This window comes from Amblyraja radiata, chromosome 8 (genome assembly GCF_010909765.2).
Source record: "Amblyraja radiata isolate CabotCenter1 chromosome 8, sAmbRad1.1.pri, whole genome shotgun sequence".
Classification (NCBI taxonomy): Eukaryota; Metazoa; Chordata; class Chondrichthyes; order Rajiformes; family Rajidae; genus Amblyraja; species Amblyraja radiata.
The window spans coordinates 75,852,627-75,924,715 of record NC_045963.1 but is presented as its reverse complement, the minus strand read 5'-3'; positions in this window follow the sequence as shown (position 1 = coordinate 75,924,715).

Below are 72,089 nucleotides of genomic sequence, written 5' to 3'. Positions count from 1 at the left end.
AGATGTGGCCCTTGTGGCTAAAGGGATCATGGGGTATGGAGAGAAGGCAGGTACAGGATACTGAGTTGGATGATCAGCCATGATCATATTGAATGGCGGTGCAGGCTCGAAGGGCCGAATGGCCTACTCCTGCACCTATTTTCTATGTTTCTATGTTTCTATGATTCCAGCGGATACAAATCCTGCTCCTGATTTACTTTAGTCATAAGGTCGTAAGGGTTAGCAGTAGAATTAGGCCATTCGGCCCATCAAGTCTATTCTGCCATTCAATCATGGCTGATCGATCTCTCCCTCCTAACCCCATTCTCCTGCCTTCTCCCCATAACCTCTGAAACCCGTACTAATCAAGAATCTATCTATCTCTGCCTAAAGAATATCAACTGACTTCTCTCATCTTTTTCTCTCTTTACCTTCACTCTTTTAAAAAAAAATCTTACTATTATTTGTATACTAATAAAAATATTTTAAAAAAATTAAAATTAAAAAAAATATCCACTGACTTGGCCTCCACAGCCGTCTGTGGCAAAGAATTCCACAGATTCACCATAATTCACAGTTTCGAGATACAGCGTGGAAACAACGGTAGACAAAAAATGCAGGAGAAACTCAGCGGGTGAGGCAGCATCTATGGAGAGAAGGAATAGGCGACGTTTCAGGTCGAGTCCCTTCGACGGGGCCACACCAACCAGTGGTCCCCGCACACCAACACTATCCTGGGGACAATTTACATTTATAGCTCGGCAATTCACCTACAAACCCGTATGTCTATGGAGTTTAGTTTTTTAGTTTACTTTAGAGATACAGCATGGAAACAGGCCCTTCGGCCCACCGAGCCTGACCTGATCAGCGATCCCCGCACACTTACACTATCCTACACACACTAGGGACAATTACATTTTACATTTACACCAAGCAAATTAACCTACAAACCTGTATGTCTTTGGAGTGTGGGAGTAAATCGGAGATCTCGGAGAAAACGGGGAAAGCGTACAAACTCCGTACAGGCAGCGCCCGTCATCAGGATCGAACCGGGGTCTCTGGCGCTGTGAGGCAGCGACTCTACAGCTGCGCCACCGTGCTAAACTTCAGAAAGATCCACTTTTACCTTCCTGGATAGATCACAAAGTGCTGGAGTAACTCAGTGGGTCAGGCAGTATCTCTGGAGGACATGGACGGGTGACGTATCTGGTTGGGCCCTTCTTCAGCCTGATTGTAGGAGGAGGCTGGAAAAGAGGTGGGGAGGAATGAAGCCGGGCGAGTGATAGGTGGATACAGGTGAAGGTTTTATTTTATTGGTTTAGGTTTTCAGGTGTAAGTGTATTATTGTCACATGTACCGAGGTACAGAGAAAAGCTTTGTTTGGCAGGCATCAAGGGAAACAGGCCCTTGAGCCCACTGAGTCCACACCGACCATCGATCACCCGTTCACACTAGTTCTATGGGGTGGGAGATTGCAACTTTCATGTGGTCCACCCTGTTTCGACTAATGCAATCAACCCGACATGCAGAAACAAATAGATGTAGTGTTAATGCTGTCTACTTAATGCTGTGAACGCCATACGCTAGTAGAAGAATTATATAAGATTGTTAAGGGTTTGGACACGCTAGAGGCAGGAAGGATGTTCCCGATGTTGGGGGAGTCCAGAACAAGGGGACACAGTTTAAGAATAAGGAGTAAGCCATTTAGAACAGAGACGGGGAAATGGTGGAGGCCGGTTCTCTGGATGCTTTCAAGAGAGAGCTAGATAGGGCTCTTAATTATAGCGGAGTCAGGGAATATGGGGAGAAGGCAGGAACGGGGTACTGATTGGGGATGATCAGCCATGATCACATTGAATGGCGGTGCTGGCTCGAAGGGCCGAATGGCCTACTCCTGCTGCACCTATTGTCTATTGTCTATTAATAACACTAGTTCTATGTTATCCCACTATCTCTTCCACTCCCTACCCACTAGGGCAATTTACAGAGGCACAATTAACCTACAAACCTGCAGGTCTTTGGGATGTTTCTAAGTTAGACAAAAGACAATAGACAACAGACCACAGGTGCAGGAGTAGGCCATTCGGCCCTTCGACCCAGCATCGCCATTCAATCTAATCATAGCTGATCATCCCCAACCAGTACCGCTGACAGCGCCAGAGACCTGGTTTTGATCCTTCCTGTAGGTGCTGTCTGTACGGAGTTTGTACGTTCTCCCCGTAACCGCGTGGGTTTTTCTCCGGTGCTCCGGTTTCCTCCCACACTCTAAAGACGTGCAGGCTAGCAGGTTAATTGGCTTTGGTAAAGATGGTAACTTATTCCCAGTGTATGTAGGATAGTGCTAGTGTACGGGGATCGCTGGTCGGCGCAGAAAGCAATGGATCGACTGGTATTCACTGGAATTTTGAAGGATGAGAGGATATCTTATAGAAACATTTAAAATTCTAAAGGGATAAGGGGGAAATCCTTTAAAACCGAGATGAGAAGAACTTTTTTCACACAGAGAGTGGTGAATCTCTGGAACTCCCTGCCACAGAGGGTAGTCGAGGCCAGTTCATTGGCTATATTTAAGAGGGAGTTAGATGTGGCCCTTGTGGCTAAGGGGATCAGAGGGTATGGAGAGAAGGCAGGTACGGGATACTGAGTTGGATGATCAGCCATGATCATATTGAATGGCGGTGCAGGCTCGAAGGGCCGAATGGCCTACTCCTGCACCTAATTTCTATGTTTCTGTGTTTCTATGACACGCTAGATGCAGGAAAAATGTTCCCCATTTTGGGGGAGTCCAGAACCAGGGGTCACAGTGTAAGAATAAGGGGTAGGTCGTTTAGGACTGAGATGAGGAAACACTTTTTCATCCAGAGAGTTGTGAATCTGTGGATTTCTCTGCTGCAGAAGGCAGTGGAGGCCAAATTCAGTGATGTGTTAAAGAGAGAGTTAGATATAGCTCTTAGGGCTAAGGCAATTAAGGGATATGGGGAGAAAGCAGGAACGGGGTACTGATTGTGGATGATCAGCCATGATCACATTGAATGGCGGTGCTCGCTCGAAGGGCCAAATGGCCTACTCCTGCACCTATTTTCTATTGCCTATCTACGCTAGTCCCGCCTGCCAGGATCGGGGTACTAATTTTGGATGATCATGTTGAATGGCGGTGTTGGCTCGAAGGGCCGAATGGCCTACTCCTGCACCTATTTTCTATGTTTGTATGTTTCTATGGTGGCCGAAGGGCCTGTTGCCATGCTGTATCTCTGACCTAAACCAATCTAAACTAAACTTAATTGTTCCATTGTGGGGACATATGACAACTAAACACTCTTGTTTCTTGACTCATCGCAGTGGGTTGAATGAAAGATATTTGGCTGCTTTTCAATGCATCAGTCGGGATGGGCAGAATGGATTCACCTCGACTCTCATCTCCCTTTCCGATCTTTTCAAAAATGTAAACGCAGGCAATGTAAACAATCGAAACAATATCCTGCAAGGAATGAGAAGGCAAATAAGCAGTAAAATACAGTGAAAACATCATGGGGCACTGCCTTTTCCGAGTTATGTTTTGATAAATTAAGACAGGAAGGAAAAATTTGGGTTATCCCAACTTTTATTCCTACTGTGGGATTTGCAATGGAATCCCAAGGTCATTGCACCAGAGGCCAGGCTGCAGATAATTGGAGATAACGATCTCGCCTTCAATTTCCAAAAACCTTCCAAAAGGAAATCGGGAAGAATTCTTGAAGCACCTGCTCTTCCCCACGTGCCAACTGGGACTCATTCCATGTCATCAGCATGAAACGGAAAAGTGGGAAGCAGTCACAGTGCGTCTGCGGACAAAAAAATGCTGGAGAAACTCAGCGGGTGAGTCAGCGGAAGACGTCGCCTATTCCTTCTCTCCATAGATGCTTCCCAGTTTTCCGTTTGATGCTGATGACATGGAATGAGTACCAGTTGGCATGAAGAAGGGTCTCAACCCGAAACGTATCCTATTCCTTCGCTCCATAGATGCTGCCTCACCCGCTGAGTTTTTCCAGCATTTTTTGTCTACCGATTTTTCCAGCATCTGCAGTTCTTTCTTAAACAGTGCGTCTGTGCTTGGTGAATGCGCCGAGATGTAGGGAATCATAGGAACATAGTAAATAGGTGCAGGAGTAGGCCATTCAGCCCTTCGAGCCCGCACCGCCATTCAATATGATCATGGCTGATCGTCCAAAATCAGTACCCCGTTCTGGCTTTTCCTCCCAAATTCCTTGATTCCCTTAGCCCTAAGAGCTAAATCTGACTCTCTAAATCGAAATCGAAATCGAAAGCAAGAGGGTGGATGTAGAAACAAGGAACTGCAGATGCTGGTTTGCACGAAAAAGACGCCAAGTGCTGGAGTATCCCGTGAGTGCGGCATGGTGGTTTCCTCCCACACTCCAAAGACCCACAGGTTTGTAGGCTAATTGCCTCCCTGTGTAGGAAGGAACTGCAGATGCTGGTTTAAACCAGATAGACACAAAAAGCTGGAGTAACTCAGCGGGACAGGCAGCATCTCTGGAGAGAAGGAATGGGTGACGTTTCGGGTCGAGTCCCTTCTTCAGCAGGTTGATTCTGGCTAATTTTCAACTGACTTTTTATCACACTTTTTATAATACTACTAAAGCGAGTAGGACCCATTGGGTCCCTGTCGCACGGGAGCCCTGGTCCCCCAACACAACCCGTTACCCCAATGCAATATTCCACCACTCACCCATAGCCCCCAACTGTACAGGGCGGCTCATTTCCCCTTATTCACCCTCAACCTTAAAAAAAATCAATTGCACTTGCTAGATCTGCCCAGGACTCGGTGTCCTGGGATTGCAACGTTGAAGCGGGCACGGCTACAATCCCATTTTCACATCCTAGCTGGTAACTGCCAGTGCAGATTGGAAGAAATCATTCTCAAAGTGGGATTTCGTAAAGTTAAAAATGTGAATAACTTGTAAAATATAACATCAATCTAAACGAAACTTGATAAAAAACACACCACAAGACGAAGGTGTGAATAAGGTGGTGCAAAATTTATAGCGCTATCGTGAGCCATTTTGGTGTAATTTCAGGATCACATACACACACACACATACACATAGAAACAAACAAGATGATATGTTTAGTAATATATAGATAATGGTGGCTTTGAGAGAAAAATATAATCTAATACATTCTTCAAAACTTAATGGGCTTTCCATCCATTTTCTCCTTGACCAGTCTGGGGAAGGGTCTCGGCCCGAAATGTCACCCATTCCTTCTCTGCTGCAGATTGTCCCAGCTGTGGAGGGTAGTGCTAGTGTACGGGTTGACCGCTGGTCAGCACAGACTCAGGGGGCTGAACGGCCTGTTACTGCGCTGTATTTCTAAAAGATTTTTAAAAAGCCAGGGTCCAAAGTGCAGAAGTTGTTTGAACAGTTCATGCAATGAATCACGAGGTGTGAATTCAAAGATCTCGGGGAAGGACGTTGGGTTGAACATGGGCACCCGTCCACGGTCTGTGACCTGAAATTACTAACATCTGGTGCGTCAGCTCGTTAGCCGGGGTGTAAAACTCTCAGCGGGAGGAAGGGGAGGGGTGGCGTACAGCCTTGGAAAAAGAGGAGGGAATGAGAAGTGGTCACAGCTGACAGGAAGCCAGGAAGGTCACCGTGACAAGCGGGGCTTTGTTAATGAAGACTTGGAGCCTGGACAGAGAGAGCTCCGAGTCAGAGACAGGACACGGCCACCAGTGGAATAGAGTGATACAGCGTGGAAACAGGCCCTTCGGCCCAACTCGCCCACACCGGCCAACATGTCCCAGCTACACTAGTCCCACCTGCTTGCGCTTGGTCCATATCCCTCCAAACCTGTCCTATCCATGTACCTGTCTAACTGTTTTTTAAACGTTGGGATAGTCCCAGCCTCAACTACCTCCTCCGGCAGCTCGTTCCATACACCCACCACCCTACCCTCTGTGTGAAAACGTTACCCTTTAGATTCCAATAGTACATAACAGAGAAAAAAAGTTCAGTGTGTATATATACACATGCCCACATACTCAATGAATAAACAATTATAGTGCAATAATAATAATAGTCTGTTGTAGTTCGGAGCTTATTTGTTGTCATGTTTAATAGCCTGATGGCTGTAGGGAAGAAGCTGTTCCTGAACCTGGACGTTACAGTTTTCAGGCTCCTGTACCTTCTTCCCGATGGCAATGGCGAGATGAGTGTGTGGCCAGGATGGTGTGGGTCTCTAATGATACTGGCAACCATTTTGAGGCAGCGACTGCGATAAATCCCTTCGACGGTGGGGAGGTCAAAGCCGGTGATGGACTGGGCAGTGGTCACAACTTTTTTGTGTCTGTCTCAGGTTTGTAGGTAAAAGCCCTGTCCCACGGTACGAGTTCATTCCAAGAGCTCTCCCGAGTTTGCCCTGATTCGAACTCGGAGATTTACGGTAATGGCCGCTCGTCGGTACTCGGGGCTCTCGAGGACATTTTTCATCATGTTGAAAAATCTTCACGAGTCTTCCCGTGCTTACCTGCCGTTAGCGAGTCTTCCCGCGTACCTGCCGTTAGCGCTAAGAGACGTCCCCGAGCTCCGACGTACCCGCTACGTTCATTTTCCAGCTTACGAGTTTGATTTTTTTTAAACTCGCGAGAGCTCTTGGAATGAACTTGCACCGTGGGACAGGGCTATTAATTGGCCCTCTGTAAATTGCCCCCAGTGTGTAGGGAGTGGATGAGAAACTGGGATCACATTGAACTAGTGTTGATGGGTGATCAATGGTCGACACAGACTCGGCGGGTTGAACAGCTTGTTTCCATGCTGTGTCTTTCAACGTATTTTCCATCTTGTCAATTGCCTTACCTACTAATCAGTCTGAAGAAGGGTGCCACACAGTGTGTCTGTACAGTACAAATCCGAAGAGAGGTCTCAACCCGAAACGTCACCCATTCGTTCACTCCAGAGATGCTGCCTGTCCTGCTGAGTTACTCCAGCATTTTATGTCTATCTATAAACACTTGGACAGGTACATACAGTGGATAGGAAAGGTTTAGAGGCATATGGGTCGTGGTTAGATAGAGCATCTTGGTTAGCATGGACGAGTTGGGCCGAAAGGCCTGTGACTGTGCTGTGGGGCCCCACGACTCTGATATTATTCCATTCTTTCCTTCCTCATGGAAGTAGCCTGTGACACAGTGGCGCAGTGCTAGAGTTGCTGCCTCACAGCTCCAGAGTCCCCGGTTCGATCCTGACTAAGGGTGCTGTCTGTACGGAGTAAATTGTCATAAGGTCATAAGGAATGGGAGCAGAAATAGGCCATTCGGCCCATCAAGTCTACTCCACCATTCAATCACGGCTGATCTATCTCTCCCTCCTATCCCCAGTCTCCTGCCTTCTCCCCATAACCCCATGACCCCTGACTCGCTTAAATGTAATTTATAGTGGGGGTTTTTTTAACTGGGTATGTGTGTGGGGGGCGGGGGGTGGGTGGGGGAAACTTTTAAAATCTTTCCCTGTACGGAGAACCCGACCTTTTCTCTGTCGGGTCTCCGTTGGCGTTGGGGCCTAGCACCGTGGGCGGCCTCCGAACGGAATTACCTGGGGCTCCAGTCGCGGAGCCTGCGGGCTGACTTACCATCGCGGAGCTGGCCGAGTTCGGAGCGTGGAGAGCTGTGGTGGCGAGCTGCTGCGGCCCGACCCCGGAGATTCGGGGGCTCCAGCCGCCGGCCCGGTGGACGGTGACACCGGGAGCCGGCGGGTCCCTGCTGGGAGACCGCTTTTCGGGGCTTCCGCAACGGCGACTTCTCCCGCCCGAGTTGCGGGGTTGAGGATGACCTGGAGCGAGGCCTTACATCATCGCCCGGCGCAGCTTTAAATGGCCGCGGGACTTGCTAGCGCACGCCGGGGGCTCCAACACCAAGACCCCGGAACGCGGCCTTACATCGCCCGGCGCGGCTTTAATAGCCGCTGGACACTTACCATCGCCCGCCGGGGGCTTTGACTCTGACATCGGGAGGAGAATGGGGAGTGCAGGGGAGAGATAAGACTTTGCCTTCCATCACAGTGAGGAGGAGTTTCACTGTGATGGATGTTTGTGTAAATTGTGTTGTGTCTTGGTTCTTTTTCTTGTGTGTACGACTGCAGAAACCAAATTTCGTTTGAACCTCAATGAGGTTCAAATGACAACAAATAAATTGTATCATTGTATCACCCGTACTAATCAAAAGTGTGTCAGATAGAACCTAGTGTCCGGGGTGATCATTGGTTGGCATTGGTTGGCATGGACTCGGTGGGCCGAAGGGCCTGTTTCCACGCTATACCTCTGAAGTATGCAGTCTGGTAGGAATGACAGTGTACTCTGTACCTTGGTATCACCGTGGAATACAACGGGAATGCAGCAGACTCTTTACGAGCTGCACTAGGCTGAGATGACTGATACGCTAATGAATCCTGACAGCCTTTTAGATAGGAGGCACATCGAAGTGGCTTGGCGATAAGCACTGAGGCTATAGGGGTGGGTTGGTTGAAGGCCAGCAGGCAACTAGGGTTCATGGAAAGGGTTTAGACTGGGGGGTTGGGGATCGCGCTGTCCCAGGGAGGTGAATTGTGAGAGCTTTTATCAATATTAGTTGGATATCACAATATCTGCTGATGATTAACAAGAAGACGTTGTCCTTTATTGCGACGAGGTCTTTATTCTTAAACCAGGGGCCACAGTTTAAGAATAGGGATAGGCCATTTAGAATGGAGGTGAGGAAAAACCTTTTCACCCAGAGTTGTCAACCTGTGGAATTCTCTACCTCAGAAGGCAGCGGAGGCTAATTCTCTGGATGCTTTCAAGATAGAGCTCTGAATGATAGCGGAGTCAGGTGATATGGGGAGAAGGCAGGAACGGGGTACTGATTGGGGATGATCAGCCATGATCACAGTGAATGGCGGTGCTGGCTCGAAAGGCCAGCTATTCCTTCCTTCGCCCTATTCCTTCGCCCCAGAGATGCTGTCTCACCCATATAACCATATAACAATTACAGCACGGAAACAGGCCATCTCGACCCTTCTAGTCCGTGCCGAACACGTACTCTCCCCTAGTCCCATATACCTGCGCTCAGACCATAACCCTCCATTCCTTTCCCGTCCATATAACTATCCAATTTATTTTTAAATGATAAAAACAAACCTGCCTCCACCACCTTCAATGGAAGCTCATTCCACACAGCCACCACTCTCTGAGTAAAGAAGTTCCCCCTCATGTTACCCCTAAATTTCTGTCCCTTAATTCTCAAGTCATGTCCCCTTGTTTGAATCTTCCCTACTCTCAGTGGGAAAAGCTTATCCACGTCAACTCTGTCTATCCTTCTCATCATTTTAAATACCTCTATCAAGTCCCCCCTTAACCTTCTGCGCTCCAAAGAATAAAGCCCTAATTTGTTCAACCTTTCTCTGTAACTTAGTTGCTGAAACCCAGGCAACATTCTAGTAAATCTCCTCTGTACTCTCTCTATTTTGTGGACATCCTTCCTATAATTAGGCGACCAAAATTGTACACCATACTCCAGAATTGGCCTCACCAATGCCTTGTACAATTTTAACATTACATCCCAACTTCTATACTCAATGCTCTGATTTATAAAGGCCAGCACACCAAAAGCTTTCTTTACCACCCTATCTACATGAGATTCCACTTTCAGGGAACTGTGCACAGTTATTCCCAGATCCCTCTGTTCACCTGCATTCTTCAATTCCCTACCATTTACCATGTACGTCCTATTTTGATTTGTCCTGCCAAGAAGTAGCACCTCACATTTATCAGCATTCACTCCATCTGCCATCTTTCAGCCCACTCTTCCAACTGGCATAAATCTCTCTGTAGACTTTGAAAATCTACTTCATTATCCACAACCCCACCTATCTTAGTATCATCTGCATACTTACTAATCCAATTTACCACACCATCATCCAGATCATTGATGTACATGACAAACAACAGTGGACCCAACACAGATCCCTGTGGCACCCCACTAGTCACTGGCCTCCAACCTGACAAACAACCATCCACCATTACTCTCTGGCATCTCCCATTCAGCCACTGTTGAATCCATCTTGCTACTCCACCATTAATACCCAACAATTGAACCTTCTTAAACAACCTTCCATGAGGAACCTTGTCAAAGGCCTTACTGAAGTCCATATATACAACATCCACTGCTTTACCCTCATCAATTTCCCGAGTAACCTCTTCAAAAAAAAGATTAGTCAAACATGACCTTCCAGGCACAAATCCATGTTGACTGTTCCTAATCAGACCCTGTTTATCCAGATGCTTATATATATTATCTCTAAGTATCCTTTCCATTAATTTGCCCACCACTGACGTCAAACTAACAGGTCTATAATTGCTAGGTTTACTCTTAGACCCCTTTTTAAACAATGGAACAACATGCGCAGTACGCCAATCCTCCGGCACTATTCCCGTTTCTAATGACATTTGAAATATTTCTGTCATAGCCCCTGCTATTTCTACACTAACTTCCCTCAATGTCCTAGGGAATATCCTGTCCGGACCTGGAGACTTATCCACTTTTATATTTCTCAAAAGTGTCAGTACCTCCTCTTCTTTGAATCTCATAGTTTCCATAGCTACTCTACTTGTTTCCCTTACCTCACATAATTCAATATCCTTCTCCTTGGTGAATACCGAAGAAAATAAATTGTTCAATATCTCCCCCATCTCTTTTGGCTCTGCAGATAGCTGTCCACTCTGACTCTCTAATGGACCAATTTTATCCCTCGTTATCCTTTTGCTATTAATATAGCTGTAGAAACCCTTTGGATTAACTTTCACCTTACTTGCCAAAGCAACCTCATATCTTCTTTTAGCTTTTCTAATTTCTTTCTTAAGATTCTTTTTACATTCTTCATACTCCTCAAGCACCTCATTTACTCCATGCTGCCTATAAAACCCACTGAGTTTCTCCAAGGTATGGGAGTTGTTAGTTCTAAGGCAGGTCTGGAGGTCTTTTATACTGAAGGCAGCTCTGAGGAGATCTCAGTATCTAAATAACGAGCGCCTTTGTTCCATTTCGTTCCACTGATTAGTGAGTCAGCAAATGACATCAGGCTGGATCATTAGCAAGTGAGATAATGGAATTTCTTAGAAACAATCAGTTGTCAGGAAGGATGCTAGCACCATTATTGATAACACATCCATTAGAGAAACGGATAAACAGTTGAAAAAAACATAACGAGTGTGGATGAGGTTTACTTCATGGGACTGATCCAAATGGACACCACCACCTCAATAGGCTTAATGCATCTTGATTCATCTGCGAAACAGTATAAACACATGCACAAAAAGCTGGAGAAACTCAGCGGGTCAAGCAACATCTCTGGAGAGAAGGAATGGGTGACGTTTCGGGTCGAGACTTTTCTTCAGACCTCTTGTGTACCTGACTAAGAGTCGGGGGAGGGGGAGACTAGAGATATGGAAGGCCTCCCACTCCCCTGGCTCTCGGTCTGAAGAAGGGTCTCGACCCAAAACATCACCCACTCCTTTCCACTTAAGGATGGTGTTAATGTGCGGTGATCGCTGGTCAAATACAATAGACAATGGGTGCAGGAGTAGGCCATTCGGCCCTTCGAGCCAGCACCGCCATTCAATGTGATCATGGATGATCATCCCCAATCAGTACCTCGTTCCTGCCTTCTCCCCGTATCCCCTGACTCCGCTATCTTCAAGAGCCCTATCTAGCTCTCTCTTGAAAGTATCCAGAGAACCTGCCTCCACCGCCCTCTGAGACAGAGGATTCCACAGACTCACCACTCTCTGTGAGAAAAAGTGGTCGTTGTGATCTGGCTTGTTTCCGCGCTGTATCTCTAAACTAAGCTAAACTAAATACAGGATAGTGGAAAGTTAATACTCTAGAGTTTGTCTAGCACTAGGAAACAAACACAAATGTGCAGGACACTGTGAAGCAGATGAAATGTGTAGGATCTGCAAAGAAGGGTCTCGACCCGAAACATTACCCAATTATTCCCTCCAGAGATGCTGCCTGCCCCGCTGAGTTACTCCAGCATTTTGTGTCTATCTTTGGTGTAAAGCAGCATCTGCAGTTGCTTCCTACACATAAACACATGCATAAACATGTTAGATACATAGACAATAGGTGCAAGAGTAGGCCATTCGGCCCTTCTAGCCAGCACCACCATTCAATGTGAACTTGGCTGATCATCCACAATCAGTACCCCGTTCCTGCCTTCTCCCCATATCCCTTGATTCTGCTAGCCCTAAGAGCTCTATCTAACTCTCTTTTGAATGCATCCAGTGAATCGGCCTCCACTGCCTTCTGAGGCAGAGAATTCCACAGATTCACAACTCTCTGTGAAAAAGATTTGCCTCATCTCCGTTCTAAATGGCTTACCCCTTATTCTTAAACTGTGGCCCCTGGTTCTGGATTCCCCCAACATCGGGAACATGTTTCCTGCATCTAGCGTGTCCAATCCCTTAATAATTTTATATGCTACCCTCTCATCCTTCTAAATTCAAGTGAATACAAGCCCATTCTTTCATCATATGACAGTTTCGCCATCCCAGGAATTAACCTGGTGAACCTGCCCTGCACTCCCTCAATAGCAAGAATGTCCTTCCTCAAATTTAACTCCCCCCTCCCATTCCCACATGGACCTTTCTGTCCTGGGCCTCCTCCATTGTCAGAGTGAGGCCCAGCGCAAATTGGAGGAGCAGCACCTCATATTTCGCTTGGGCAGCTGACACCCCAGTGGTATGAATATTGGTTTCTCTAACCTCGTAGCCCTTGCATCCCCTCTCTCTCCTTCCCCTCCCCCACCCAAGTCGCACCAGCTTCAAAGTTGTCTTGTTGAGTCTCATTGTCTGCTACTCATTTTCACCTAGCTCACAGCTAACAATGGCCTGCTTCTTTTATCATTGTTACCTTTTTGCACATTTCATTCATTTGTTCTATGTCTCTCTGCATCACCGTCTATATCTCTCCTTTCCCTTTCCCCCCGACTCTCAGGCTGAAGAAGGGTCTCGACCCGAAACGTCGCCTATTCCTTTTCTCCAGAGATGCTGCCTGACCCGCTGAGTTACTCCAGCTTTTTGTGTCTCTCTTCAACTTCTGCAGGTGTACAGTAGAGAGCATATTGACTGGTTGCATCATGGCCTGGTTCGGCAACTTGAATGCCCAGGTACAAAAAAGATTACAAAAGATGGTGAACACTGCCCAGTACATCGCGGGCATTGACCTCCCCTCCATCAAAGGGATCTACCGGAGTTTAAATTGATGAGATTGAATCTCCTCTTACCTGTCCGAACATCAGGGAGTATAGACTCCCCATTTGGGGAAGAGGAGGCTGGGAGATTATTTGATTGTATTGATTGAAAAAAATAACTTTGATACAGATCCTTACTAATAATAAATACTTTATTGATCCCCTCAGGGAAATTCAGATGTCCAGAAGCCCCCAACCAACAAACCCACAGATTCAAAACGAACGCAGACAGAAAATACATAGAATACAATGTGGACACTACCTGAGAGCAATAAATACTTAAAAAGACCAATAATTAATAGTTAAAAATTAAAAATTGCAGAATGCATCCCCCTACAGCCTAGCGGTCCGAATTATAAAATCTAATGGCTGCAGGGGTGAAGGAACTCCTGAACTGCTCCGTTCTACAGGGCAGGGAGAGGAGCCGGTTGTTGTTCCGAGTGCTCTTTTGACTCTCCAGAATTACATAGAGGGGATGCCCGGGGTTTTTCAGGATGACCTGCACTTTACATACTAGGCCCACCGAGTCCACACTGACCATTGATCACACACTCACACAAGGTCTAGTACATACAAGGCCCAGTACAACACAGGAACAGGCCCTTCGGCCCACAACGTCTGTGCTGAACATGACGCCAATACCAACTCTTACCTGCCTGCATGTAATTCATACCGCCCCATACCCTGCATATCATACTCATGATTCAGTGTGGAAACAGGCCCTTCGGCCCAACTCTCCCACACCGACCAACATGTCCCAGCTACACTTGTCCTACCTGCCTGCGTTTCGTCCATATCCCTCCAAACCCGTCCTATCCATTTTACATGTCTAACTGACATTGGACAATAGGTGCAGGAGTAGGCCATTCGGCCCTTCGAGCCAGCACCTCCATTCAATGTGATCATGGCTGATCCTCCCCAATCAGTACCCCGTTCCTGCCTTCTCCCCATATTCCCTGACTCCACTATCTTTAAGAGCCCTATCTAGCTCCCTCTTGAAAATATCCAGAGAACCGCCCTCCACCGCCCTGTGAGGCAGAGAATTCCACAGACTCACCACTCTCTGTGTGAAAAAGTGTGTCTTAAATGTTGGGATAGTCTCCAGAGATGCTGCCTGTCCCGATGAGTTACTCCATAGCCATGTGCCCGTCCAAAAGCTTCTTAAATGCCACTATCGTATCTGATCCGCCACCATTGTAATGGCAATTGCAAACTTTTCCAACGTCCAACTTCCCGTAACTGGCCTCAGCATGAACGGCTCCTACCACCATATTTTCGCACCCACTCCCTATAAACTAGCGGTAACTTACAGAGGGCCAATTAACCCACAAACCCGCGCGTCTTTGGGATTCGGGAGGGAAACCGGAGCAGGGAGAACGTGCAAACTCTATACAGGCAGCACCCGAGGTCTGGATCGAACCCAGGTCTGTGAGGTAGCAACTCTACCCGTACAGCTCTACCCCTGCCCCAAAATTTCAATTTTGATTAACCCGATCATTCTAATTGTTCATAAACTCATCAGTGCGTAAGTGATAGAAGGAGATAGTGGGATATGGGGAGAAGGCAGGAACGGGGGACTGATTGGGGATGATCAGCCATGATCACATTGAATGGCGGTGCTGGCTCGAAGGGCCACATGTCCTACTCCTGCACCTATTGTCTGTTGTCTATTGAGAAGTAGGCCACTCATCCCATCAAGTCTACTCCACCATTCAATCATGGCTGATCTATCTTTCCCTCTCAAGCCATAACCCCCGACACCCGTACTAATCAAAAATCCATCAATCTCGCCTTCAAAATGGCCTCCGTCCGTGGCGATGAATTCCACTGGTTCACCACCATCTGACGAACGAAATTCCTGCTCATCTCATCTCTCGGGGTACGTCCTTTTATTCTGAGGCCTCTGCTCCTGTACTCTCCCACTAGTCGAAACATCCACTCCACAATTGCTTCCCGAGGACTGCAACTCAAGATTCCCAGACCTCCAGCGGAACGGTGGCGCAGCGGTAGTTTTGCTGCCTCACAGCGCCAGAGACCCGGGTTCGATCCCGACCACGGGTGCTGTCTGTACGGAGTTTGTACGTTCTCCCCGTGACCTGCGTGGGTTTTCTCCGGGATCTCCGCATTTCTCCCACACTCCAAGGCGTACAGGTTTGCAGGTTAACCGGCTTGGTATAAATGTAAATTGTCCCTAGTGTGTGTGTAGGGTAGTGTTAGTGTGTGGGGATCGCAGGCCAGCGCGGACTCGGTGGGCCGAAGGGCCTGTTAGGCAATGGATAATAGACAATAGGTGCAGGAGCAGGCCATTCGGCCCTTCGAGCCAGCACCGCCATTCAATGTGATCATGGCTGATCATGCTATATCTCTAACCTCAAAGCTAAACTGAACTATTAGTACATGAGTGGAAAATCCATAGATATCAGTTTAGTGCCAGTTACATAGCACAGTGGATCCATCAGGACTTGTAGAGATTATAAATTGACGGTGAATCGAAACTTTTCCCTCAAATGGAATCCCGGGATAGTTTGGAAGTTTATCTGGAATGGAGCGGTTCACAAACTTGGACACGAGTCATGCATTTCTAGAGAGTGTGTGCGGGGGATCGCTGGTCGGCGCGGAAACTAAAGTAAACATGGTATTCGGGATCTAGGAAGTTTAAGAAGGAACTGCAGATGCTGGAAAATCGAAGTGCTGGAGAAACTCAGCGAGTGCTGCAGCATCTATGGAGCGAAGGAAATAGGCAACGTTTCGGCCCGAAACGTTGCCTATTTCCTTCGCTCCATAGATGCTGCCGCACCCGCTGAGTTTCTCCAGCACTTTTGTCTACCTCTGGGAAGTTTAATTCAACCCTGGTGAAGAATGAGATGCAGCGGCTTGCTTGAGATAAGCAGCTGAGGCGTTTCCTCCACGGAGTGACGATTGTTAAACATTATTGTTTTTATTGGCATCGCGCCACTTTCAGAGGGAGGGTGACTTCACACCAAAGCTGCCCGAGACGTCATTTTTATTACAATATCACATCTACACCACTTAAACTGTTGAGTGAAGTAGGCAGCTCCTCAGGGCATTCGATCCTAATTTAGCCAGTCGCCGTTTTTTTGGCGACCTGCTACGACTATGACAGTCGCCGCCCGTCACCTAAAAAAGTCGCCAAGTGGGACAGGCCCTAATGGCCCTGTCCCACGGTACGAGTTCATTCCAAGAGCTCTCCCGAGTTTAAAAAAAATCAAACGCGTGGTAAGCACGGAGAATGAACGTAGCGGGTACGTCGGAGCTCGGGGACGTCTCCTAGCGCTAACGGCAGGTACTCGGGAAGACTCGCTAACGGCAGGTAAGCACGGGAAGACTCGTGAAGATTTTTCAACACGTCCACGAGAGCCCCGAGTACCGACGAGCGGCCATTACCGTAAATCTCCGAGTTCTAATCAGGGCAAACTCGGGAGAGCTCTTGGAATGAACTCGTATCGTGGGACAGGGCTTTAAGTGTGCAGGAAGGAACTTCAGATCATAAGGTTCACCTGCACCTCCTCCAACCTCATCTATTGCAACCGCTGCTCTAGGTGTCAGCTGATCTACATCGGTGAGACCAAGCGCAGGCTTGGCGATCGCTTCGCCCAACACCTCCGCTCGGTTCGCAATAACCAACCTGATCTCCCGGTGGCTCAACTCCCCCTCCCATTCCGAATCCAACCTTTCTGTCCTGGGTCTCCTCCATGGCCAGAGTGAGTCCCACCGTAAATTGGAGGAGCAGCACCTCATATTTTGCTTGGGCAGTCTGCACCCCAGCGGCATGAACATTGACTTCTCTAATTTCAGGCAGTGCTTGCTATCTCCTCCCCTTCTCAGCTCTCCATCAGCCCTCTGGCTCCACCTCTTCCTTTCTTCTTCCCGCCCCCCTCCCCCTCCCCCCATCCTCACATCAGTCCGAAGAAGGGTTTCGGCCCAAAGCATCACCTATTCCTTCGCTCCATAGATGCTGCCTCACCCGCTGAGTTTCTCCAGTACTTTTGTCTACCATAAGGTCATAAGTGATAGTAGAATTAGGCCATTCGGCCCATCACGTCTACTCCGCTATTCAATCATGGGTGATCTATCTCTCTCTCGTAACCCCATTCTCCTGTCTTCTCCCCATAACCCCTGACACCCCCACTAATCAAGAAAGTGATGGTGGTTAACACCAAAGATAGACACAAAATGCTGGAGGAAGTCAGCGGGACAGGCAGCGTCTCTGAAGCGAAGGAATGGATGACGTTTCGGGTCGAGACACCTTCTGCTCCTTCAGGCTTCTGAAGAGATTTATCGAGATGCATCACAGCTTGGTTTGGGAACAGCGAATTGTGGACGCAGCCCAGACCATCTCACATACCAACCTCCCTTCTATTGACTCCATCTACACCTCATGCTGCCTCGGCAAGGCCAGCAGCATAATCAAGGACCAGTCTCAACCCCGGCCACTCCCTCTTCTCCCCTCTCCCATCGGGCAAAAGGTACAAAAGTGTGAAAACGCACACACCTCCAGATATAGAGACAGTTTCTTCCCAGCTGTTATCAGGCAACTGAATCATCCTACCACAACTCGAGAGCAGTGCTGAACTACTATCCGCCTCTTTGATGAACCTCGGACTATCTTTGATCGGACTTTGCTGGCTTTATTTTGCACTAAACGTTATTCCCTTATCATGTAGTTACACTGTAAATGGCTCGAGTGTAATCATGTATTGTCTTTCTGCTGACTGGTTAGCACGCAACAAAAGCTTTTCACTGTACCTCTGCACATGTGACAATAAACTAATATATATATATACATGCACATATAAACATGAAAATATGTACATACATAGGCAGCATCTCTGGGAAACCAGAATTTCCTCCCACACTCCAAAGACGTGCAGGTTTGTAAGTTAATTGGCCTCTGTACAACATCCCTAGTGTGCAGGATAGAATTAAACTGGTCGGCGTGGACTCGATGGGCCGAAGGGCCTGTTACGAGACTGTTTCTCTAAACTATACTGAACTAAATTTGTAGGAAGGAACTGCGGATGCTGGTTTAAACCGAAGATGGACACAGAACGCTGGAGTAACTCAGCGGGACAGGCAGCATCTCTGGAGAGAAGGAATGGGTGACGTTTCGGGTCGAGACTCTTCTTCAGACTAAATTTGTTCCATCTTTAGGGCGGCAATTAAAATAAAATATTTTTGCAATTTCTTCCTCTTTTTCTTCCAGCTAAAACTATGGGCCATAAAATTTGTTTTATTCCAACTAAACCTGCGGCCAGCTGAATATTGATCACTGCCTTCCCTGCAGAGAGGAGGATAATGACATTTTCGATCGTGATTTATTCCAGGCAATCCTGCAGCAAGTCTGCCAGAATCCATTAGCATTTAAAAGCCAGCAGTAACGTGACTGATAATGGGATAACATTTTTCTCTTTCCAAGTAGCAGATTCATTTCTGTGAGAGCAAGTGAAAGGCTTCGACCGGCGAGAGTCTAGGAAATTCATGACATCATCGCGGGGCCTGTCACAGTTTAGCCTGGAGATACAGCACGGAAACAGGCCCTTCGGCCCACCGAGTCTGCACAGACCAGCGATACCCGCACACTAACACTATCTTACACACACTGGGGAAAATATACACTTATACCAAGCCTGTGCGTCTTTGGAATGTGGGAGGAAACTAGAGATCTCGAAGAAAACCCAACGCAGGTTACGGGGAGAACGTGCAAACTCCGTACAGACAGCGCCCGTAGTCAGGATCGAACCCGGGTCTCTGGCGCTGTGAGGCAGCAACTCTACCGCTGCTCCCGCCCGCCTGCCCAATGTACAATCTATCACATGGACAGCTTATCTTATTTTTGACAGCTTTACAAGTAAAACACTCCACCCCTCCATGCTAAACCCCTCTCCCCTCCAAACTGGGTGGTGAAGGGTGGCGAATATAGACAATAGACAATAGACAATAGGTGCAGGAGTAGGGCATTTGGCACTTCGAGCCAGCACCGCCATTCAATGTGATCATGGCTGATCATCCCCAATCAGTACCCTGTTCCTGCCTTCTCCCCATATCCCCTGACTCCGCTATTTTTAAGAGCCCTATCTAGCTCTCTCTTGAAAGCATCCAGAGAACCTGCCTCCACCGCCCTCTGAGGCAGATAATTCCACAGAATCTGTGAAATTCATTGCCACAGAAGGCTGTGGAGGCCCCGTCAGTGGATATATTTAAGGCAGAGATAGACAGATTCTTGATTAGTGCGGGTGTCAGAGGTTACGGGGCGAAGGCAGGAGAATGGGGTTAGGAGGGAGGGAGAGATAGATCAGCCGTGATTGAATGGCGGAGTAGACTTGATGGGCCGAATGGCCTAATTCTACTCCTATCACTTATGATCTTGTGAAATTATTTATCTTTCCCCCCCTCACCTCCCCCCCCACCTCTTTTTTTTCCGTATGATTAATGGCAAACTGCTGCAGTCTCGTGAAAATGACCAAATTTAGAATTTCTGCAGCGGCTATTTTTTTTTTAGGGCTTTTTGTTTTAAAAAGTGAAGTTATTATTGTTAGTGTGGGATCATAAAACTTTTTACGGCCCCTTCGATGTACATTCTCCAGAAGGAGGGACGCACTGAGACACTCAGCCATCACTGGTTATCATTAGCTTGTGGCCAATACTGGGGCTTCAGTGGCAGAGCCCGTAACTCATGCGTTCACACAGCTTTTTATTTCTCTGCCCGTGTGAAAAGTGTCCTTGGGTGCCTGAGAATGCGAGAAGGACTGGCTGCAAATGAGGCAGCGAGATTATTCCGATGTCTGACTGAAGAAGGGTCTCGACCCGAGACGTCACCCGTTCCTTCCATCCAGAGATGCCGCCTGTCCCGCTGAGTTACTCCAGCAGTTTGCGTCTTTCCTAGCTTTAAAACCCACCATCTGCAGTTCCTTCCTGCGAGATTGTTCCCACGGCAAACTTAAATGAAGTCCATTAATAGAGTGGGTTTAATTTGCCTCGGTTTGGATGACACTTGGTGAAGGCCAATCTGGTATCTTTGCTCAGCACAGGATATGTACCAGGGGCTAATAGTCAGAGCGATTCGTCACCCAAGCCCAGAGTTAATACTTCTCTTTTCCTCCTAATTACACACACTTCCTGTGAAAGTTCAGCAGCGTCAGTTTTTCAACTCTCCCATCCCAGGTCCATCCGGCCGGGAGGTCCCCATGTTTTCCATGCCGAGTTCTTTGTGCCCCAAGGGCAGAGCTCAGTCACTCTGGTCACCAGCCTGTGTGCACATGTCTCAGCCCAGACCTTTCCCCGCCCAAACAGCGACAGAGACCCGGGTTCGATCCTCGCCACGGGTGCTGCCTGTACGGAGTCCCCGTGACCTGCGTGGGTTTTCTCCGGGTGCTCCAGTTTCCCCCCACACTCCAAAGACGTGCAGGTTTGCCAGCTATCGGCCTCTGTAAAATTGTCCCCATGCGTGGATGATCAGCCATGATCACATTGAATGGCGGTGCTGGCTCAAAGGGCCAAATGGCCTACTCCTGCACCTATTGTCTATTGTCTATTGATAGAACTAGTGTGCGGGTGATCGCTGGTCGGCGCGGACTAGGTGGGACGAGGAGCCTGTTTCCCTGCTGCACCTCTAAACTAAACTAAACTAAACTAAACTAAACTAAACTAAACTAAACTAAACTAAACTAAACTAAACTAAACTAAACTGTATGTCCCCAAGAAAGACACAAAGGGAGGAAACCGTAGCACCCGGGGAAAACCCACGCGGATCACGGTGAGAACGTGCAAACTCCGTACAGACAGCACCTGTAGTCAGGATTGAACCCTGGTTCCCTGATAGGCTGATTGTTGGCTGTGGGAAGGTGTGATTAAGAGGGGTTCATATTGTGACCTGCCTTACTGGTTAGTGGGCTTTCAGTGGAGGATGGGGGGCAAGAGGGGGGTTTATATACGACACCTAAAATTAGGGAATTTGACAATTCATACCGCTGGGTTGTAAGCTGGGTAATTTATCCACCTTTATATGCCTTTAGGCTCTCAGCATCTCTGTAAAGGTGCATATGTTCTTAGACTTCACTATTGTAAAACGGTGGCACAGCGGTAGAGATGCTGCCTCACAATGCCGGTGACCAGGGTTCGATCCCGACCACGGGTGCTGCCTGTACAGAGTTTGTACAGGATTGTTCAGTAGTCAGGATTGAAACCTGGTCTCGTGCCGTGAGGCAGCAACTCTACCGCTGCGCCACCATGCTGTTAATATATCAATAGAATATCCTAGGATTCTCCTTCACCCTGCCGGCCAAAGCGATTTCCTCCTTTTTCCCCTCCTGAGTTCCCTCTTAAGAGTAGACTCAAGATGCTGGAGTAACTCAGCGGGACAGGCAGCATCTCTGGAGAGAAGGAATGGGTGATGTTTCGGGCCGAGGCCCTTCTTCGGACCTCTCGAGTGTAGCCGCCAATCGCTTCGGGGGCATGTCCCACTGAGGAGATTTTTTTGGCGACTGCCGGCGATTACGACAATGGAATTCACCGAAGTTAGCACCGGCAACAACGTACGTTAACCTGGCGAGAACAATAGACAATAGACAATAGGTGCAGGAGTAGGCCATTCGGCCCTTCGAGCCAGCCCCGCCTTTCAATGTGATCATGGCTGATTATCCACAATCAGTACCCCGTTCCTGCCTTCTCCCCATATATTCCCTGACTCCGCTATTTTTAAGAGCCCTATCTAGCTCTCTCTTGAAAGCATCCAGAGAACCTGCCTCCACCGCCCTCTGAGGCAGAGAATTCCACACTACTCACCACTCTCTGTGTGAAAAAGTGTTTCCTCATCTCCATTCTAAATGGCTTACTCCTTATTTTTAAACTGTGGCCCCTGGTTCTGGACTCCCCCAACATCGGGAACATGTTTCCTGCCTCCAGCGTGTCCAAACCCTTAACAATCTTAATAACCTACGTCAGGAGAAGTCAAGCTACGCTCATTGGCATCAAGACCACTGTTGCCGAAAATCCAGCGTCGATCAGAAAGACGCTACGACTCTTTGGGCGACTGAGGAGACGACTCACGACCGTACAGGCGACGCCCCGGCGACCATGTGGCGACTGCCTAGTTGCCTGTAGTCGCCTAAAAAAATCACCTAAGTGGGACAGGCCCATTACACCCGTCAGGAGATTCCTTATCCTCGCCTGCTCAACCTGTTCAATTGCAGGTTCACAAATGAACATATCAAACGTTGCTGCACAAAATTATCACTGCCTTTCCATTGCCAATAAAAGCAAATTGAAATCACTCTAATAACTGAGCAATAAAATAAAAGCAGTAGAGCTGCTGATAATGTTATCAGCGTATGGTACCAATAAAATATGATGGAACTGTAATCTCCAACATGTGGGGCTTTAACAAGGGAATAAAATAATCATAGAATCATAGTACCTCACAGCTGGTGAGACCAAGTGTCGATCTGGAAACTGTTTCGCTCAACACTTGTACTCGGCCCGCCAAGGCCTACTCAATCTCACGGTTGCCAACCATTTTAACTCCTGTGTGGAATTCAAGTCTGTGGAATTCTCTGCCTCATAGGGCGGTGGAGGCAGGTTCTCTGGATGCTTTCAAGAGAGAGCTAGATAGGGCTCTTAAAAATAGCGGAGTCAGGGGATATGGGGAGAAGGCAGGAACGGGGTACTGATTGGGGATGATCAGCCATGATCACATTGAATGGCGGTGCTGGCTCGAAGGGCCGAATGGCCTACTCCTGCACCTATTGTCTATTGTCTTTTATCCTTCTCAGGATCATACCTAGTGAGCAATCAGCCTATCAGGGAACCTCCCTGCCTGAGGTCATCTGTTGCCGGCCTGATTTGTCCCGGTCTTCACTCCCTACGGTTTCCTCCCACCCCCCAAAGACGTGCAGGTTTGCTTGTCAATTGGCTTGGTGTAAATGTAAATTGTACCCGGTGTGCGTGTGTACATCAAGAACAGTCTGAAGAAATTCCACATCACATCGGGCAACTGGGAGCACATTGCACTGGACAGGCGCTCCTGGAGGAAATCCGTGCAGGTAGGAGCAGCACGTCACGAAACGGAGCCACGCCGTGTAGCAGAGACATAGAAACATAGAAAATAGGTGCAGGAGTAGGCCAATCGGCCCTTCGAGCCTGCACCGCCATTCAATATGATCATGGCTGATCATCCAACTCAGTATCCTGTACCTGCCTTCTCTCCATACCCCCTGATCCCTTTAGCCACATCTAACTCCCTCTTAAATATAGCCAATGAACTGTGGCCTCAACTACCTTCTTTGGCAGTGAGTTCCAGAGATCCACTACTCTCTGTGTGAAAAATGTTTTTCTCATCTCGGTCCTAAAGGATTTCCCCTTTATCCTTAAACTGTGACCCCTTGTTCTGGACTTCCCCAACATCGCGAACAATCTTCCTGCATCTAGCCTGTCCAACCCCTTAAGAATTTTGTAAGTTTCTATAAGATCCCCCCTCAATCGTCTAAATTCTAGCGAGTACAAGCCGAGTCTATGCAGTCTTTCTTCATATGAAAGTCCTGACATCCCAGGAATCAGCCTGGTGAACCTTCTCTGTACTCCCTCTATGGCAAGAATGTCTTTCCTCAGATTAGGAGACCAAAACTGTACGCAATACTCCAGGTGTGGTCTCACCAAGACCCTGTACAACTGCAGTAGAACCTCCCTGCTCCTATACTCAAATCCTTTTGCTATGAAAAGACAAAGCGACAGCACTGTAAGGAGAGAGAGAAGGGGGCTCGACGAATACCAACCACCGCCAGTCTCCACTGCCCACGTTGCACCAAGGTGTGTGGATCGCGGATCGGCCTCTACAGACATCTGAGTGGTGTATCTGAATGTTGGCCGATTAGGAAAAGGGGAGATGCAACGAGACTTGGGTGTCATGGTACACCAGTCATTGAATGTAGGAATGCAGGTGCAGCAGGCAGTGAAGAAAGCAAATGGTATGTTAACATTCATAGCAAAAGGATTTGTGTGTAAGAGCAGGGAGGTTCTACTGCAGTTGTACAGGGTCTTGGTGAGACCACACCTGGAGTATTGCGTACAGTTTTGGTCTCCTAATCTGAGGAAAGACATTCTTGCCATAGAGGGAGTACAGAGAAGGTTCACCAGACTGATTCCTGGGATGGCAGGACTTTCATATGAAGAAAGACTGGATAGACTCGGCTTGTACTCGCTAGAATTTAGAAGATTGAGGGGGGATCTTATAGAAACTTACAAAATTCTTAAGGTGTTGGACAGGCTAGATGCAGGATGATTATTCCCGATGTTGGGGAAGTCCAGAACAAGGGGTCACAGTTTAAGGATAAGAGGGAAGTCTTTTAGGACCGAGATGAGAAAAACATTTTTCACACAGAGAGTGGTGAATCTGTGGAATTCTCTGCCACAGAAGGTAGTTGAGGCCAGTTCATTTGACTATATTTAAGAGGGAGTTAGATGTGGCCCTTGTGGCTAAAGGGATCAGGGGGTATGGAGAGAAGGCAGGGATGGGATACTGAGTTGGATGATCAGCCATGATCATATCGAATGGCGGTGCAGGCTCGAAGGGTCGAATGGCCAACTCCTGCACCTATTTTCTATGTTTCTATGTTTCAATTACATCCGCAGACCCAAGGGAGAGGAGAGGACAGTCACACTCGTTTCGAGTGACCGCCCATGATGATGATGAGGACAGTGTCAGCGTGCGGGGATCGCTGGTCGAGGGCGGGACTCGTCGGGCCGAAGGGCCTTTATTCCCGCGCTGTATCTCCAAACTGAAAAACAAAGCTAAAACCTAGACCCAGACAGCTCAGGGAAGCAGTTTGCCTCTGTGCCTGCCTGCCTGCCTGCCTGACCGCTATGAGTTCACAGGTCTGGAATTCAAAACAGTGGCGGGCCTGTGGGAACTGGGCGAGAAGCTTGTCACACTAAAAACGGCATCTAGATAGGGACATTTATCAAAGAAAATGGGGCGAGAGTGTGAGGGTGAGTGATAAGCAAGACGAAAGGAAAAGCCAATGACTCCGGCGAACACAATGTCACATTTCACCCGGCTAATAAGGCGAAGAAACCACAGAGGTTTCTCAGCATTCTTCAAGAGCAACGTGAGCAAAGAATCAACATTTGCTTTGGCCCAGCCCAAGTGCTTTAGCCAGGGTCATCCATACATACATTCCCACGCGCTTGCTGTTTGTTGTTCTACGCCGTATAGGAAGAGGGGAAATATAATCATTATCATTTAAGTGATCCAATGTGGAGCATGAACTTTAAAGTTAATAATTTTAACAGCCGAGCTGCAGAGGCGTAATTGAGTTGCCCTCGCGGTTCATCCGATGCCACTTGCCTTTCATCTCCTGTGAATCAGCTACAAACGGTTGCTTTAACTCAGACAGCCACTAAATGTCTAATTTCCTGTTTTGTGCTCTGCGTCACAAGCTTTCGTGTGATTAGATGGTCTCGGATGTCAATATTGTCTTAATATTTTCAGTACGTTGCCCAATACTTTGGGCAATTACTCGGGCCGGCGCGGTGGCACAGTGGCAGAGTCGCTGCCTCATAGCGCCAGAGACCCGGGTTCGATCCCGACGACGGGCGCTTGTCGGTACGGAGTTTGTACGTTGTTCTCACCGTGACAATAGACAATAGACAATAGGTTCAGGAGTAGGCCATTCAGCCCTTCGAGCCAGCACCGCCATTCCCGCCATTCAATGTGATCATGGCTGATCATCCCCAATCAGTACCCCGTTCCTGCCTTCTCCCCATATCCCCCGACTCCACTATCTTTAAGACCTACTTGGTTTTTCTCCGGGCGCTCCGGTTTCCTCCCACACTCCAAAGACGTGCAGGTTTGTAGGCAAATTGGCTTCAGTATAATTGTAAAATTGTCCCTAGTGTGGTGTAGGGTTGTGTTAGCGGGCGGGGATCGCTGGCCGGCGCAGGCTCGGTGGGCTGAAGGGCATGTTTCCACGCTGTATCTATAACATAAACTAAACTAAATTTGAGCAGTTGACAGGGATGACACACAACTGGGAAATGTCGTTGCTTAAGAATGGTCACAATAGACAATAGGTGCAGGAGTAGGCCATTCGGTCCTTCGAACCAGCACTGCCATTCAATGTGATCATGGCTGATCATCCCCAATCAGTACCCCGTTCCTGCCTTCTCCCCATATCCCCTAATTCCACTATCCCCAAGAGCCCTATCTAACTCTCTCTTGAAAACATCCAGAGAACCGCCCTCCACTGCCCTCTGAGGCAGAGAATTCCACAGACACACAACTCTCGGTGAGAAAAAGCTTTTCCTCGTCTCCGTTCTAAATGGCTGACCCCTTATTCTTAAACTGTGGCCCCTGGTTCTGGACTCCCCTAACTCCTCTCTCACATGCGCAAAATGCTGGAGTAACTCAGCGGGTTAGGCAGCCTCTCTGACGAGAAAGATGGGGGGGCAACGTTTCAGTTCAGAACCCTTCTTCAGACTGAAGCAAGTTGTGTTAAATCACCTTGTTCTTAGAGTCAGTCACGCAGTCATACAGCATTGAAAGAGGCCCTTCGGCCCAACATGCCCCTGCTGACCAAGATGCCCCATCTATTCTGGTCCCACCTGCCTGCATTTGGCCCATATCCCTGTAAACCATGTCACCATTCAACTGATGGAATGCCCACCCTTTCATTGATTTAATCAGCATGTCTACACGACAACGCTGCTGTACGCAGACAACAATATTGTGTCTGAAGAAGGATCGCGATCCGAAACGTTACCTGTCCATACCCTCCACTGATGTTCAAGTGTTCAAGTTCAAGTGAGTTTATTGTCATGTGTCCCTGTATAGGACAATGAAATTCTTGCTTTGCTTAAGCACACAGAAAATAGTAGGCATTTACTACAAAACAGATAAATGTGTCCACATACCATGATATAAATATATACACACATGAATAAATAAACTGATAGTGCAAATAACAGAAAGTGGTTGGTAATAATCAGAGTTTTGTCCGAGCCAGGTTTAATAGCCTGATGGCTGAGGGGAAGTAACTATTCCTGAACCTGGTTGTTGCAGTCTTCAGGCTCCTGTACCTTCTACCTGAAGGTAGCAGGGAGATGAGTGTGTGGCCAGGATGGTGTGGGTCTTTGATGATACTGCCAGCCTTTTTGAGGCAGCGACTGCGATAAATCCCCTCGATGGAAGGAAGGTCAGAGCCGATGATGGACTGGGCAGTGTTTACTACTTTTTGTAGTCCTTTCCTTTCCAGGGCGCTCAAATTGCCGAACCAAGCCACGATGCAACCGGTCAGCATGCTCTCGACTGTGCACCTGTAGAAGTTAGAGAGAGTCTTCCTTGACAATCCGACTCTCCGTAATCTTCTCAGGAAGTAGAGGCGCTGATGTGCTTTTTTGATGATTGCATTAGTGTTCTCGGACCAGGAAAGATCTTCAGAGATGTGCACGCCCAGGAATTTGAAGCTCTTGACCCTTTCAACTATCGACCCGTTGATATAAATGGGGCTGTGGGTCCCCCTCCTACTCCTTCCAAAGTCCACAATCAGTTCCTTGGTTTTGCTGGTGTTGAGGGCCAGGTTATTGCGCTGGCACCATATGGACAGTTGCTCGATCTCTCTTCTGTACTCTGACTCATCCCCATCAGTGATACGCCCCACAATAGTGGTGTCGTCAGCGAACTTGATGATGGAGTTCGCACTGTGGTTCGCTACGCAGTCATGGGTATAGAGTGAGTACAGCAGGGGGCTGAGCACGCAGCCTTGAGGTGCTCCCGTGCTGATTGTTATTGAGGCTGACACATTTCCACCAATACGAACAGACTGTGGTCTGTGGACGAGGAAGTCAAGGATCCAGTTGCAGAGGGATGCGCAGAGACCCAGTTCTGCGAGTTTGGTAACCAGTTTGGAGGGGATGATTGTGTTAAATGCCGAGCTGTAATCAATGAATAGCAGCCTGACATATGAGTTTTTGTTGTCCAAGTGGTCCAGTGCGGAGTGGAGGGCCAGCGAGATCGCATCCACCGTTGATCTGTTGTGGCGGTACGCGAACTGCAGTGGGTCCAGGTTTTTGTCGATGTAGGAGTTGATTTGCTCCATGATCAACCTCTCAAAGCACTTCATCACCACCGGCTGTTAGTGCCACTGGTCGATAGTCATTGAGGCATGTCACCTTACTCTTCTTGGGCACCGGTATAATTGATGCCCTTTTAAAGCAGGTGGGGACCTCAGACTTCAGAAGTGAGAGGTTGAAAATGTCCGTAAAAACTCCCGCCAGTTGGTCCGCACAGGTTTTTAGAACACGACCGGGTATACCATCAGGACCAGGTGCTTTTCGGGGGTTCACCCCTCTGAAGGATTTCCTGACATCGGCCTCTGTGACTGAGACTGAAATGCCATCATAGCGAATGGGGGATCTGGAAGGCACATCAGTATTCGCCCTGTCAAAGCGTGCGTAAAACGCATTGAGCTCGTCAGGGAGTGATGTTACACCGGCATTCGAGCTGCCTCCTGGTTTTGCCTTGTAGGAGGTGATTGCATTCAGACCCTGCCACAGCTGCCGAACATCTGTCTCGTCCTCCAGTTTGGAGCAGAAGTCCCTTTTGGCCTTTTTGATGGCCTTACCAAGGTCGTATCTGGTCTTCATGTAGGCCACTGTATCATCGGAGGTGAATGCCCTGTGTCTGGACTTCAGGAGAGTGCGGATCTCAAAGTTCATCCAAGGTTTCTGATTGGGAAACACTCGGAAGGTTTTTGTAGGGATGCAGTCCTCCACACATTTCTTTATGAAGTCTGTAACGACTGTGGCATATTCGTTCAAGTCCGTTGCCGAGTCCTTGAACATTGCCCAGTCTACAGACTCCAAACAGTCCTGGAGTTGTTCTTCTGCCCCCCCCCCCGACCAGCTCTGTACTGTCCTCACTTCTGGGGGTGCGCTCTTCAATTGCTGCCTGTAGGCAGGAAGAAGCAGCACCGCGGTATGGTCGGATTTACCGAAGTGAGGGCGCGGGATAGAACGCTAGGCATTCTTGATGGTGGTGTAGCAGTGGTCGAGGGTGTTTGGTCCTCTGGTGCAGCAGGAGACATGTTGGTGGAAGTTGGGGAGTGATTTCTTGAGGTTCGCCTTATTGAAGTCCCCAGCAATGGTGGTAAATGCCTCGGGGTAAGACGTCTGGTGTTTGTTGACCACGGCCTGCAGCTCCTCCAGTGCCAGACGGACGTCTGCCTGGGGTGGGATGTAGACCGCGGTCAGGATAACGGAGGTGAATTCTCTCGGGAGGTAGAAGGGACGGCACTTCACCGCCATACCTGTCCATACCCTCCACTGATGTTCCCTGACCCACTGAGTTCCTCCAGCACTCTGTGTTTTCTTTTTGAGCTATTGTGCTGGGTCTCTATTCCTTGGAGCGCAGGAGGGTGAGGGGTGATCTTACAGAGATGTATAAAATCATGAGGGGAATAGATCGGGTAGACGCACAGAGTCTCTTGCCCAGAGTAGGGCAATTGAGGACCAGAGGACATAGGTTCAAGGTGAAGGGGAAAATATTTAATAGGAATCTGCCGCTGCACCACTGTGCCGCCACAATGCAAAACAAAATGTTGGTATATGAGACAAGAAAGAAACCATTGAGAACCACTGATCAGATAATAACGGAACAAAGGTGCAAAGGGGATGGGGCTGGGAACTGGAGGTGAACTGGGAGGTCAGGCATGTTCTTACTAATTGGCAGAGCCAGCTTGAAAGCCTTGTGACTGCTCTAATTTCTGGTGAGCGCAGCCCAGCTTCTGTGCTGTTCACACACCTGGTCTGAGCGGCCAAGACCTCACGGGACTCCTGCACTGGCAGGCCTGTGTGGTCCTTTCCCAGGCACCGACAGAGGAAGAGGCGGGGGAGGCTGCCCAGTGCGTTAACTGGTTTAAAAGTCAACGATGTCGGATGTGGAAACCGACTGGGTTTCCTGGGGAAGCTGTTCCTCGAAGTCTGGGAGCCCGAGGCGGTCTGGCACGACCACGACTGATGAGAGGTCGACACAGGAGTGCTGGGGTAACTCAGCAGGGGTCAGGCAACGTCTCCTGGGCCCCCTCCGCTGTTCGAGTGAGGCCGCACGCAAATTGGAGGGACGGCACCTCATGTTTCGCTTGGGCGGTTTGCAAAGCAGCGGATAGACACAAAATGCTGGAGCAACTCAGCGGGACAGGCAGCGTCTCTGGAGAGGAGGGATGGGAGACCGTTCTTCAGACTGGATCTGCATCTGCAGTTCCTTCCCGTACGGTGGCGCAGCGGTAGAGTTGCTGTCTTAAGGGCCTGTCGCACGAGCATGCGACTCCATGCGGCAAGCGCGACCTAAAGGGCCGGTCCCACCAGCATGCGACCTGCATGCGGCAGGCGCGACCCAATCAGAAGCGGGGGCCATGCGGAAGTCAAGTGAGTGACATGAAGTTCGAGCGAAGTCCGCGGGAAGTTCGCGCGTGACGTACGGAGTTGAGGTGGCTGCGGGCCGGCAGGCCGTTGCCGCGCGGAGTTTTTGAACATGGTCAGTTTTTTGGAGCTCCGCGCTATGTCGGGACCAGCTCCGCACAACTCCATACGGCTCCAGCGATCGAAGTGGGACCGGCCCCGCGAGGCCGTACGGCTCAAGCGACCACGTTAAGTCGCGCTCGCTGCATGCAGGCGCATGCTGGTGGGACCGGCCCTTTAGGTCACGCTTGCCACATGGAGTCGCATGCTCGTGGGACAGGCCCATTCACGGTGCTTTACAGCGCCAGAGACCCGGGTTCGATCCATGCTACGGGTGCTTGTCTGTACGGAGTTTGTACTTTCTCCCCGTGACCTGCGTGGGTTTTCTCCGAGAACTTCGGTTTCCTCTCGCGCTCAAAAAACGTACAGGTTTGTAGGTTAATTGGCTTGGTATAAATGTAAAATAAATTGTCCCTTGTGCAGGATAGCGTTTATGTGCGGGGATCGTTGGTTGGGGCGGGCTCGGTGGGCCGAAGGACCTGTTTCCGCGCTGTATCTCTAAACTAAACTACACGTTGCATGTAGGTTGATTTCTCTCATTTTAAACAACTCCAACATTCCTTCTCCCACCCCCCTCCCCCAACTATTCGTCCTACCAGTTCTGTCTGATGAAGGGTCTCGTCCCGTAACGTCACCCATTCCTTTCCTCCAGAGATGCCGCCTGGCCCGTTGAGTTACTCCAGCTTTTTGTGTCTATCCACCAGGTCTACTGTTTGCTTCCTTGCATCCCTCTCGTTCTCACACCTTCCCCAGCCAACAATGAACCATTGTGGGCTCCACCCTTCCTGATGTCATCTGTTATCGGCCCTGATTTGTTCTGGCCTTTTCATGCCATTTTCATTCTGAAGAAGAGCTTCGATCCGAAACGTGTCCCATTCCTTTTCTCCAGAGATGCTGCCTGGCCCGTCGAGTTGCTCCAGCATTTTGTGTCTATCTTTGGTATAAAAACCAGCATCTGCGCTTCCTTCCCACACTGATGAAAGGTTATTGACCTGAGCCGCCAGTTCAGCTTCCCTCCATAACCTCCATAAATCTCCAATATTTGAATGAATGAATGAATGAATAAGTTTATTGGCCAAGTATTCACATACAAGGAATTTGCCTTGGTGCTCCGCCCGCAAGTGACAACATGACATACAGTGAGAGTTAGGAATGACACATGAAACAGCAAGGAGCAGTACACCGTGGCAGCCATCGTGGGGGCCAGCAGCAGCAAGGAGCGACAGCTACACTGCATACTATCTTGGCCGTAATTATAGTTTAATAACGGCAAAAAAATGTACACTTAAATTTTGGAAAAACGCATCCACACCAACGCTTAAAATGTGGATTTCAAATATGTCGGAAACGTCACATCTTGAAGAAATGCGACCTCTCCTAGCAGGTAAAGCAGACCAATTCTTAGTGATTTGGCCTCCTTTTATTGACTTTTTACAAACATATGGTGCAGCACAACCGTGGAAATCAAATAACCATATAACCATATAACCATATAACATTTACAACACGGAAACAGGCCATCTCGGCCCTTCTAGTCCGTGCCGAACACGTATTCTCACCTAGTCCCATCTACCTGCACTCAGACCATAACCCTCCATTCCTTTCCCGTCCATATACCTATCCAATTTATTTTTAAATGATAAAATGAAACCTGCCTCCACCACTTCCACTGGAAGCTCATTCCACACAGCCACCACTCTCTGAGTAAAGAAGTCCCCCCTCATGTTACCCCTAAACTTCTGTCCCTTAATTCTCAAGTCATGTCCCCTTGTTTGAATCTTCCCTACTCTCAGTGGGAAAAGCTTGTCCACGTCAACTCTGTCTATCCCTCTCATCATTTTAAAGACCTCTATCAAGTCCCCACCTGTTTCCCCCAACCTCCCAAATGTTTCAGAACCAGGTGAGGGGTGGCCAGGAACATTGAATAGGTATATCTCCCTCAATCTCCTTTTTTTTTTAAACGTCTTTTCTTTCTCTCTCTTTCTCTATTTCTTCTTTTCTCTCTCCTCCTTCTCTCCATTCCTCTGTACCTTTTTGTTTACTTCTGTCTTCTTTCGGGTAACCATACTATCTCAACGCACCAATCTACTCTTTCCTTCTGTTTTATTGTTAAATTAAAAATAAGAAGTTGTACATGAAATGCAACTTGTCAATATGTATTAGGTACTTCGGTACCACATTATTGTACTTACTTCTAACAAAAATAAATAAATAAGTAGATGGGAAAATAAAAAAATCTTTGCCGTTTTCTTCACAACAACACCAGCTGGGCCAGGTCAAAAATGTTTGTTTGACTCGGTGATGAACTCTCCCAGAGTCATCATCATTTTGGGCGAAGATATTGAACAGCTTGATACATTGGTTAATAAAATCATAGTTTCTTTTAGTTTAGTTTAGTTTAGTTTAGTTTAGAGACAGCGCAGAAACAGGCCCTTCGGCCCACCGGGTCCGCGCAGACCAGCGATCCCCGCACATTAACGCTATCCGACACACTCGGGACAATGTTTACATTTACACCAAGCCAATTAACCTACAAACCTGCACGTCTTTGGGGTGTGGGAAGGAAACCGACGATCTCGGAGAAAACCCACGAAGGTCACGGGGTGAACGTGCAAACTCCGTACGCACAGCACCCGTAGTTGGGATCGAACCCGGGTCTCTGGTGCTGCAAGCACTGTAAGGCAGCAAGTCTACCTCTGCGCCAGAAGTAAAAATATTAAACGGCATGAGAAATTGGTTAGTAAAATAGTAAAATAATTTAATAGTAAAATAATGTCTTAGTTTAGTTTAGTTCGGTGATACAGCATGGAAAAGGGCCCTTCGGCCCATCAAGTCCGTGCCGACCGGCGATCACCCCGTACACCAGCACTTACCTACACACTAGGGACAGTTTACGGAGGCCATATGTCTTTGATTTGTGGGAGGAAACTAGAGCACCCGGAGAAAACGCACGCGGTAACACGGTGAACGTACAAACTCCCAGAGTCATTATCATTTGATGCTGAGACATTGTACAGCTTAAGCAATTGGTGAATAAAATAATAGTTTAATTCAGTGATACAGTCTGGAAAATCAACTGGATAGACTCGGCTTGTACTCGCTAGAATTTAGAAGATTGAGGGGGGATCTTATAGAAACTTACAAAATTCTTAAGGGGTTGAACAGGCTAGATGCAGGAAGATTGTTCCCGATGTTGGGGAAGTCCAGAACAAGGGGTCACAGAGAATTCCAGAGAGTCAGTCACCACTCTCTGTGTGAAAAATGTTTTTCTCATCTCGGTCCTAAAAGACTTCCCGTTTATTCTTAAACTGTGACCCCTTGTTCTGGACTTCCCCAACATCTGGAACAATCTTCCTGCATCTAGCCTGTCCAACCCCTTAAGAATTTTGTAAGTTTCGATAAGATCCCCCCTCAATCTTCTAAATTCTAGCGCGTACAAGCCGAGTCTATCCAGTCTTTCTTCATATGAAAGTCCTGACATCCCAGGAATCAGTCTGGTGAACCTTCTCTGTACTCCCTCTATGGCAAGAATGTCTTTCCTCAGATTAGGAGACCAAAACTGTACACAATACTCCAGGTGTGTTCTCATTAAGACCCTGTACAACTGCAGTAGATCCTCCCTGCTCCCAGTTAAGTTTAAAGATACAGCTTGGAAACAGGCCCTTCGGCCCACCGAGTCCATGCTGACCATTGATCACCCATTGTCCACTCCCCCATCAACTTCCCTACACACTGGGAGGAAATTTACAGAGGGCCAATTAACCTACAAACCCGCACTTAGAATATTGTGTTCAGTTCTGGGCACCATGTTATAGGAACTATATTGTCAAGCTTGAAAGGGTTCAGACAAGATTTACGAGGATGTTGCCAGGACTAGAGGGTGTGCGCTACAGGGAGAGGATGAGCAGGCTGGGTCTCTATTCCATGGAGCGCAGGAGTATGAGGGGAGATCTTATAGAGGGGTACAAAATCATGAGAGGAATAGATCGGGTAGATGTACAGAGTCTTTTACCCAGAGTAGGGGAATCGAGGACCAAAGGACATAGGTTCAAGGTGAAGGGGTAAAAAGATTAATAGGGATCTGAGGGGTAACATTTTCACACAGAGGGTGGTGAGTGAATGGAACAAGCTGCCAGAGGAGGTAGTTGAGGCTGGGACTATCCCATAGTTTAAGAAACAGTTGGACATGATCACATCGGCCTGGAACATCGGGCCTCCGTAGAGGCAACTGTGGAGGCCTCAATAGGCCTGACTATGGGTGAACTGGGGATGGGGACTGGACATTGTGCCTTCCCTCATAATGGAAACCATTGTGGGGGGATGTTTTTATGTTAAAGATTCTTATTGTTCCGTTTCCAAGATGGCTGCCGGAAGGGAGAGTGAACGCTGGCGCGATTAGCTGCCGCTGCTCTCTCTTTGAATTGTGTATTGTTGATGTCTTTACTATTTATTTTTTTTATTTTTTGTTGTTGTTATTTTTTTTGTTTTGTTTCATTCCGCTTACATGTTTTGTAATCTGTTTACTAAATTTTGTAAGGTGTCCTTGAGAGTCCTTGAAAGGCGCCCATAAGTATAATGTATTATTATTATTATTATTATTATTGAATGGCGGTGCTGGCTCTAAGGGCCGAATGGCCTACTCCTGCACCTATTGTCTATTGTCTATTGACAGGTACATGGATAGGACAGGTTTGGAGGGTTATGGACCAAGCCCAGGCAAGTGGGACGAGCGTAGATGGGACATTGTTGGCAGGTGTGGATGAGTTGGGCTGAAGGGCCTGTTTCCACGAGGTATCACTCTATGACTCTATGACACCCGGAGGAAACCCATGCGGTCACAGGGAGAAGGTGCAAACTCCACACACACACACACACACACACACACACACACACACACACACACACACACACACACACACACACACACACACACACACACACACACACACACACAGACAGCACCCGAGGTCGCGATCGAACATGGGACTCTGGCGTTCTTTTCTGTAGAATGACCGCAGGGCAAAAACACCTGCAGGCGCGTATCGCCGCACCAGCTCAGGTGTCCAAATATTTACCAGGCAAAAAAAAACCCTCTACCTGAAGCTGACTTCCTACACTGCAGCTGGATTGAAAGTGAAGGGCCCGGGTTTTACTGGGCGCAGATTAAATCTCCTCTAAGTTTGTAAAATAAATAGAAACTATGCACTGTTGACACAGCAAGAAATGTGAAAAGGTGTTTGGTAATTAAGTTAACCTCCGGTCCACTTAAGCATGTTTACATTAGCCACTGTGGACAAGGACCTGCAGATGCTGGAATCCTGAGCAAGAAAATCCTGAGCAAGTGCTGGAGGAACACAGCAGGTCACCTGCCAACATGTACACATGTTGGACAAGACCTCGATGAGGCCGCATTTGGAATATTATGTTCAATTTTGGCCACCCTGTTGTAGGAACGTTGTTATTCAGCTGGAAAGGGCGCAGAGAGGATTTGCGAGGATGTTGCCAGGACTCGAGGGTCTGAGTTATAAGTGAGAGGTTGAGCAGGCTGGGACTTTATTTCCCAGAGTGCTGGAGGTTGAGGGGTGATCTTACACAGGTTTAGTTTAGAGTTACAGCGCGGAAACAGGCCCTTCGGCCCACCGGGTCCGCGCTGACCAGCGATCCCCGCACATTAACACTATCCTACACCCACTAGGGGCAATCTTTTCATTTACCAAACCAATTAAGCTACAAACCTGCACGTCTTTGGAATGTGGGAGGAAACCGAAGATCTCGGAGAAAACCCACGCAGGTTACGGGGCTAACGTACAAACTCCGTACAGACAGCACCCGTAGTCGGGATCGAACTCGGGTCTCCGGCTCTGCATTCGCTGTAAGGCAGCAACTCTACTGCTGCGCCACCGTGACCACCCTGTACAGAATAATGATAGGGATAGATCAAATAAACACACAGAGCCTCTTGCCCAGAGTAGCGGGATCAAGAACCAGAGGACATAGGTTTAAGGTGTGGTGAGAAAGATTTAATAAGAACTTGAATGGCAATTATGTTTACACAAAGGGCGGTGGATGTACGGAACGAGCTGCCGGTAGTTGAGACGGGTACTATCGCAAGAGGGGGCTAGATAGGGCTCTTAAAGATAGCGGAGTCAGGGGATATGGGGAGAAGGCAGGAACGGGGTACTGATTGGGGATGATCAGCCATGATCACATTGACTGGCGGTGCTGGCTCGAAGGGCCGAATGGCCTCCTCCTGCACCTATTGTCTAATGTCTATTGTCTATTGTACAATATTTAAGATACATTTGGACAGGGACATGGATAGGGCTGGTTTAGAGTGATATGGGATAAACACAGGCAGGAGGGACTAGTGTAGGTGGGGCATGTTGGTCGGTGTGGGCAAGTTGGACTGAAGGGCTTGGTTCCAAGATCTATGACTATGACGTTATATTGAGTTAGACCCAAACATCTTGTGCCAGAGCTTAGTCTTGGGATAAACAGCAATCCAAGAGATCAGTGTTCATACTGTAAGTTCATAAGTGATAGGAGAAGAATTAGGCCATTCGGCCCAAGTCTATGCCGCCATTCAATCATGGCTGATCTATCTCTCCCTCCTAACCCCATTCTCCTGCCTTCTCCCCATAACCCCTGACACCCGCACTAATCAAGAATCTATCAAACTCTGCCTTAAAAATATCCATTAACTTGGCCTCCACAGCCCTCTGTGGCAAATAATTCCACAGATTCACCACCCACCGACTAAATAAATTCCTCCTCATCTCCTTTCATATGTTCATAAGATGTATTGTCAGAGTCAGGTTTCATGGAGCAGTGAGAGGTTATTTGCCCAAGGAAGCCCTGCCTCATCTGGGAAGTGATCCAAGAAAGTAAGGACATCCTGATGAAGAACTTGATCCCACCCTGTGTCCATCTTGAAGATCAAAGTAACCACTGAGCCACTAACCCCCATCTATTACCAAGCACTCTGAGACAACTCTGGATTCCCATTATGCGAATAGGTCAGAAATTGGCAACTAGCAGCAGTAGAGTTTCCGCCTTGCAGCGCTTACAGCACCAGAGACCCAGGTTCGATCCTGACTAGGTTGTTTGTCTGTACGACATAATTAAGGATGAGTCACACCCCGGCCACTCCCTCTTCTCCCCTCTCCCATCAGGCAAAAAAGGTGCGGAACTGTGAAAACGCACACCTCCAGATTCAGAGACAGTTTCTTCCCAGCTGTTATCAGGCAACTGAATCATCCTACCACAACCAGAGAGCAGTGCTGAACTACTATCTATCTCTTTGGTGATCCTCAGACTTTCCTTGATCGAACTTTACAGGCCAGCAGCCTCCACCTTCAGCCCGGTATCTTTTTGTTTTTTTGTTTTTTTAGTTATGTTAAAGTGTGTTTTTTATGTTTTTTTAAATGTCTTTATGTGGGGGAAGCGGGCACGGTAAGGGGGATACCGTCCTTCGGTCGCTTCCTGGAGAGGACGCGACTATTATTCGAGTCGCGTCCTCGCCCCCCCCCCCCCCCCAGCGGCCTACCTACTGGATTGGCGCGGCCTTTCCTGCCGGGACCGACCGGAGCTCCAGCAGCGGCGGGACAGCGCTGTAACATCGCGGGGCTGGCGATGCCTTACCGGGGATCGCCGTCTGGAGCCCGGAGTGCTGGACCTGCTGCACTGACATCATGGAGCTGCGGTTTGCGGGCTCCCAACGCGGGCGGCGCTGATCAACAACGCGGGGTCCTGCGACTCCGCCCGGCTCGGCCTGCGGACTCGGGAGCTGCGGACTCCGGCTGCGGGAGGCGGCTGATCAGGAGGTCCGGGCCACTGAGGAGGAGGATGTTCACCGTCGGGGTTCGGCGTCGGCGTTCCACCAGCCCGGCGAGAGGGCCTGAACATCGGGACGCCCGGTGCGGCGACTGCGGGTGCTAGGAAGGCCCAAACCACGGATTAACATCTGGGAAGATCGGAGGGGAGGCTGGCTGGACTATGGTGCCTTCCTCACCTTGGGGCCACTGTGTTATGTTGTGTCGTGGACTTTCTGTGTTTGTGCTTTTCTTTTTTGAATTCAATTTTATTTTTAATATGTTTTATTATTTATTATTTATTTATTTTTATGATACTGCCTGTAAGGAAAATTCATTTCGTTGTCTCTAATTGAGACAATGACAATAAATTTGAATACAATACAATGAATACAATAGAAACATAGAAAAATAGGTGCAGGAGTAGGCCACTAGGCCCTTCGAGACTGCACCACCAAAATACTGGTCGGCGTGGATTCGGTGGGGCGAAGGACCTGTTTCCACGCTGTATCTCTAAACTAAACTCGGACTCAATCAAAATGATAGCAGGCAGCCTTGAAAGCCTTACCCCCACTACTCAAACCTCACGTCAAAAACCTTGGCGTGATATTTGACTCAGCACTGAAATTTGATGAACAAATCAATGCCGTGGTAAAAGCTAGCTTCTTTCAGCTTCGGATGATAGCTAAAATAAAACAATTCCTCCAGTTTGATGACCTGGAAAAGATCATCCACACATTCATCTCCTCCCGCCTAGATTACTGCAACTCCCTTTACACTGGCATCAGCCAATCTTCCCTGTCCCGCCTGCAACTGGTCCAAAACGCCACAGCGAGACTCCTGACGGGCACCCGAAAAAGGGACCACATCACCCCGATCCTGGCCTCTCTCCACTGGCTCCCTGTGCGGTTCCGTATAAACTTCAAGATCCTCCTCCATGTCTACAAAGCCCTCAATGGGCTTGCCCCCACCTACATAAAAAGTCTTCTCACCCACCCCTCCACCTCCAGGTCCCTCAGATCGGCCGACTTGGGGCTGCTGAATATCCCACGGTCTAGGCATAAGCTCAGGGGCCACCGTGCCTAGACTGTGGAACAGCATCCCCTTTCCCATCAGAACTGCCCCCTCCATCGACTCTTTTAAGTCAAGACTAACGACTTATCTATACTCCCAAGCCTTTCCTGACGTCCTCTGAGTGAGGGCTACATGTATATATGTATGTAGTCTGTTTTGTTGTACTATTCTTATAACAAATTTAAAGCACTTTGGCCAACGAGAGTTGTTTTTTAAATGTGCTATATAAATAAATGTGACTTGACTGGACTTGACTAAACTAAAGTGCAGGCAATTGGGACTAGATTAGATGGGGCATTTTAGTCGGCATGGGCGAGTTGGGCCGAAGGGCCTGTTTCTGTGCTGGTAATTTTACAAGAGTAGACAAGTACTATGACAGCATGTAAAATACACTTGGACAAGTAGATCTTATAGAGGTGTACAAAATCATGAGAGGAATAGATCGGGTAGTCTTTTACCCAGAGTAGGGGAATCGAGGACCAGAGGCCATAGGTTCAAGGTGAAGGGAAAAAGATTGAATTGGAATCCGAGGGGTAACATTTTCACACAAGGGGTGGTGGGTGTATGGAACAAGCTGCCAGAAGAGGTGGTTGAGGCTGGGACTATCCCATCGTTGAAGAAACAGTTGGACAGGTTCATGGATAGGGCAGGTTTGGAGGGTTGTGGACCATGCGCAAGCAAGTGAGACTAGTGTAGCTAGGACGTTGTTGGCCGGTGTGGGCAAGTTGGTCCGATGGGCCTGTTTCCACACTGTATCACTCTGTGACTAAGTAAATGGAGAGGAACGTTTTAGAAGGATATGGGCCAAACGCGGCCAAATGATGGGCCGACTTGGGGTTACTGAACATCCCGCGGTCTAGGCATAAGCTCAGGGGCGACGGTGCCTTTGCGGTTGCAGCCCCTAGACTGTGGAACAGCATCCCTCTTCCCATCAGAACTGCCCCCTCCATCGACTCCTTGAAGTCGAGACTTAAAACTCATCTCTACTCCCAAGCCTTTCTTGACGTCCTCTGAGCGAGGGCTATATTATGTAGTGATGTTTGTATTTAATCAATGAACCAATGTTGTATAACGTTAGTACCTCCACCAATGTGAAGCACTTTGGTCAACGAGAGTTGTTTTTTAAATGTGCTATAGAAATAAAAGTGACTTGACTTGAATTGGGCCCGACTTAGATGGAGCATCTTGGTCGGCATGGAGTTAGGCCGAAGGGCCTGTTTCCCGCCCTGCGAGGCACCACGATTCGAAGCTGTGCTTTAATTATTTTTCTTTACCCTGCCGTGGATACTTGTTCGACTTCCAGGAAAGTGTCGACGATAATTCCGCATGCAGAGCAAAGGTGGGCGAACGTAAGCGCACACAAATGATGCCTTAATAAACCTTGTATCAATAAAGTTTCAGTTGTTAAACTCTCCTTGGCATGCCGTGCTCTGGTATGTTGTTACTGTCCTGACAGCCACTGTCTAGGCAGAAAAAAAACAGACCCAAACTGTATAACAACTCCCCCCCACCCGCCATTCCCACACAAAATAAATATTACACGCAGTAAAAAAATAACACGTTGCCCAGGAGTGACGGAGAGGCAGTGATTTCTGTCCGTGCGACTGGCAAAATCATCATGTTACTGCTTTCCACTGTGCCCCAGGTAGCTGCTAATCGCTGTATTACAGATGATAAAGTCAATGTTATGACAACAATGTACCTCATTCTCAACCACTTTGGCCCTGAACAAGGATCGAGTGGGGCTGCTATTATTTCCTTTGGAAAGGAGAGGACGTGAGGTAAACGTGGTGTGTATAATCGCGAGGAGCCCGGAAAAAGTGGCTTGTGGCTATTTTATTTAGAGATACAGCCCGGAAACAGGCCCTTCGGCCCACCAGCAATTCCCGCACATTAACACTATCCTACACACACTAGGGACAATATTTTACATTTGCACCAAGCCAATTAACCTACAAACCTGTACGTCTTTGGAGTGTGAGAGGAAACAGAAGATCTCGGAGAAACCCCCACACGGGTCACGGGGAGAACGTACAAACCCCGTACAGACAGCGCCCGTAGTCGGGATCGAACCCGGGTCTCCGGCGCTGCATTCGCTGTAAGGCAGCAACTCTGCCGCTGCGCCACCATGACCACCCTATTGCAGGATTAGTTTAGTATAGTTTAGTTTAGTTTAGCTTGGCTTATCTTAGCATAGTTTAGTTTAGTTTAGTTCAGTTTAGTTTAGTTTAGTTTAGTTCAGTTTAGTTTAGTTTAGTTTAGAGATACAGCACAGACACAGGCTCTTCGGCCCACCGGGTCCGTACCGACCAGCGATCCGAGCACACACAAGGGCCCTGTCCCACTGTACAAGCTAATTCAAGAGCTCTCCCAAGTTTTAAAAAAATAATCAAACTCATGGTAAGCACGTAGAATGTACGTAGCGGGTACGTCGGAGCTCGGGGACGTCTCTTAGCGGCTCGTAACGCTAACGGCAGGTACTCGGGAAACGCGGTAAACTCAGGAAGACGCGCAAAGATTTTTCAACATGTTGAAAAATGTCCACGAGAGCCCCGAGTACCCACGAGCGGCCATTACCGTAAATCTCCGAGTTTGAATCAGGGGAAACTCGGGAGAGCTCTTGAATTAGCTCGTACAGTGGGACAGCCCCATAACGCTATCTTACACGCGCTAGGGATGATTTACAATTATACCAAAGCCAATTAACCAACAAACCTGTACACCTTTGGAGTGTGGGAGGAAACCGGAGCACCCGGAGAAAACCCACACAGGTCACGGGGAGAACGTACAAACTCTGCACAGACAGCATCTGTAGTCAGGACTGAACCTGGGTCTCTGGAGCGGTGAGGCAGCAACTCTGCAGGTTTGTAGGCTATTTGGATCTGGTAACAAATTGTGAATTGTCCCTGGTGCGTTCAGGATAGTGTTAGTGTGCGGGGATCGCCGGTCGGCGTGGACTTGATGGGCCGCGGGGGCCTGTTTCCGCGCTTTCTCTCTAAACTAAACTAAACAAATGTCATGAAATACTCATTGATGTCATGAAATACTCTGCACCATAAATATAGTTCTGTGAGAGAGAGCTTGCAGTCCAAACAGGTGTCAGAGCATTCCAGCGGGACATATATGGCAATAAAGGAGGCCAGAAGTGGAATGAAATCAGATTATTGGCTGGAATTTGGAAGATAAGGATCTCTGAAATCAAGAAGGAACCTCTTTGATGTTTCCCCAAATTGGAGGAACAGCCACCTCATATTTCGCTTGGGTAGCTCACAATCGTACGGCATGAACATCGAACTCTCTAAGTTTAAGTAACTTCATCTCGTACACTGACCAGCGATCCCCGCACACTAGCTCTATCCTACACGCTAGGGACAATGTCTGGCTGTGGCAGCTTTAACAGTCCGGAGTCGCCTTCCAGAGGGAAGTGATTCAAATAGTTTGTGGCCAGGGGCAGTTTATCTCCCCCCCCCGCCCATGCTGGTCACGGGGAGAACATACAAACTCCGTACAGACAGTACCCGTAGTCAGGATCGAACCCGGGTCTCTGGCGCAAGTCTACCGCTGCGCCACCGTGTCGCACCACCGTTCCGCTAAAGAGGCGAAATAGGTGATATGGTTCAAGAGCGGTTCATCCATTGTGGACGTAGCCCAGAGCATCACACACACCAACCTCCCTTCCATTGACTCCATCTACACCTCACGCTGCCTCGGCAAGGCCAGCAGCATCATCAAGGACGAGTCGCACCCCGGTCACTCCCTCTTCTCCCCTCTCCTATCGGGAAAAGGTGCAGAGAAAAGATCATCTCTGACCCCTCTCATCCTGGCCACAAACTCTTTGAATTACTTCCCTCTGGAAGGCGACTCCGGACTGTCGAAGCTGCCACAGCCAGTCATAAAAACATTTTTTTTCCACAAGTAGTAGCTCTACTCAATAACCAAAAATCTGTAGCCTCCTTTTGCTCTGATATTTTATTTAATTCACATGTTTAATCGATAATGTTTTATTATTAATGTTTAATGTTTTATGTGTCATTCCTAACCGTCACCAAGGCAAATTCCTTGTATGTGAATATATTTGGCCAATAAACGTATTCATTCATTCAATCATTCCAGAAGTGTGAAAACGCACACCTCCAGATTCAGGGACAGTTTCTTCCCGGCTGTTATCAGGCAACTGAACCATCCTACCACAACCAAGAAGGGTTTCGGCCCGAAACGTTGCTTATTTCCTTCGCTCCATAGATGCTGCTGAGTTTCTCCAGCATTTTTGTGTACCTTCGATTTTCCAGCATCTGCAGCTCCTTCTTGAACAGCATAGCTGAACTACTATCTACCTCAATATAGACTCTCAGACTATCTATAATCAGACTTATCAGGACATCATCTAGCACTAAACATTATTCCCTTTATCCAGTATTTGTGTACATTGTGTGTAGGATGGAACTGCAGGTGCTGGTTTAAATCGAAGGTAGACACAAAACACAGGAGTAACTCAGCGGGACAGGCAGCATCTCTGGAGAGAATGAATGGGTGACGTTTCGGGTTGGGAGTCTAAAGAAGGGTCTCGACCCGAAACGTCACCCATTCCTACTCTCCAGAGATGTTGCCGCCTGTCCGGCTGAGTGACTCCAACGTTTTGTGCCTCCGTGGACGGCTCGATTGTGATCATGGAAGCTAAGGGGTTGGACAGGCTAGATGCAGGAAGATTGTTCCCGATGTTGGGGAAGTCCAGAACAAGGAGTCACAGTTTAAGGATAAAGGGGACATTTTTTAGGACCGAGATGAGAAAAACATTTTTCACACAGAGAGTGGTGAATCTCTGGAATTCTCTGCCACAGAAGGTAGTTGAGGCCAGTTCATTGGCTATATTTAAGAGGGAGTTAGATGTGGCCCTTGTGGCTAAAGGGATCAGGGGGTATGGAGAGAAGGCAGGGATGGGATACTGAGTTGGATGATCAGCCATGATCATATTGAATATAGGTGCAGGAGGGGCCGAATGACCTACTCCTGCACCTATTTTCTATGTTTCTATGTTTCTATGTATTGTCTTTCCGCTGACTGGATAGCGCGCGGCAAAAGCTTTTCACGTGTCAACAAACTAAACCGTAATGAACTGAAACCCTCCCACGCCATGTCTGTGACAGAGGTAACATCAATTTTCCACTGATGGACCGATGGAGTCTTCCCCTGGCCTAGTTCAGCAGCTTTAAGAGTCTGCCTCCTTGCAGGAGGATGGATTACCCTGAGAAGGCTGCCAGCCCGGCTCTCACGCCGACATGGGTTTTATTTCAAAGATGCTAAAAATACCCGTGGTATAATATTCATGTCAACATGTCAATGTCTCGCATTCTGCCGGGAATGTAATGCCGCTGAAATGAAAGAGCTACACGCCATGAACTGGGACATTCCTTGCTGATAAAATTATCTTTTTTTACATTATTTTTGTTTTTAAAATTCCACGGCCCTGCTTCAGATAAGAGAGAGTTTCGTATCCAGAGCTGGCCAATGTCCCATTCCCCTTGATAGTACGGAGAACTCAGTACAGCACAGGAACAGGCCCTTCGGCCCACAATGTCCGTGCTGGGCATGATGTCAATAGAAACCCACCTCATCTGCCTGCGCGCGATCCACGTCCTTCCATCGCCTACATCACCCTCTGCTTACGAAAATGGGCCTGTCCCACTTACGCGACTTTTCCGGAGACTGCCGGCACCTGTCATAGTCGCATCAGGTCGGCGAAGATTTTCAACATGTTGAAAATCCAGCGGCAACCAGAACACGGTACGACTCTTTGGGCGACTACTCACGATCATACAGGCTTCACCCCGCGAAAAGTCGCCTGTATGGTCGTGAGTCGTCTCCTCAGTTGCCCAAAGAGTCGTAGTGTCTTTCTGGTCGCCGCTGGATTTTCAACACGTTGAATATTTTCGGCAACCCCTGACGGATGCCGGCAGTCGCCAAGAAATTTGCGTAAGTGGGACAGGCCCAAAAGCCTCTAAAGCACCTCTATCCCATCTGCCCCCACCACCACCCCTGGCTTTAGACTTTACTTTACACTGTGGAGACAGGCTCTTCGGCCCACCGAGTCAACGCTGGCCAGCGATCACCCCGTACACACTCGCGCTATCCTACACACAATTTACAATCATCACCGAAGCCCATTAACCTACAAACCCGCACACATGTCTTTGGAGTGTGGGAGGAAACTGAGCACCCGGAGAAAACCCACGCGGTCACAGGGAGAAGGTACAAACTTTGTGACCCACCGAATCCACATTGACTATCCATACATACTAGAGATAGACACAAACATGCTGGAATTACTCAGCTGGACAGGCAGCATCTCTGGAGAGAAGGAATGTGTGGCATTTCGGTCGAGTCTGACGAAGGGTCCCGACCTGAAACGTCACCCATTCCTTCTCTCCAGAGATGCTGCCTGTCCCGCTGAGTTACTCCAGCATTTTGTGTCAATCTTCGGATTAAACCAGCATCTGCAGTTCCTTCCCACACATACACACTAGTTTTTTTGTCTTCCCACTTTCGTATCAACTCTCTACACACTAGCGACAATTCACAGGGTACACTCGATGGGCCGAATGGCCCAATTCTGTTCCAATGAACTGATGAACGTACGAACATGAACGCCAATGCATGAATTGTGAACAGGTAATTCATATCTAATCCTGAGGCCCAACAAGGCGTTTGCACTGGTATAACCCTCTGCAGTTCTACATTAATTAGGTCAAAGATTATTTAGTCTGCTTGAAATCCCCTTTGAACGCTTGTAACTGTACGGACGATGCCACTTTCTTGGAAGGAAGATAGTAAATACTTTGCTGTTGACATCTATGACATAAGACTTGGCACAAAATGCTTAAAGGGCCTGTCCCACTTGCCGTTTTATTTTTCGGCGACTGCCGGCGTCACGTCAGGTTCGCCAAAAGATTTTGAACGTTTCAAAATCCAGCGGCGACAAATAAAATGTCGCGACACTTGAAAAAACACCGCATGTCAAAACATCATCACGCCGCATCACGCCGCATCCTGCCGCGAATTTTTCGGTGACCTGATACGTCAGTCGATGATGCCGGCAGTCGCTGAAAACATTGCCAAGTGGCACAGGACCTTAACGTCTCCACTTTGCTTCCGTCTACTACAGTGGTTGAATTCTATTAGCTTAAGTTATGAAGTACATCATATGAATAAGCCTTTAGTTCAGAGATACAACGATGCCGACCATTGATCACCCATTTACACCGGTTTAGTTTAGTTTCGATTAGTTTTGAGATACAGCGCAGAAACAGGCCCTTTGGCCCACCGAGCCCGTGCCGACCAGCGATCCCCGCACACTAACACTATCCTACACACTAGGGGCAATTTACAATTTTTTACCGAAGCCAATTAACCTACAAACCTGCATGTATTTAGAGTGTGGGAGGAAACCTGGGATCCCAGAGAAAACCCACGCAGGTCCCGGGGAGAACGTGCAAACTTCCCTACGTGCAAAACGAATGTACAAGGGTCACAAAAAAGCCGGAGAAACTCAGCGGGTGCAGCAGCGTCTGTCCGGGAGTGTCGATGCGATGTCCTGCTGGTGCCGGTTGGAGAATTGTTGAGTATGCCGGTGGATAGCCAGTCGGTACCGATGGTCCGGTTGGGGTCCGAACTGGGAGGTAGGGAACTGGAGCTGGAAGCCATGGGGTATGAGATGGAGGCGAAGGCAGGCCCCGAGGAAACAGATGTGGCTGTGGTATCGAGTCTGGGTAAGAATGTGGTCGGACAGTTGGAGGGCAGGGGGGATCACAGATGGGGGACAGTTAGAGAGGAGGTTGTAAAACTGTCTCCGGAGAGAAGAGGAGAACTTCTTCAAGGTAGGCATACCTTGAAGAGATAACGCACTGGAGTATACAACGTGTTTAAGAAGGAACTGCAGATGCTGGAAAGTCGAAGGTACACAAAAAAGCTGGAGAAACTCAGCGGGTGCAGCAGCATGTACAAAGGGCACTGTTTCTGCACTGTATCTCTAAACGAAGGATTAAACATCACCCCCCCCCCCCCCACCCCCCCACCCAACCTAACTCCCCAATCTTTGCACATCCCCAATCCTTTCCACTCTAATTTCATATTCATGTACTTTGTGTTATATGAATGTTGGCAGACCAATTTCCCTCCTGGGATAAATGAAGTTCCATCATCACGGTGGCACAGCGGTAGAGTTGCTGCCTCACAGCGCCAGAGACCCGGGTTCGATCCCGACTACGGGCGCTGTCTGTACGGAGTTTGCACGTTCTCCCCGTGACCTGCGCGGGTTTCCTCCGAGATCTTCGGTTTCCTCCCGCACTCCAAAGACGTGCAGATTGGTCGGTTAATTGGCTCGATCAATTGGCTTGATCAAAATGTAAAAAATGTCCACGTTGGCGATATGCAGAGTACTGCCCTGCCGACTACGAAATTCAGAAGGTTCTACCGTATCGTATTGTAAACTAAACTAAAATAAAGGCCAATGGATCCCGAATTCTTCTGAAGGAAGCCAACAGCAAATGAAGGCTGGACAGAAGAGGAGCAGGCATCTCACTTTATTTTTAATTTATTTGTTTCAATTGCAAGGGGCCAACTTGGTAGCAGCGTGGAGAAGTTGTTAGCTCAGCAGGGAGTTATAAATAGAACCTATCGGATGACATTTCCCTCTCCATGTCAGCGCTGCTGCAATGGATAGCCGTCTGATGGATTCAGGTGCACAATTCCAGCGCTGCTAAAAGAAAATGCGATCGGGTTACAGACTGCGCACGCTTTTGGGAGCAGATTTTTCAAAGGATATCTCGTCTTTCCACCGACTGGATAGCCGACAACATGGAAAGGCTTTTCGCTGTACCTCGGTACACGTGATCATAAACAGAGTAACTGAGGATGAACAAACAGAATGATGTAACACACAAGACTGCAACCAAGACAATAGACAAGAGGTGCAGGAGTAGGCCATTCAGCCCTTCGAGCCAGCACCGCCATTCAATGTGATCATGGCTGATCATCCCCAATCAGTACCCCGTTCCTGCCGTCTCTCCATATCCCCTGACTCCGCTATCTTTAAGAGCCCTATCTAGCTCTCTCTTGAAAGTATCCAGAGAACAGGCCTCCACAGACTCACAATTCTCAGTGTGAAAAAGTGTTTCCTCGTCTCCGTTCTAAATGGCACATCCCTTATTCTTAAACTGTGGCCCCTGGTTCTGGACTCCCCCAACATCGGGAACATGTTTCCTGCCTCTAGCGTGCCCAAACCCTTAATAATCTTATATGTTTCAATAAGATTCCCTCTCATCCTTCTAACCTGCAGAGTATACAAGCCCAGCCGCTCCATTCTCTCAGCATATGACAGTCCCGCCATCCCGGTAAGGGCTAGAAAGGGAGATAAATATTCTTCACAAGACCCACGGTGGTGCAGCGGTAGAGTAGCTGCCTCACATTGCCAGAGACACTGGCGCTGTAAAGGGCCTGTCCCACTGAGTTCAGGGCCTGTCCCACTTTCAAGACATTTTTTACCCGTGGACATTTTATCATCAGGCTCGAAAAAATTCCCACGACCTACTTGATGCCACGAGTACCTACGACTAGCATCACGGCCTGCTACGACCTACCGACGACCTCCTACGACCTTGTGGCGAATATGCTGCGAATATGAGTCAAGGGCAAACTCGGCAGAGGTCGTGAATTAGGTTGTGAAAGTGGGACAGGCCCTTTAGGCAGCAACTCTACCGCTGTGCAACCGTCCCAGCTCTGCCCATGCCTGCTCTGGCAGTTCCTCCCATACACCCACCACACTTGAACAATTTGCCCTTCAGGTTCCTATTCAATTTTTTCCCTCTCACATTGAACCTACATGGCTCCATTCCTGCATATTGCAGTTTGTTAAGATTGTTAAGGGTTTGGACACGCTAGAGGCAGGAAACATGTTCCCGATGTTTGGGGAGTCCAGAACCAGGGGCCAGAGTTTAAGAATAAGGGGCAGGCCATTTAGAACGGAGACGAGGAAACACTTTATCTCGCAGAGAGTGGTGAGTCTGTGGAATTCTCTGCCTCAGAGGGCGGTGGAGGCAGGTTCTCCGGATGCTGTCAAGAGAGAGCTAGATAGGGCTCTTAAAAATAGCGGAGTCAGGGGATATGGGGAGAAGGCAGGAACGGGATACTGATTGGGGATGATCAGCCATGATCATATCGAATGACGGTGCTGGCTAGAAGGGCCAAATGGCCTACTCCTGCACCTATTGTCTATTGTCTATTGTCATATCCATGCGCCTATCGATAATCCTCTTAAAAGTCACTGTCGTATCTCTGCCTCCACCACCAACACCTGGCAGCGCGTTCCAGGCACCCACCACCCTCTGTGTAAAAGACCTGCCCCGCACATCTCCGTTAAACTCCCCCCCCCCCCTCCCCCCTCACCGTAAATCTTTGGCCCTCCGGTATTTGACAGTGAAGAGACAGTTAAAATAAAATCCCACCAGTGGCTGAAGCCTCGGTTTATGCAAGCGTTTCTTGAGATGAACCTGTCACATTAAACCTTCAACAGTCTGTTTATACGTGTGGTAATATTCATCATTGTTAACGACTGGCCCGCTGGCCTAATGCCAGAGAGCTCTGAACCAGTCACAGCAGAGAAAACTGAGCAAGTACCAAAATGCAGTTGAACAGTGGGGAAAATTCTTTGGTTGTTTTGAAGGCCGAGTCGTAAATAAATCAGCCTCAAAATTCCTTTGCGGCGCAGATGTGCTGGCCAGGCCGCGTTTGGAGCATTGTGAGAAATGTTGGGCTCCATATCTGAGGAAGGCTCCTGTGAGGGTCCAGAGGAGGTTTACAAGAATGATCCCGGGAACCCATCAGTCTGAAGAAGGGTCTCGACCCGAAACGTCGCCTATTCCTTCGCTCCATAGATGCTGCCTCACCCGCTGAGTATCTCCAGCATTTTTTGTCTACCTTCCATTTTTCCAGCATCTGCAGTTCTTTCTCGAACAACCAGGATTGAATACGTTAACCTATGATGAGCGTTTGTTGGCACTGGGCCTGTACTCGCTGGTGATTAGAAGGATGAGGGGGGGCCTCATTGAAACGTACCAAATAGTGAAAGGCTTGGATAGCGTGGATGTGGAGAGAATGTTTCCACTAGTGGGAGAGTCTGAGGCCTCGGAGGCATTGGTCATAGCCTCAGAATTAAAGGAGGTTGCAGGTGGTTGCCGGAGGTTTCAGGTAGTGGAAGCAGGTAGGGAGACTGACAAAAACCTCCGGGAACCTCCGGGAGCCGCACGGAAACCTTGGGTGGGGCACAAAGTCTCCTAAGTGGGACAGGGGCATTAAGGGCCTGTCCCACTTGAACGTCATTTGCGCATCATGCAGGTGGCGCGCGAAGATTTTGTACATCCCAAAATCCTGGGGCGCTTCGCGCGACCGCCGTCACTGCCTACGTCACCATGCGCGCATAATGCACGTCATGCGTGCGTAATACGCACCATGCGCACATCATGTGCACGTCACGACGCGTAAATCATGTCGCGTAAATGACGGGCAAATGACGCCCAAGTGGAACAGGCCATTTACTCCAACATTTTGTGTCTATCAACCATTGTCAGGATCGAACCCAGGTCTCTGGCGGTGTAAGGCAGTAGCTCTACTGCTGCGCCACCGTGCCGTTTAGAGAGAGTTAGAGAGGCGTAGGAATCCGAAAGGCAACTACGATGAGTTATTGTTTGACTTCCCATTGAATGGAAAGCAGGAATTAAGGGGCCGAATGACCCTTCCTTCTCTTAAGCTTAGAGTATAGAAGTTGGGAGGTCATGTTGCAGTTGTATAAGATGTTGGTGAGGCCGCTTTTAGTGTGTTCATTTCTGGGCTCCATGTTATGCGAAATATGTTGTCAACTTGGACATGGTACAGATTTGGATACAGATAGGGTTCAGATTGGATAGGGAGATTAGCAAGGTTGTTGGCAGGACTCGAGGGCCTGAGCTATAGGGAGAGGTTGAGCAGGCTAGGACTCTATTCCCTGGAGCGCAGGAGGATGGGGGCGATCTTATAGAGGTGTACAAAATCATGAGAGGAATATATCGGGTAGACGAACAGTCTCTTGCCCAGAGTAGCGGAGTCGGAAACCAGAGGCCATAGGATTAAGGCGAAGGGGGAAAGATTGAATAGGAATCTGAGGGGTAACCTTTTCACAGCAAGGGTGGCGGGTGTGTGGAACGAGCTGCCAGAGGAGGTAGTTGAGGCTGGGACTATCACAACGTTTAAGAAACGTGCTTGCACCAAGATGCAGAACAGAACGCCCCAGGAGATCCTATTTGCGGGTGGCTATCAAACTGTAGAATTTCTTCCCCTTCTGTCTTGGAGTAGAGTGACTACACCCCCCCCCCCCCCCCACACCCCGATGTTTCATTTCTCTTGTTGTGCTTTATGACTGTTGGCAGACCAATTTCCCTCCTGGGATAAATAAAGTTCTAACGTATCTTATCGTATCGTAAACAATTTGACAAGTACATGGATAGGACAGGTTTAGAGGGAGACTAGACCAAGCGTGGACCCGTTGGGTCCCTGTCACACGGAGGTATCACATCAAAAAGGCGCGGACACCGGGGACATTGCCGTCGGGAAGCAGATTAAAATGGTGCTGTGGAAATCGGCAAAGGCAATCCTAAACAGCCCATTGTTTAAGAAGGAACTGCAGATGCTGGAAAATCGAAAGTAGACAAAAGTGCTGGAGAATCTCAGTGGGTGCAGAAGGGTTTCGGCCCAAAACATTGCCTATTTCCTTCGCTCCATAGATGCTGCTGCACCCGCTGAGTTTCTCCAGCACTTGTGTCTACCTAAACAGCCCCAGACTGGTTTTTGAAATAGTTTTCATTTTGATCGGATTTGTATCTAAAAAAAAAGCCAATTTTTTATTAATCTCCATTCTTGCAATAAAGTGTAGTTGGGACACATTGGTCGGTATGAGCAAGTTGGGCCGAAGGGCCTGTTTCCACGCAGTATGACTATGCTTCTATGACTATGACTCTCGAGACTAAATACACCAGTTTTCAGACACCCCATTCAAACAAATGCATTATTAATAAATCAACGCAAGAAAGATGCTGCCTGTCAGATACTAAATTATTTCAGCATGTGCTGTTTAATTTTTAAATAAACATGTGGGCATAAATCACTTTGTAGAGCATGTGGGTTCCCCTTGTTAAGGCCAGTCAGCATCATGTGGGGAGTGAAATGTATTAAGTCTAACCATCTCCCAGCAAAATATTATCCAAGCAGTGAAAAGAAAAGTGGTGTAAAAATGAGTCAGAAATGTATATTATCTATCTTAATGTTTTTAGCATTCAAAAATGGTGGATAGCGTACATTAGCATTTTTAGGGCGGCACGGTGGCGCAGCGGTAGAGTTGCTGCCTGACAGCGTCAAAGACCCGGGTTTGATGGTGCTGTCTGTACGGAGTTTGCACGTTCTTCCCGTGGCCTGCATTGGGCTGAGGGGCTTGTTTCCGCGCTGTATCTCTAAACTAAACTAAACTAAGCTAAGCTGAACTAAAGTTTAACTAAAATGAACTGGAGAGGCAGAGATAGATAGAATCTTGATCAGTACGGGTGTCGGAGGTTATGGGGAGAAGGCAGGAGAATGGGGGTTAGGAGGGAGAGATAGATCAGCCATGATTGAATGGCGGAGTAGACTTGATGGGCCGAATGGCCTAATTCTACTCTTCTTCCTTATGACCGTATGATTATCAGTCTAAGTAGAATACTTGCCTTTACATGCTGAGCGATGACACAATTCACACACAGCCATAAATCTCAATGTATTAACACATCTCTGCTGCCCATTATTGCCTCAGGTACTAGGTTGAACTGAACAAACTTCCAACCATATAAGGCTGGGTCAAGGCAACATGGAGCCTTTGTTTACTTCTGTGTAGGAAGGAACTGCAGATGCTGCTTTACACTGAAGATGGACAAGAAAAAGCTGCAGTAACTCAGCGGGACAGGCAGCATCTCTGGAGAGAAGGAATGGGTGACGTTTCAGGTCAGACTGAGAGTCAGGGGAGAGGGAAACGGGATATATAGACGGTGATGTGGAGAGACGTAGAACAAATGAATGAATGATGTGCAAAAAAAGTTACAATGATAAAGGAAACAGGCCGTTGTTAGCTGTGGGCTTGGTGAAAATGAGTTACAGACAATGAAATCCAACAGAAGAAGATGAAGAAGGATTTTGACCCGAAATTGTCCCTGAATCTGGAGGTGTGCGTTTTCACACTTTTGTACCCACGTATGATGCTTCCATGATGGTGCCTAACACAGGCGGCTAGATACATAGAAACATAGAAAATAGGTGCAGGAGTAGGCCATTCGGCCCTTCGAGCCTGCACCGCCATTCAATATGATCATGGCTGATCATCCAACTCAGTATCCTGTACCTGCTTTCTCTCCAAACCCCCTGATCCCTTTAGCCACAAGGGCCATTTTCTATTTGCTTGCTAGCCACAGAAGCAGATCAACAAACTCATAGGGTGAGGGAGACCACATTGGAACTTACCTCCCTGGCTCGAAGGGACAAATGGCCTGCTCCTGCACCTATTGTCTATTGTCTATTGTCTATTGTCTAATAGTGAATGGCCTGGATAGAGTGGATGTGGAGAGGATGTTTCCACTAGTGGGAGAGTCCAGGAGGAATCTCTCTAGCCAGAGGGTGGTGAATCTGTGGAATTCATTGCAACAGATTGCTGCGGAGGCCAAGTCAATGGATAGTTTTAAGGCAGCGATAGATAGATTCTTGAATCTTGGTTGTCAGAGGTTATGGGGAGAAGGCAGGAGAATGGGGTTTGCAGGTAGAGATAGATCAGCCATGATTGAATGGCGGAGTACACCTGATGGGCCGAATGGCCTAATTCTGCTCCAATCACTTATGAACATGACGTACGGAATTGCTATAATCTGTCACAAGCTTGAATCCCAGTGAGGGTTATGATTCGGGCCGAAGGACCTGTTTCCACTCTGTATTATTCTAACTTGCTGAACACTTCACAACACTAACCTCAGCTATTACGATTTTCTTTGCACTGTGTCTTTGATTGCATCACAGACTGGTTTATGCCCTATTGGCTACCTAGTATTACAGTAATGAATATTTTGTCATTTTGATTGTGACACATTTATCATTATTTATTATTAATGTTTAATGTTTTATGTGTCATTCCTAATCAGATTATTAAGGCAGGAATTTGGAAGAAGGATCTCGGAAAGGGAACCTCTTTGATGTTTCCCCAAATTGGAGGAACAGCACCTCATATTCCGCTTGGGTAGCTCGCAATCGAACGGCATGAACTTTGAATTCTCTAATTTTAAGTAACTTCATCTGGTACATCGGCCAGCGATCCCCGCACGCTAGCTCTATCACAGGCAGCATCTCTGGAGAGAAGGAAAGGGGTGATGTTTAGGGTCGAGACCCTTCTTCAGACTGGTTAGGGATAAGGGAAGCGAGAGATATAGACGGTGACCCACACCATCCTGGCCACACACTCATCTCACCACTGCCATCAGGAAGAAGGTACAGGAGCCTGAAAACTGTAACGTCCAGGTTCAGGAACAGCTGCTTCCCCACAGCCGCCAGGCTATTAAACACAACAACGAATAAGCTCTGAGTTCTGACCTGCAAAATACTATATTGTTATTGCACTATATTTGTTATTTATTCTTCACCTAAAACGTCACCCATTCCTTTTCTCCAGAGGTGCGGCCTGACCCATTGAATGTCAGAATGGAACACACACACACACACGCACACACACACACACACACACACACACACACACACACACACACACACACACACACACACACACACACACACACACACACACACACACATCGCAAAGGCGGGGGCCAGGGCAAACGGGGGAGTGCTGTCTAAAAAATTCCCAAAGTGAACAAACCGCAATGAACAGGTTCAAGTTCAAGTTCAAGTTCAAGTGAGTTTATTGTCATGTGTCCCTGTATAGGACAATGAAATTCTTGCTTTGCTTAAGCACACAGAAAATAGTAGGCATTTACTACAAAACAGATAAATGTGTCCATATACCATGATATAAATATATACACACATGAATAAATAAACTGGTAGTGCAAATAACAGAAAGTGGTTGCTAATAATCAGAGTTTTGTCCGAGCCAGGTTTAATAGCCTGATGGCTGAGGGGAAGTAGCTATTCCTGAACCTGGTTGTTGCAGTCTTCAGGCTCCTGTACCTTCTACCTGAAGGTAACAGGGAGATGAGTGTGTGGCCAGGATGGTGTGGGTCTTTGATGATACTGCCAGCCTTTTTGAGGCAGCGACTGAGATAAATCCCCTCGATGGAAGGAAGGTCAGAGCCGATGATGGACTGGGCAGTGTTTACTACTTTTTGTAGTCTTTTCCTCTCCAGGGCGCTCAAATTTCCGAACCAAGCCACGATGCAACCGGTCAGCATGCTCTCGACTGTGCACCTGTAGAAGTTAGAGAGAGTCTTCCTTGACAATCCGACTCTCCGTAATCTTCTCAGGAAGTAGAGGCGCTGATGAGCTTTTTTGATAATTGCGTTAGTGTTCTCGGACCAGGAAAGATCTTCAGAGATGTGCACGCCCAGGAATTTGAAGTTCTTGACCCTTTCAACCATCGACCTGTTGATATAAATGGGGCTGTGGGTCCCCCTCCTACTCCTTCCAAAGTCCACAATCAGTTCCTTGGTTTTGTTGGTGTTGAGGGCCAGGTTATTGCGCTGGCACCATATGGACAGTTGCTCGATCTCTCTTCTGTACTCTGACTCATCCCCATCAGTGATACGTCCCACAACAGTGGTGTCGTCAGCGAACTTGATGATGGAGTTTGCACTGTGGTTCGCTACGCAGTCATGAGTATAGAGTGAGTACAGCAGGGGGCTGAGCACGCAGCCTTGAGGTGCTCCCGTGCTGATTGTTATTGAGGCTGACAGGAATGTTGCCGCTCTAATTAAGACTGCTAAAGCACAGTGTACGGTGTCCTTTAAAAGAGGGGGGGGGGGGGAGGGGGGAGAAGGAGGGAGAAGCATTGGAGGCAACGTTTAATAAGCCAGAGATACACGGCTGTGAAGTTAACATTACCGGTCGGTTATCGTTGGTTCTGAAAACTACTGCTTACCTTTTTTCCCCCCAATGAGCCAAAGAAATTCACCGGTCAGCACCAGCTTCAACCTACGAGAAACTCCGAGAACCTTCGACCTCCTGGCGACCCACGGTGCCCAGAACTGTACCCTTGGGACCACGCCATCCCTAAACGACAATCACAGACACAAACATGTGGAGTAACTCAACGGGTCAGGCATCACCTCTGGAGAAAAGGAATGGGTGAAGAACGGTCTTGATGCCGTCTGACCCGCTGAGTCAGTCCAGCATTTTGTGAGGGGTGATATTATGGAGGTGTAAAAAATCATGAGAGGAATTGATAGGGGGACTGCACAGAGTCTTTTACCCAGAGTAGGGAAATCAACAACCAGAAGACAAACGGTTTAAAGTCAGGGGGGAAAGATTGAATAGGAAGCCGAGGGGCAACTTTTTTTTACATGAAGGGTGGTGGGTGTATGGAACGAGCTGCCGGAGGAGGTAGTTGAGGCAGGGACTATCACAATGTTTAAGCAACATTTGGGCAGGTGCATGGATAGGACAGGTTTAGAGGGATATGAGACAAACGCAGGCAGGTGGGACTAGTGTAGATGGGGCATGTTGGCCGGTGTGGGCAAGTTGGGCCGAAAGACCTGGTTTCCACGCTGTGTCACTCTATGACTCCTGAACACTGCACGACACGAACCTCAGCAGCTGCGATCTCCCTTGGACTGTGTCTCTGATGGCTCCACAGACTCCTTTCTCCGTGGATTGTCACCTTGTTGTGGTGGAGAAGCTCGTGTGGACCTGAGATCCTGAGAGCGATGCCGTCTGGAGCTATGCTGCTGGTAGGGCCACCCATGGCGGTAAGGTCGAGGGGGAGGTCTAGTCTCTGACAAAGAGCAATCCAACCAAGACCTCAACGGTGGAACAGGCGGAGGACGATGGCTGACCTTAGTGGAGCGTCACAACGGCTGGGAAGGCGGATGAAGGCTGCGGCAGAAAAGGGTCTCCGGTCATCTTGGACTCCATGCCACTGGATCCTGACCCAGATCTGTGGGGTGGCTGTCTGTGCACCAGTCTCCCCATGTTAAACAAAGTCACGCACAGGCGTCCTCCATATAGGGAATAGCACCCTGGAGACGCCCATGGTCAGTCATGACCGAAGGGGGCCTAAGAAGATCACAGTTATTAATGTGATGTCATTCTTATTATTACATATTTATCTGCATATTATAGTGAAGAAGGATCTCGACGCGAAACGTCACCCATTCCTTCTCTCCAGAGATACTGCTTGGCCCGCTGAGTTACTCCAGCATTTTGTGCCTATCTTCGGTGTAAACCAGCATCTGCAGTTCCTTTCTACACATCCTCAGTCAGAGAATAGTGTTGTTGCTACAGGCACAGGTTAAATTACCGGAAACATAGAAAATAGGTGCAGGAGTAGGCCATTTGGCCCTTCGAGCCAGCACCACCATTCAATATGATCACGGCTGATCATTCAACTCAGTATCCTGTACCTGCCTTCTCTCCATACCCCCTGATCCCTTTAGCCACAAGGACCACATCTAACTCCCTCTTAAATATGAATGAATGAATGAATACGTTTATTGTCATTGCACAATACTGTGCAACGAAATTCCATTACATCTCCTCCGGTTAAAAAAATACAAACACGACAACCATTAACACATATGTACACTTATTAGTAAAAAATAAATAGGTATTTTAAAAGAATTTAAAAGAATTTAAAAGAATATAGCCAATGAATTGGCCTCAACTACCTTCTGTGGCAGATAATTCCACAGATTCACCACTCTCAGTGTAAAAAATGTTTTTCTCAGCTCAGTCCTAAAAGATTTCCCCCTTATCCTTAAACTGTGACCCCTTGTTCTGGACTTCCCCAACATCGGGAACAATCTTCCTGCATCTAGCCCGTCCAACCCCTTAAGAATTTTGTAAGTTTCGATAAGATCCCCCCTCAATCTTCTAAATTCTAGCGAGTACCCCATTCCCGCTTTCTCCACAGTATCCCTTGATTCCTTTAGCCCAAAGATTAATCTAACTCTCTCTTGAAAACATCCAGTGAATTGGCCTCCACTGCCTTCTGTGGCAGAGAATCCCTCAGGTTCACAACGCTCTGGGTGAAGAAGATTTTTCCTCATCTCAGCCCTAAATGGCCGACTCCTCATTCTTAATGATCAAAATGGGCGGATTTTGTGGGGTGTGTCAGTCCAAAGAGCAGCTGTGGCAACATCCTATTACACAACACATCTGGCCCTCTTCCGGGAATCTGCGGAATTTTAATGCGCCTATCTTGGTGCGAAAGAAAGTAATGGGATATAAGATGGTTAGGAAGTTCATGCTCACACATGTAGATTTAATATTGAAACTTAATCAGTAGAAAGTGCTGTGAGGGATGGACAAGATATCAGCGACAGAGAGACAGAGGTGACGATACCATACCATACCATATTGATTAGTAGGACTGGATGTTACAATCCCTAAGGTTCTTCACCACAACTGACACCCAATATTCGTGGGGGTGACCACTAGGTGATTTTGCTACCAATCAGACACATCTTCAGTTGTGTACCTCAACGTCACTGGGTGTTTTGGCCTTTTTATCATAAGACACCCTCAGTCGAGGCAGGCCCACCGCAGGGTGATCAGACCCGGGTGTGTGTCTTAAGGTTAGCTTCTAGATAGTCACGTGGCAGCCCAGACAGCATCTTTTCTCTTCAGTCACAGCCAGTGACTGCTCCATTCGGCTTTTTTCCTTCCATCTTCCTCTCTAGCGCTGACTGTGGCTGGTTGGGCTCTGGACTCGTGTCCGTTGGTGGGACAGTTCTTGCTTCAGCTTGGCCTGGGGTGCTGATACCCTGTGGACTGTGGTGGTTAAACCTGCCACTGGGCTTCACTCGTAGATCTTTATTCATCCCCAGAGGGTAATTGGTCGGCCAACAGTCACATCAAGGTGCACAAAAACTTGAAATTAAAATTAAATTAAAAGTGAAAAAAAATCTCTCGGTTGCTGATCTCTCATCAAAACACAGCGAGCGGAGAAGCCGTTCGGCACGGTGGCGAAGCGGTAGAGTTGCTGCCTCACAGCGCCAGAGACCCGGGTTCGATCCTGACTACGGGTGCTGTCTGTACGGAGTTTGTACGTTCTCCCCGTGACCTGCGTGGGTTTTCTCCGAGTTTCTCCCACACTCCAAAGACGTACAGGTTTGTAGATTAATTGGCTCGGTGTACGTGTCAATTGTCCCCGGTGTGTGTAGGATATGGATAGAGTGCGGGGATCGCTGGTCGGCGCGGAGTAGACTTGAAGGGCCGAAGGGCCTGTTTCCCGCACTGTGTCCCTAAACTAAACTGAACGAAACTAAACATCACCGGTTCTGTATGAGTGGATGGAAGCGCAAAAGGGTGGGACTGAGATTGGGCCAAAGGGAAGAGATATTGAACGACAAAAAAACATGATCGTGCAAGACAGAAGAGGAAATTACTCGACAAATTGAAAAACCATAACTCTGTCTGGGCGAAGTGTAATGAGTGTGGTCGCAACAGTACTGGTGAATGATTAATAGACTGGAAGATCGTGGAGAGACTGTTTAACATTTAAAGCTTGGAGCTACAGCACCGAAACAGGCCCTTCGGCCCACTGAGTCCATGCCAACCAGCGATCCCCCCCCCCCCCGTACACTAGCACTATCCTACACACACTAGGGACGATTTTAACAATTTTACAGAAGCGGATTAACCTACCAATTTGGAGTGTGGGGGGGAACCGGAGCACCCAGAGAAAACCCACGTGGTTCATGAGGAGAACGTACATACTCTATACAGACGGCACCCGTAGTCAGGATCGAACCCGGGTCTCTCTGACGCTGTAATGCCCCTGTCCCACTTAGGAAACCTGAACGGAAACCTCTGGAGACTTTGCGCCCGCCCCACCCAAGGTTTCCGTGCGGTTCCCGGAGGTTGCAGGTGGTTGCCGGAGGTTGCAGGTAGTGGAAGCAGGTAGGGAGACTGACAAAAACCTCCGGGAACCGCACGGAAACCTTGGGTGGGGCGCAAAGTCTCCAGAGGTTTCCGTTCAGGTTTCCTAAGTGGGACAGGGGCGTAAGGCAGCAGCTCTACCTTTGCGCCAATCTCCAGGGTAGATCTAGTGGATAGGAGGCCAGAGGTAGGATTCTGGAGGAAGGTCTCTCTTGCAAGGGGGGAGCCGACATGAATGAAGAAGCAATGGACATGGCAAGGAAGGGAAGACACCAAGAGCTGGAATAACTCAGCGGGTCCAGCAGCATCAAGAGAACATGGATAGGCAACGTTTCGGGTAACGGCTAAAATCTAAACACGGATCCTGATCCGAAATGTCAATTTTGAGTCTGGCGCAGCGGTAAAGTTGCTGCCTCGGAGTTCCAGAGACCCCCTGTTCAATCCTGACCGCGGGTGCTGCCTGTGCGGAGTTTGTCCGTTCTCCCCGAGGGTTCCGGTTTACTCCCACATCCCAAAGACGAGCAGGTTAATTGACTTCCATTAATTGTTCCCTGTGTGTAGGATAGAGCTGGTGCATGTGGTCGGCACGGGCTTGGTGGGCTGAAGGGCATGTTTCCACCATGCGTAATCCACTAAAAACTGAGGAGGCTGCAGACCTGAAACATCACCTATCAATGTTCTCCTGAGACTCTGCCTGAGCGACTGAGCTACTGTGTAAAACTCAAAATAAACAATTAAAAAGTTCATATATATACTAAAAAAAACAAATATATAGACATGAAGAAAATACAAATAGACAAATATGTAATGTGGGAAGGAATTGCAGATGCTGGTTTACACCGAAGATAGACACAAGATGCTGGAGTTACACAGGCAGCTACTCTGGGGGCAAGGCATGGGTGACATTTCGGATCGAGCCATTACTTCAGACTCTTCTTCAGTCTGTTCCAAAACGTCACCCATTCCTTCTCCCCAGAGATGCCGCCTGCCAGCATTTTACATAGAAACATGGTGCAGGAGTAGGCCATTCGGCCCTTCGAGCCAGCACCGCCATTCAATATGATCGTGGCTGATCATCTAAAATCAGTACCCCGTTCCTGCTTTTTCCCCATATCCCTTGATTCCTTTAGCCCAAAAGCTATATCTAACTCTCTCTTGAAAACATCCAGTGAATCGGCCTCCACTGCCTTCTGTGGCAGAGAATTCCAGATTCACAACTCTCTGGGTGAAGAATTTTTTCCTCATCTCAGTTCCTTATTCTTAAACTGTGACCCCCTGGTTCTGGACTCCCCCAACATCGGGAACATTTTGTCTGCATCTAGTCTGTCCAATCCTTAAAGAATTTTATATGTTTCCATAAGATACCCTCTCATCCTTCTAAACTCCAGTAAATACAAGCCCAATCAACCCATTCTTTCATCATATGTCAGTCTTGCCATCCCAGGAATTAACCTGGTGAACCTACGCTGCACTCCCTCAATAGCAATAATGTCCTTCCTCAAATTAGGAGACCTAAATTGCACACAATATTCCAGGTGCGGTCTCACTAGGGCCCTGTACAACTGCAGTAGGACCTCTTTGCTCCTAAACAAATCCTCTTGCAATGAAGGCCAACATGCCATTAGCTTTCTTCACTGCTTGCTCTACCTGCATGCTTACTTTCAGTGACTGATGTACAAGCACACCTAGGTGTCGTTGCACCTCCCGTTTTCCTAATCTGACACCATTCACATAATAATCTGCCTTCCTCTTCTTGCCACCAAAGTGGATAACCTCACATTTATCCACATTAGACTGCATCTGCCATGCTTCTGCCCACTCACCCAACCATCCAAGTCACCCTGCTGCCTCCTAGCATCCTCATCGCAGTTCACACTGCCACCCAGCTTTGTGTCATCCGCAAACTTGGAGATGTCACATTTAATTCCCTCGTCTAAATCATTAATATATATTGTAAATAACTGGGGTTGATAACCCAGCATCGATCCTTGCGGCCCCAACTAGTCACTGCCTGCCATTCTGAAAAGGACCCGTTATTTCCTACTCTTTGCTTCCTGTCTGCCAGCCAGTTCTCTATCCATGTCAATACCCTACCCCAATACCACGTGCTCTAATTTTGCCCACTAATCTCTTGTGTGGGACCTTCCAAAGGCTTTTTGAAAGTCCAGATACACCACATCCACTGGCTCTCCCTTATCGATTCTACTTGTTACATCCTCAGAAAATTCCAAAAAGATTAGTCAAGCATGATTGCCCCTTCATAAATCCATGCTGACTTTGACCGATCCTGTCACTGATTTCCAAATACGCTGCTATAACATCTTTAACAATCGACTCAAGCACCTTCCCCACTACCAATGTAAGGCTAACTGGTCTATAATTCCCCTTTTTCTCTCTCCCTCCGTTCTTAAAAAGTGGAGTTACATTGGCTACCCTCCAGTCCACAGGAACTGATCCAGAGTCGAGAGCACATTGGAAAATGATCACCAATGCATTCGCGATTTCTAGGGCCACCCCCTTGAGTACTCTGGGATGCAGACCATCAGGCCCTGGGGATTCATCTGCCTTCAGTCCCAACAGTTTACCATTTCCTGACTAACGTGGATTCCCTTCAGTTCCTCCCTCCCACTAGATCCTCGATCCCTTAGTATTTCTGGGAGATTGTTTGTGTCTTCCTTAGTGAAGACAGAACCAAAGTACTGGTTTAACTGTTCTGCCATTTCCTTGTTTCCCATTATAAATTCACCTATCTCTGATTGTAAGGGACCTACATTTGTCTTCACTAATCTTTTCCTTTTTACATATCTAAAGAAGCTTTTACAGTCAGCTTTTATATTCCCACAAGCTTTCTTTCATGCTTTTTTGTACCCCTCTTAAAGGGCCTGTCCCTTTTTCCACGTCCAAATTCACGACCTTTTTTACTCGTGGACAATTTTCATCAGGCTAGAAAAAACGCCCCGACCTACTTGAGGCCACTAGTACCTACGACTAGCATCACGACCTACCTACGACCTACCTACGACCTCCTACGACCTCGTGACGACCATGCTGCGAGTATGAGTCAAAGGCAAACTCGGCAGAGGTCGTGAATTAGGTCGTGAAAGTGGGACATGCCCTTAATTAACCCCTTTGTCCTCCACTGTTCTAAATTTCTCCCAGTCCTCCGGTCTGCTGCTTCCTCTGGCCAATTTATATGCCTCTTCCTTGGATTTAACATTATCCTTGATTTCCCGCGTCAGCCATGGTTGAGCCGCCTTCCCCGTTTTATTTGTCCGCCAGACAGGGATGTTTTTTCTCCAGAGAATCTGTCATATCTTCTGACTCATGCATCTGACTCAGGAGGTAGGACTTCACCAGGAGAGTTCCAGTGTTAGATCGGATGGGCTGGGCAGGGTTGGGCTGAGAAAAAAGGCATTTTGCATTCTTAAGAGTGTTAGACTTTCACAATGGGCAGTCAATGAGATATCTTTTCAATATAGCTTCTTTGAAACGAATAAACAAGTCTATCAGCGAAAATCTGAGTCAAACATTGAAACTGATTTCAGTTGGACGGGTCAAAGTTAGTTTTATCGGGTAAATGTTGTAATCAGCTCGGTTGTGAGGTTCAGTATTAAGGGTGGTTTTCTTTGAACTTCTGCAAAGATTACAAACAGAGATATGGTGAGTGCTTACCTTGGTTCTGTGACACACCTTATAGTGTGGTCACCTGGTGAGCTGGGTTTGACTTTAGTGATGTGTAGAACAGGTAATGTTTCAGGTGGGAACAATTCTTCATGCACAACTTTGTTCTAACTTCAAGGTACAAGTGCCAGCCACTGAACCGAGGTGGCACGAGGTGGCGCAGCGACAGAATTGCTGCCTCACAGCGCCAGAGACCCCGGTTCGATCCCGACTACAATAGACAATAGACAATAGGTGCAGGAGTAGGCCATTCAGCCCTTCGAGCCAGCACCGCCATTCAATGCAATCATGGCTGATCATCCACCATCAGTACCCCGTTCCTGCCTTCTCCCCATATCCCCTGACTCCGCCATCTTTAAGCGCCCAATCTAGCTCTCTCTTGAAAGTATCCAGAGAACCCGCCTCCACCGCCCTCTGAGGCAGAGAATTCCACAGACTCACAACTCTCTGTGTGAAAAAGTGTTTCCTCGTCTCCGTTCTAAATGGCTTACCCCTTATTCTTAATCTGTGGCCCCTGGTTCTGGACTCCCCCAACATCGGGAATATGTTTCCTGCCTCTATCGTGTCCAAACCCATAATAATCTTATATGTTTCAATAACATACCCTCTCATCCTTCTAAACTCCAGAGTGTACAAGCCCAGCCGCTCCATTCTCTCAGCATATGACAGTCCCGCCATCCCGGAAATTAACCTTGTAAACCTACGCTGCACTCCCACAATAACAAGAATGTCTTTCCTCAAATTAGGGGACCAAAACTGCACACAATACTCCAGGTGTGGTCTCACTGGGGCCCTGTACAACTGCAGGAGGACCTGCTTGCTCCCAAACTCAACTGCTCTTGTTATGAAGGCCAACATTGGCTTTCTTCACTGCCTGCTGTACCTGCATGCTTAATTTCATTGACTGATGTACAAGGTGATGAACAACTGCTGTCTGTCCGTAGTACGGTATGTACGTTCTCCCCGTGACCGCGTGTATATTTCATCCCGGTGCTCCGGTTTCCTCCCACACTCCAAAGACGTGCGGGTATGTAGGTTAATTGGTTTCTGTAAGTTGCCCCTAGTGTGTAGGGTAGAACTAGTGTATAGACCGCTGGTCGGCGTGGACTCGGTGGGCCGATGGGCTTGTTTCCGCGCTGTATTTCTAAACTAAAATAAACTTCTTCTTCTTTAGTGTCCATCTTCCGTGTTTCAAACGTTGTCATCGCTGTCATCGTCCGTCACCGAAACCTACGCAAGCTTCCGGCGACAATCAGTGGAAGCCATCACTTGTTACAATGTAGTTAAGAATCAAGAGAGTTTGCTTGTCATGTGCCCCAGATAGGACAATGAAATTCTTGCTTGCTGCAGCACAATGAAATATAGTAAGCATAAATACAGAACAGTTCAGTGTGTCCATAGACCATAGACCGTATATAGACACATAAATAAACAGATAAAGTGCAATAGGCTGTTATAGTTCAGAGTTTGTTTGAAGTTGTGTTTCATAGTCTGATGGCTGTGGGGAAGTAGCTATTCCTGACCCTGGATGTGCCAGATTTCAGGCTCCTGTACCTTCTACCTGATGGCAGCGGAGAGAGGAGTGTGTGGCCAGGATGGTGTGGGTCCTTGATGATGCTGGCTGCCTTTTTGAGGCAGCGACTGCGATAGATCCCTTCGATGGTGGGGAGGTCAGAGCCGATGATGGACTGGGCAGTGGTCACAACTTCCTGCATTCTTTTCCCCTCCTGGACACTCGAGTTGCCGAACCAAGCCACGCCGGTGGTAGCGGAATTAGCTCGGGAAAACTTCCAGTATCCAAGTCCCGCGACGTTGACGCTTCCGCTATGGGGCGACTCAACTAAACAAAACTAAAACAAACTAAACTAAACTAGAGACACGTAGAATTTATGAGGTAACCCACTTTGAAGCCATTCACAGCTCTGATCCCTTCATCGTCATCCCACATTTGTGATACATTACCAGAATCAAAGCCTTATGAAGGGACCGACCTCACAAAAAAAACCCACGGGCTCTGCGGCAGGGGTTCATGATGTCGATCACTAACAGGAACAGCGCAGAGCCGATACACTCATATATTTATACATCCACATACTTTATTGTTTTAATGAGGAGATTTCGGTTCTTATTGCTACAGTATGCCGACTATATAAGATGAAGTGAAATGGCCGCGGGCGGGAAGAGGGATTTAATATGACGTTCTCTCAAAAATATTATTGTTAATAATATTTATAATATATTATATGAGTAATAATAAAATATTATTGCTAACCCTGTGGCAGAGCAGATTTCACTGGGATGTAATAAAGAGCAAATTACAAGGTATTTTTTCATAGAGAGCATTTACTACGTAATTAAAATAACTGATTGCAAAAGCACGGTTAATAGTTTGGCTGAAAGAGGCTCAGTATTATTTAGAGTCACGGAAGTGCACGGCGCAGAAGCAGGCCATTCGGCCCACCTTGCCCACGTTGACCAAGTTGCCAATCGAGGCTGGTCCCATTTGCCTGCATTTTGCCCACAGCCCTCTAAACCTTTCCTATCCATACATCTGTCCTGAGCAGATTTCACTGGGCGGCGCGACTCTTGTCAGCAGCGGCCTCTGCAGTCCGTCTGTCTTTTTATTGTTTTCTGTCTTGTTCTATGTAGTTTTTATTGTTTTTTTTGTCGGGGTATGTGTGTGGGGGTGGGGGGGGGGGGACTTTAAGGTCTTTCCCCTGCACGGGAGACCCGACCTTCTCTTTGTCGTTGGGGCTGCAACGTGGAGCGGCCTCCAACAGGAATGACCTGGGGCTCCAGTCGAGGAGCTGCGGATTTACTCACCATCACGGAGCTGGCCGAGTCCGGAGCGGGTGTAGCTGTGGTGGACGCTGCTGTGACCCGACACCTGGAGATTCGGAAGCTCCTACCGCAGGTCTGTGGACAGTAATACCGGGAGCCCGCCGGTCCCTGGTGGGAGACCGCTTTTCGGGGCTTCCGCAACGGCGACTTCTCCCGCCCGAGAACCTCATGTGAGGTTCAAATGACAAATAAAAGGTATTGTATTGTATTGTATTGTATTGTATTGTATTGTATTGTATTGTATTGTATTGTATTGTATTGTATTGTATTGTATTGTATTGTATTGTATGTCTTCAGGGCATCATTAATACCGATGCCCAAGAAGAGCAAGGTGACGTGCCACAATGACTATCGACCAGTGGCACTATCGTCTGTGGTGATGAAGTGCTTTGAGAGGTTGGTTATGGTGCACATCAACTCCTACCTCCACAAGAACCTCGACCCACTGCAGTTCGCTTACCGCCACAACAGGTCAACGGTAGATCTTTCCTGGACCCAGCATACCGATGCAATTGTAAAAGAAGGCACATCAGCGACTCTACTTCTTGAGAAGATTACAGTGATTCGGATGTCGAAGAGGATTCTCCTGAACTTCTACAGGTGCACGGTAGAGAGCATTCTGACTGGTTGGTTCGGCAACTTGAACGTCCAGGAGCGGGATAGACTTCAAAAGTTGTGACCACTGCCCAGTCCATCACCGGCTCTGACTTCCCCACCATCGAAGGGATCTATCGTAGTCGCTGCCTCAAAAAGGCCGCCAGCATCATCAAGGACCCACACCATCCTGGCCACACACTCATCTCACCACTGCCATCGGGAAGAAGGTACAGGAGCCTGAAAACTGTAACGTCCAGGTACAGGGACAGCTACTTCCCCACAGCCATCAGGCTATTAAACACAACATCGAATAAGTTCTGAGCTCTGAACTGCAAAAGGCTATATTATTATTTGTTATTTGCACTATATTCGGTATTTATTGAACTTTTTCCTTTTTTTTCCAAGTTATGTACTATGTTTACATATTCACATATTCTGTTGTGCTGCAGCAAGTAAGAATTTCATTGTCCTGTCCAGGAGATATGACAATAAAACACTCTTGAGTATTGACTCTCAGAGACCCGGGTTCGATCCTGACTACGGAGTTTGTACGTTCTCCTTCATGACCTGCGTGGGTTTTCTCCGAGATCTTTGGTTTCCTCCCACCCTCCAAAGATGTGCGGGCTTGTAGGTTAACTAGCTTGGTATAAATGTAAAGTGTCCCCAATGTGTGTAAGACAGCGTTAGTGTGCGTGGATCGCTGGTTGGCGCAGACTCGGCTGGGCCGAAGGGCCGGTTTCTACACTGTATCTCTAAACAGAACAAAACAAAATTAAACTAAACTAAACTAAACTGAGATGACCACATCAGAAGGCTGGAATCTTTTTCTTAGAAGGCAGCCCACGTCGCTTAATAGCACAATGGTCCTTGGGAGGTGGCAGGAAACCAGAGCACCCGGAGGAGACCCACGTGGGTCACAGGGAGAACGTGCAAACTCCACACACACACACACACACACACACACACACACACACACACACACACACACACACACACACACACACACACACACACACACACACACACACACACACACACACACACACACACACACACACACACACACACACACACACACACACACACACACACACACGACACTCGAGGTCAGGATCGAACCCGAGATCCTGGCAGTGTGAGGCTGCACCGCCATTTAAAGCGTCTGTGGGCAAATCCTCCTTCTAGGAATCGAACCGTTCCAAGGCATCAGCGTTTGCTCAGCTCCTGCTAAACGCCGGACACAAGTAGCATCTGGTTTGTCTCCTGTCCTCGTTCCCCAGGCACCCATCGCTTATTTTTTATAATCTAATAATCCCCTCTCAGCGTGTTACATTTTGTCCGTGACTGAGTTAGCAGCGAGTGCTGGAACTGGCGACTTCTGGTTTTCGTGAATTAATCTTCATTTGTGACCCATAATTTGTCAGCTATCCAGATGATTTATGAATGATACTTTATTAACACATGTGACGTGTCACAGAGAAATTCTTTGTTTTGCAAGCCATGCACACGGTATGCTAAGAGTCACCACCTAAGGGGCACCGGCAAAGTTACAACGTTCAATGTGGTCCCCAATGGTCCCCCCTTGTTCCTTTTGTGCCCCCACCCCCCCCCCCCACCCCCCAATGCCGCCCCCCCCCTTTGTTCTCGCATGAGATTTAATGGCAAAAATGAACAATTCTTCAGGTTCCCTGGGACCTGATCTCCACTTATACATATTGTTACTACACTGATATATTTGTGAATCTGTGGAATTCTCTGCCACAGAAGGCAGTGGAGGCCAATTCGCTGGATGTTTTCAAGAGAGAGTTAAGGGCCTGTCCCACTGTACAAGCTAATTCAAGCCATCTCCCGAGTTTCCCCTGATTCGAACTCAGAGAATTACGGTAATGGCCGCTCGTAGGTACTCGGGGCTCTCGTGGACATTTTTCAACATGTTGAAAAATCTTCACGAGTCGTCATGAGCTTACCGCGTTTCCCGAGTACCTGCCATTAGCGTTACGAGCCGCTAAGAGACGTCCCCGAGCTCCGACGTACCCGCTACGTACATTCTACGTGCTTACCACGAGTTTGATTTTTTTTTTAAACAAGGGAGAGCTCTTGAATTAGCTCGTACAGTGGGACAGGCCCTTTAGATTTAGCTCTTAGGGCTAACGGAATCAAGGGATATGGGGAGAAAGCAGGAATGGGGCATTGATTTTGGGTGAACAGTCATGATCATATTGAATGGCTGTGCTGGTTCGAAGGGCTGAATGGCCTAGTCCTGAACCTATTTTCTATGTTTCTATGATTCTAATCTTTCCAAAGTGATATCAGTCGACAGCGACGAATACAAAGACTCTGGTTTTAGATTTCCAGTTTGCCCATATCTGATTCTGGTAGCTGATTTATCAATAGATTCTGTAGTTTAGAAATACAACGTGGGAACAGGCCCTTCAGCCCACTGAGTCCACACCGGCCAGCAATCCATACACTAATTCTACCCTACACACATGGGGCAACTTACAGAAACCAGGGGTCACAGTTTAGGAATAAGTGGTTGGCCGTTTAGGACTGAGATGAGGAAAAACTTCTCCACCCAGAGAGTTGTGAGTCTGTGGAATTCTCTGCCACAGAAGGCAGTGGAGGCCAATTCACTGGGCATTTTCATGAGAGAGTTAGATTTGGCTCTTAGGGCTAACGGAATCAAGGGATATGGGGAGAAAGCAGGAACAGGGTACTGATTGTGGATGATCAGCCATGATCACGTTGAATGACGGTGCTGGCTCGAAGGGCCGAGTGGCCTACTCCTGCAACTATTTTCTAAGTTTCTATGTTTCTATGTTTCTTCAAAAGTCTGCAACTCGGAAATGTGGCTGCGCTTTCCACCGCTTAGGAGTCCAATCTCATTTCAAACACAGCATGAGGTTCAATGACACACTAGAAAAACTCAGAGTCATGCCTCTGTTTCTGTTTAAACAACCAGAGAGAGGTATCCTGAGGAAAAACATCGCATTTAAAATATATTCAACGCTGAGACTTTTTGGCACCAAGTGAATTGGGAAACGGAAAAAATGGATCAGAGCCTCAGAATAAACCGAGATTTCATCGAACGGTGGAGCTGCGACCCTGGTCGACGTGTAGGAAGGAACTGCAGATGCTGGTTGACACAAAATGCCAGAGTAACTCAGCGGGACAGGCGGCAGCTCTGGAGAGAAGGAATGGGTGACGGTTTGGGTCGAGAAGGATCTGAAGAGGGTCTCGATCCCAAACGTCACCCACTCCCTCTCTCCAGAGATGCCGCCTGCCCCGCTGAGTTACCCCAGCGTTTTGTGTCAACCCTGAACCATGTAGTCTGTTTCTATTTTATTTCTTATGTTATGCAAGGGTCGGCAACCTTGTTCTGCATCAGGGCCAGGACCCACATCTGTGAGCGGATGGCGGGCCACATCTATCACCATAGTTAATACATGGAGGTAATAATAATACAGACTAACTAAATTAGTCATTAGTAACAATACCTACGATTAAGGTTTACAAGGTTAATTCCCGGGATGGCGGGACTGACATACGCTGAGAGAATGGAGCGGCTGGGCTTGTACACTCTGGAGTTTAGAAGGATGAGAGGATATCTTATTGAAACATATAAGATTGTTAAGAGTTTGGACACGCTAGAGGCAGGAAACATGTTCCCGGGGCCACAGTTTAAGAATAAGGGATAAGCCATTTAGGAGATCAGGAAATACCTTTTCTCACGGAGAGTTGTGAGTGTGGAATTCTCTGCCTCAGAGGGTGGTGGAGGCAGGTTCTCTGGATACTTTCAAGAGTGAGCTCGATAGGGCTCTTAAAGATAGCGGAGTCAGGGGATATGGGGAGAAGGCAGGAACGGGGTACTGATTGGGGATGATTAGCCATGATCACATTGAATGGCGGTGCTGGCTCGAAGGGCTGAATGGCCTCCTCCTCCACCTGTTGTCAATTGTCTATTGCCTATTGTCTAATGATGCATAAATTAGTAATGAATGAATGAATGAATGATATCTTTATTTCGAACGATTAAAAAAAGAAGAAAAGAAAAAATGAAAAAGAATAAATAAAAGGAAAATTATATATATACACATATATATACATAAATACATACACACATACATACATACATACATACATACATACATACATACAT